Raw genomic sequence first — 71129 nt, 5'->3', positions numbered from 1 at the left:
AATTGCGAAACGGTGAAGTTTTGGAGCTGATTTGATTATGGAGACCAAAGAGTATCGAGGGAACTCCTGAACAGTATGCTGCAACTACCACGTATTTCCTTATAAGGAAATAATTACTTGTATCCATCCCATTTGATCGTTTAAATTCACCATTGAAGTGGGGAAAATATTTGATGTTTAAACATGATTTTCTCTAGATTCCCATGGCTCACGTTGATGCGACCAACGCCATAGTACATCAGAGCCTTATATCATTATACTATGCTATATTTCATTCGTGTCCGCCGTGGGTATGGTTTCCATACTAAGGTGCCCAATGACCTTTGAATGATTTAGAATTTTTCACAGTTTAGAGGCAATTAGATTTAAGAAGTGTTTGATATGAATTTCAACTTTAATATCTCTACGCGTTCACGTGCAAAAAAAAGGTAAGTAGTAAGTTTACAAATAATAAAAAAAATATTTTATGTCATGTACCTACTTAAGCAAAAATCATATTTTAATATTTAATGTAACTTCAAATTTCAAATTTATCATTTTCGCAATTTTTCCTTTATCTGTACTATATAACGTTGCTTCGTGCCGAATTAATCAATTCGACGATAGACCTTGGTATTTGGTATAAATTTCAATTTGATACTTTTATTCGTTCGTGAGAAATAAGGTAGTAAGTTTCATTTTATTAAAATATTTTTATTATATTATATAACTAAAAAAATGTGATTTTCGCAATTTTTCCTATATTTGCATTATATGACAATGCTTCATGCCAAATTTCAAGATTGTGAGTTTACGGGAAGTATCCTGTAGGTTTTGATTCCTTTGCGAGTGTCGAAAGTTTGTTGAAAATATCGACATAATTGGCTGTATCTTTTGATTGGCTTTACTTAGAAGTTTGATATTTTCACAGCATAAAGGGACAACAGACCTGAGTATTTTATGTGAATTTCAGCTTGATACGTCCACGCGTTCTTGAGATAAAGGGTCTTGACAGACAGACAGACAGACAGACAGACAGACAGATAGACAGACGGACAACAAAGTGATCCTATAAGGGTTCCGTTTTTTCCTTTTGAGGTACGGAACCCTAAAAAAAGTATACATAGTCATCATAATCAATCTTCTTCACATCGAATCATTTTTTTTCTTTCATTGATCCTCAAACGTTCTTGAAGATAAACAGAACCGTTTCGGAAATAGAATAGAATCCAATAATTTAAAATTGAAAGTTAATCAACACACACGCTGAACTCCGCGATCACATCTACCCACCGGGGACACGGTGTCGGAAGCGAATAACTGAAATTGTTTATTCAGTGGAAAAAAAACTAAACAGGCCAAGATCGAGTTAGATTTGTGTATTAGGTTCCGTGATTTTGGCAAAAACTTTAAGGCATTTTTTGTCATCATGACAAAGAAATGATTACCTACACTAACTGTCTTTTGTTTCATTCGCAAAATAAGTTTGTAGTGAAAAATAACCTTGGAATACTCGCACGTTACTTCATTTTAAGTTCTACTTTATAGTATAGCCATCGCAGAAATTTACGTAAATGTAGAAAAGATAAAATTATGTTTGAGCAGTACTTAAAATTAATTGGCGTTCCAGTGTTCGGCCGAAAGACCCATAGATAAACTAGCTAATAACAAACTAAATAGCTAAAGCTTCAGTTTTATTTATTTCCAGCTACGGAACCCCAAAAAAAGCTTAACACTGAATACTCACTCCCTTCATTGAACAGTGACGATAAGCATCTCTGTCTTATTCAAGGAATGAATCTGTTTATTTTTTAAATCGAGTCTTTTCGCTGAGTTTCGATCTTTTAACACGAGTTCCGAAAAAGGTTTTCCAGTAATTTAGGCAAGGGATAAGGATTTGTTTTTATTGAAAGAAAGTACGATTGATAAAAGGCTTTTTGAGTCTGATTTAAGCAGCCGTTTCATTGAGTTTAATGAATACTTGCTAAATGTGAGTTTATTTATTTCAGTCCCTAGTAAAAATCTAAAAGTATCAAAGTAACAGCCGAGTGGATCGATCAAAGGATGATTCGAAGGTTGATTCATCTGCCTAGCCGTTTCCCAATGTTGGGTTTGGCTTCCAGTCTAACCTGATGCAGCTGAGTTTTAATAGGGAGTGACTGGCTGACCTCCTCAACTCAGTTACCCCGGCAATCCAATACGTAGTAAGACCGGTAGTCAGACTAGCTTCTGACTACCCGTAACGACTGAAAAAGATGTTCAAATGACAGCCGGGATACAGCTTATCGTGCCCTCTGAAACACGAATGAAATGGTTGATTTTATAGTTCGAAAAATCAAAATGGGAGTAGAAAGTACGTCATTGATGTAAAACCAGTAATGGTTGCAAATACTACTTGCCTAACCTACTGCTAAAGAAAAAAAACTTTAAATATTAGATACCTGGAAAGTCGTTGATAAAAAACTTCCGTTGTAAATAACTCCCTTGGGTGTCCTAAAGACCGGCAACCAGGTCGCGGGACAAGCTATAAATTAATAACTTAGTACACACAAGTTTTTCAGCTGAAAAAAACGTCCGTAGGGCATAAAAAAGACGGTAGGTCGCTCTAATAACTAGCTCTTTACCCGCGGTTTCTTTCACCCGCGTCCCGGACAAAATATTGCCTATAGATTTTACAAGGTGTAGCCTCCCGACTCTTAAAAAAATTTTGAAATTGGTTCATTAGTTTCGGAGCTTTAGGGTACAAATAAACGAAATAATGTTTTCTCTTTACTATTTAAGTACATAATATAAAAGTATAGGCTACTGGATCAATTAATTCTGGGAAATTCTTCGCCCATTAGATTGCTACATATCTGATTAACATATTTATATTGAATTCATATTAATCCAAAAAGCGAACGAAAGAAAAAGCTCTGTATCCATTTCAATTACGTTAAGTGCATGTTACACTTATTTACTTTAAATAAGGCAGTTAAACTCGGTTTAAGTTAAGGAAATTAAGTAATTAACAGAAACCTGCAGACACTCTAACTTAGTGGTAACTTAAACGTAACTTAATCCTTGGTTGTAACCTTATGTTAATTCAGACATGAACTTAATTCGGGTGTTCGTGCCATCTAAGTTAAAATTAAGTAAGTTTTCAGCTTATATTGTTTGCGTCTGGTAACTTATCTAAGTTATAACATTATGCTTATTTACTTTGTATGACTTCTTATTCATAAAAGATTTTTCTCGTTACTGACCTGCTATGTTTTTCACTTGTTTTTCTTTAGATTTACATACATACAACATTGAAATCAAGTTTTTCGACATACAAATAGGCATAAATGCGAAACTCTGTTGGCCTTACTACAAAAACTTTAAACACTGTTTTACACTTGTCTAAAAAAAATGTGGCTCCAAAATGAACCATATGTCAACGTCATAATTTGACATTTTTTTAGACAAGTCTTAAACTGACGTTAAAAAGTTTTTGTGGTAAGACGGTTCATGTTTGTCTGTCCTTCGCGGTTTTAAAATAAATTATTAGTAAGTACATATAGTCTGACAATTGAAATAACAATTTTTTTATACAGATGTGGGAAGTAGTTTCCTCGGGACTCAGGAGGCACCACGAAGAATAGCTGGTATCCTAAGAAATAGTTCTTGTTTTATATTTTCCACTTACTCGGTTTGTCATGTAGTTGTATGTACATATGTAAGTTTGATATATACAACTATGGTACTTAGGCGATTATCACACTGCCCCGCATGATGCAACGTAGCGCATGGATGCGTTTTTTTCTGTTGCTTGTAATTATCTCCGTTTGTATGAAAAACACGCATACTCCAACACACTGAAAATGCATCCACGCGCGTTCATGCGGATCACGCGCATACACGCGGAGAAACACGCACCCCCGCGCGTAGGTGCGGGGCGAGACGCAAGGTATGGCACACTGAATCCCGCAGTGCCGCGCGTGATTTTGAATGGGTGTGACGTGTATATTTGAAAATAGAACTCGATGAGAGCCGCTGTGCGTGAATTTACAAAACGCACCAACGCGCGTGAGTGCGCAAAAAACCCGCACGATGATGCAGATCTGCACTCCCGCAGGAACGCGCGTAGGTGCGTCGACACGCAAGTTGCAGCGTGATGCGGGGCAGTGTGAAGATCACCTTATTTCTATTGACCTATGATAATCATGATGTACGATCCAGCGTATATTTGTGACCACAGCCGCTAATAACTCCCGCTAATCTAATTTATGGTTCTAACGCAGTCAGCAGTACGTACTGTAGTAAATTAGAACCACTAGAGCACATTTGTGGGTAAAGTAAACATCATTAAATAACGACTAATCAGCTAACTTCAGTAATTTAGGAATCATTCAGTAATTAGGCATGTATATTTCCATTTTGTTATTGCTATAGTACCTGTAATTAACTTTCAAAAAAACAAGTACAATTAATAAAATTCAATAGGATTAATGGTGATCTGTAACACAGGGGTAACCTTAAGCAGACACCATTCTCTTAGAAATGCAACTTGTATTGTAATGTACTTTTAACACTGTAATTGAAGAGAAAAATAAAGATTTTTTATTATTATTATTAAAAAAGAACTGAAGGAAAAGTTACCTATATCTCGAATTTCAGTACAGCGCCATCTATTTTACATATTATTAACTATAATAAAACTGCTATCCTGCATTCTTTCAGTAGGTACGATCACAAAAAAGGTATTCAACGTAGTATTTCATGCCCCAGTTACTTTATAAAATGCAACATTTATTTAATAGATGGCGTTGTTATATTTTACACATCTTTGCCGGTGTTTATCTATAAATATTTTTGGCAGTTCATTAATATGAACAAATGCTGATATTTTATCTTATTCTAAGAACACCAAGGGCAAGCAAATAGGTCAATTCTTAATTGTTAATTAAGTAGCTAATAATTCCTAATTATCAAGCAAACACTGGAGACATACATACATGACAACAATATTATGTGCTTAGTGCTTAGTCAGACAGTTTGCCGTCTCAGTGAACATTTGTCGGCAATATATTAGGTTATCATAATTAGCACTATAATAATGCCACTAATTATTGAACATCAAGCTTTATGACGTGGGTGGGTAAATATCATAACATCAAACATTATTGCTGTCATTGATCTTTGGCAGTCTTGTCTTGACGGGTAGTCAGAAGCCATTAAGTCTGACAACCAGTCTTACCTAGGTGTATTCGGTTGCCCGGGTAACTGGGTTGAGGAGGTCGAATAAGCAGTTGCTCCTTGTAAAACACTGGTACTCAGCTGCATCGGATTAGACTGGAAGCCGAGCCCAACATAGTTGGGAAAAGGCAAAGGTTAATGTTGATAACACAAATTCAGCAACTCAGCTTTTGGAGGAGGACAGCATGAGCATGAGAATCAACCTAAAATAACCGATATCCATGGTATAGAACGCAAAGGGGCTTATTAAGTCTGATTTATTTAATCGTTCAACGGTAAGGGTATTAAATGAATCATTTATTTCTATTAATCAGTATAACTTTTGATCCGGGTTAAAGAGCGCAGATAACACATGGTTTCAAAGACGAATTCTAAAATTAGGAAGTATTTTTATTATACTACAATCCGAAGACTTAATGTAGCTTCAAAATACATGTTTCGAAAAATAATCTTATTGTTCACGTCTTATCAATTCTCAGAAGTGTACAGAGATAGGACTCATAAAGCTACGTATGTAGTAACTTAATTTTAGTTTATATTGTTTTCCTCAAAGCATTTAATCAAATTCTTCCTCAAAGTTATCATATTTACTTCATCATCATCCTCCTCCTATACTAATGTTTATTTGTGGTTGATGCAGAATGCTTTCTCCGACAATTCTTTATCTGACGTCATCTCACAAGTTAAGTTCTTGCCAGTCTTTCACACAATTCAACCATTGTTTACTTAAGAGTTGTCTCCATCCTTATACCGCCATAATCACGCTCAAGACCTTCGTCATAACATTTCCATGCCCGCATGCAATTTATTTAGAGAGGAAGAACTGACTATCGGATAATGATTATTGACATGTCGTTATCGTCCCTGTTTAACAACAAAGAACGTATACAACGGTAAATACTACCTACTTGTGTACAAACATACTTACTTACTGCAATACTAATTGATTGGTCGATTATTTTCCTAACTGAAGACTAATAGTGATTAATTGTACTATTTTAATTAACGATTTATTGTGCTTTCAAACTAATACACTCACGAACATGTATACGTAAATATTTTCGCGTTTAAGATAAATAATGTATTTACTGTATAAGCCAGTATATGCGAGTAGTCAATGTAGCAAATTTTATCTGGCACCGCTGAACTAGTGGTAACTACAGAATAATGAACAACCGTTGAAGTATTATTATGAGGTCATCAAATTACAACTAAATCAACTATGCTGAAAGTTCTATGTTTAAAAATGGCGACTGTATTTAGCATCGCATTTAGATAGTAACTGCATGATAAGAGTGATCATTATGGCGTCGCAGTTAGCAATGAATTGTAAACAGTAGTTACAAGTTAACTCTCACTATCAGACTGCATGCACACAACACACACATAAGCACAACTCGATAACATGGAACGGAAAAAAACAAGAAATAGTATAAAAAAACTTTTATTAAAAAAATACTCTAGTACCTAACTGGAACAAATTCCACCTCGTCTTTAAGATCAACGGCGTAAGTAGTGGCTTCTACGGCATTAGTATCCGGAACTTCGTTGGTTCTCAGGTCGATTTCCTTGTCCTGGTCTCCTCTTCCTAGTCCAACATCAACGTCCTGCACTCCTTCATTCACGTTGGTTTCGATCTCCTCCCGGCTGCCAGCGAAGCGTGGTCCCACAGTCGTTTCGAATCCTCTTTGTTCCGTTGTGGTCGCCTCAGTCGGCACAATGCTTCCTTCTTTCAATGGGAAAGTGATCTTCAAGGTTTCCCTCTCGAACACCCAGTTGCCAGTAACGTTCACACAGTCAGGCAGGGTCCTCACGTCCAAGTAGTTCCTCTCGCTTCCTTCAGCGTATTTGTGGTTAGCCTGAATCATCACCAAACCATCTCGTGCCTTCACAACAATGTCTTTCTCTTCGAATCCAGAAAGGTTGATGGTGATTTTGTACTCGTTGCCCACGATACCTCCTTGGGAAGTGGTTACAGAGCTGGGGAAACGGCGGGAGAAGTCAGCCAGCATGGTATCCAGCTCCCGTAGTTCCTTGGAGAGATCCGACCAGAACCTGGTGGTGTCGAAAACATTTTCGTCTACGTAGGGGTGTGTTCTCAAGTGGTAGTTGGAGAAGGGTCTTTGTTCGAACATGTCGTCGAAGTCAAACTGCGGGGCCGCGGCCGCCCCGGCGACGAGAGCGCACAGTAGCAAGGCGATCATTTTGTCTCGAATAATTGTGAATCACTGGTGCGCGGGAGTGACCAGTGCGTCTTATATGTCCGGACGTCGGGTTCATAGGTTATCGCCGTTATCGCTACACCACATTCTGGAGTGTGCAAACAATTTTGTCTGGTCTAAACAAGAGGTCTTGCATATTCTCAGAAATATAATTTCTTTGTTTATTGTTTATCGACCCTATGTTTTACAGATTAGAGTTTATTTTGCAATGAGTATTTGTTTTGTGTGCTTGTATTAGGTTATGTTCTCAATCATCTGAATGGCGAACAACGGTTGTTTATTGCGTTGAATTAACGTTATTTTTGTGTATCAATCTATATAGGAGTTCCCTACTCGTAGTATCTCGAACATATAGCTCGATAAAGGTATTTTTAGGTGAATTGCACACAGGCTTATTTAATAAGGTGCTGTTCGGTGCGTTGCAATAAAAGCACCTAAATGTACCCGATTTTTTTCGTTTTATCAGGCGTGCTTTACTTACGCCGAGGAGAGGTGAACATGCTTCAAGTTTTTTGATTGCTGCACTTTCTGCATTTTGTGATACAAAAAGAAACATTTGTTCCCGCAGTTCTAGTCTTGCAGATCTGTATCTTAGAGAGTTGCCTTATCTGGGATAACTTAATTAGAGTAATTAAATAACTAGTTCAATAATTAAAATAGTGTATACTCAGCTTAAAGTTCATCAAGAAATATAAATTGTTTATATTACGAAACGCGACATCTGTTTCCCTAAATGAATCATTAAGTTTCGATGAAATACAAAATGTATAACAGTGACAAACAAAGTAAGTAAGTAATGTGGTTACAAAAGTATTAATCATGCATTTAGGTGCAAAAACTTGCATTCACTCATTATGACTTTATTCAAATTATTACCTCATCCACACCGTAGGTAATATTTTGTTCACAAGAATTATAAAACAGAGATGTGACTTATCAATTTATTTCAAGTTATCCTAAAATACAGATCAAATACGTTAGTATTTTCATCTTGAAACAGAAATACTTTCCGAAAATGTAGTTTTTTATCTTGATTTCAGATCCAAAAATAAATAAACGCCTTAGAGTAAAAATCTGGTAATATGTATACTTAACTTTTCAGGAGAAAGAAATAGGATGTGTCGGCGATGTATTCTGCGAGATTTTTTACTTAAATTATGTAACGAGGAAAGTAAAAAAATACTGATTTCAAAAAATATTTCACCAAATAAATTCTAGTGTACCTACATACTTGATTAATAGGTACAGCAGCCTTTGCTATATTTTATCCTAGAGGAAATAGTATGGCGGGCTGCCCATGATCGGGATTATTGGCTATCTTTTGGGGAGGCCTAAGTTCACCAGTATGATGATGATATTTCAACCTTGTGGACAGACGACTTTTATAAAGGTCGCCGGAAGACGCTGGATACAGGTCGAATCAAACAGGTATCTGTGGAGATCTAAGGGGGAGGCCTATGTTCAGCAGTGGACGTCCTATGGCTGAGATGATGATGATGATTTCAACCTAGAGCGATGAACAGATCCCTAGGTAGGAATGTGGGTGAAACCGCGGGCAGGAGCCAGTTTTTTAATGTTAGTACTGGATTTGAGCTGGAATGTTCAATGCTATGATTTTCTACTAATTATTGATATGTGGCCCGGTGACCGTGTCAACATTGATAGCTCAGGGGGAAAACCTGTTGCAAAATTACATTCGTTGCTCTGTTATTGTATTGCTATCTGCAAAATCCAGCGGTTTATCTATTAAGAGCTATTATTTCCAAGTTGGTTGTTTCCACTCCCTACTGGTTAACATATTGATTTCTGACACTTACGCGAATATTAGACATTTAAATAAAACTACTTTTACGGATTTTATCGCGTTATATTAATATTATTTAATCCCGACGTTTCGGATCCTTTACAGCATCCATGGTCACGGGCAGACTAAGGTGTTGGTCGTCTTGATATATTAGTTACAAACAGCTACCCTACATTTTGTTGATTATTATTGACAATCCGATTCACGCAAAACGAGCTCACTGTATCCATAGGTCGAGCAGTTGTAGGCTTGGATTTTGATTTAATAGTTTCTATGATGGGATTCCAAGCAGGTGGTATGCACCAGCCATCTTCTCTATTGAAATTTGGATGTTTTTTAATTTCAATAGCCTCGCGAATCATCCTAGGTAGGAATCGGTTTTCTCTTGCAAGGACTTGTGGTTTATCAAATCTGATGTAATGCTGGGCCTTGTCTAGTGTGTGTTCACAAACTGCTGACTGTCTGGAACGGCGGTGTTTGACATCGGCGATGTGTTCTTTTACGCGGGTCCCTATGCTTCTTTTAGTTTGGCCTATGTAAGAGAGACCACAATCACATTCAAGCTTGTATACACCCGCATCTTGTAGAGGTATGTGACACTTGACAGGTGGTAAGAATTGACTGATCTTCTTCAGCGGCTTGAAGTAGGTTTTGATTGAAGCTCGCTTCAAGATGTAGCCAATCTTGTCTGTGACTCCTCTTATGTATGGAAGAACAGCAGGTAGACGCTCAACTGTGGCTGGTTTCACGCGGGTTCTGCGACGAGGGCGCGGTACTCGGAGCTTGTTGTCGTGCAGTACTTGCTTAACATGTTGAAGCTCAGCACCCAGGTGTTGTTCATCGCAGATCCCACGTGCTCTCTGAAACAATGATTTACCAACGGTAGATAACTGTGTTGGGTGGTGGTGGGACTCACCATGAAGGTATTTGTCTGTATGGGTTTTCTTCCGATACACAGTGTGACTCAAGGTGTTATTAGGGTTACGGATAACCAAAACATCTAAGAAAGCTAAGGAGTTGTTTGCCTCTGACTCCATAGTGAATTGAATTTTGGGGTTTATGGAGTTAAGATGATTTAAAAATGCTGTGACTTTGTCAGATGGTAGTATTGTGAAAGTATCATCTACGTACCGCTTGTAGAATTTGGGTGTTACGGGTGCAGATTGCAGGGCTCGCTCCTCAAAATCCTCCATGAAGATATCAGCAACAATGGGAGATACTGGGGAGCCCATTGCTACACCATCCACTTGCGTGTAGAAGTGATTATTCCACAGTAAATAGCCAGATGTTAGGCAATGTTTTAACAGTTCAGCATATTCAGTAGGCATGTTATTCTCTGCTAGTTTCTTAGACACAATCTTGATGCAGTCTTCAACAGGTAAGCATGTAAACAATGACTGAACATCAAAACTGACCATAGTTTCATTGTCAGCTAGTTGTAGGTGTTTTATTTCACTGACAAAATGGTACGAGTCCTTTACATATGCTGCTGTGTTTCCTCTCAATGGTGAAAGTACTTTAGCCAGATGTTGAGCCAATCTGTAGGTTGGTGAGTCGATTTGGCTGACTATTGGTCGTAGCGGAGCATTAGGTTTGTGTATCTTCGGTAGCCCATACAGCTTTGGTGGTTTTGCGCAGCTAGGAACTAGGTATTTTACGTCTAGATTCAATGTTTCGGAGTACTTTTTTATCAAATCACTAGTTGATTTCAATGTTTTTGTTGTGGGGTCGGTCTTCACTTGTTTATATGTACTTTCATCCGATAAAAGGTCTTGTATTTTATCATTGTAATCTGACGTATCCATCACCACCGTAGCATTACCTTTATCTGCACGTAGAATTGTTAATTCAGGCCTGTCGCGAAGGTTTTTTAACGCTAGATATTGATTTTTATTTAGATTCGGTTTGGGCAGTATGTTGCGACGTAACACAGACGAAATGTCCTGACGTATCGCCTCCGAATCATGTTTATTGATTTTATTTTTAAACAGGCAGTCTTCCACGTTGCATATAATGCTTTCTACCGCCCAGTAGAAGAGAGTAGTAGTAGGCAGTTTTCACCTTAGTCTGCCCGTGACCATGGATGCTGTAAAGGATCCGAAACGTCGGGATTAAATAATATTAATATAACGCGATAAAATCCGTAAAAGTAGTTTTATTTAAATGTTTCCACTCCCATTCTGATAAATCTACCTACCTATCCATTAGCTGTTTAATTCTGGCTGTCCCTACACCATACACGTGGGCTCGACTTCCAAGACTACTCAGGTGCATCTGAGCATATTTCTCTTGAATGTATGTATTCAGATATACAGGGTGGCCCATCCATAGGCGTCCAAAAGAAAAATTTAGAAGCTCTATGCTGTGAGGTATCCAAATCACACCCATGTATGTTCAGCGATTTTTGTAGTTTAGGAGCTAGAATTGTTTTTAATTTTTTTCCGTAATTTTCATTTCAACATTGTTTTTTCTATTTTATCTCGTTTTCTTAACGTTTATAGATGTTTTTTGTGTAATTAATCATCATGATAGTAGCTAACACCTGAAAAAAAGCAGTTTGGCTAAACATTCTAGAACTTAAATAAAATTTTATCTGAAGTTCAAAATTAGAAACCTGCTTAGAAACCCCTTATTATTTTTTTAAGCCCTTAACATATTTGGCTACTGAACTCCAACAGTAATTTTGAACTTCAGATAAAATTTTATGTAAGTTCTAGAATGTTTAGCCAAACTGCTTTTTTCAGGTGTTAGCTATTATCACGATGATTAATTAAAAAAAAAAACATCTGTAAACGTTTAGGAAAAAAAGGTAAAATAGAAAAAACAATGTTGAAATGAAAATTACGGAAAAAAATTAAAACAATTCTAGCTCCTAAACTACAAAAAATCGCTGAACATACATGGGGGTGATTCGGATGCCCCCCAGCATAGAGCTTCTAAATTTTTCATTTGGACGCCTATGGATGGGCCACCCTGTATAGATAGTCAGGTACCTCCCTACCAATATTACAAAGCTAAAAAAATTGCTGGTTTAATTTTTTGTTTGCTGGAAGACGCTGATGTTAGGAACTTCTGGTAAGATTTGAAAAATTGAAAAAATGGCTATAAGCTTCTTTTTATCCAGGTAGGTAACAGTGGAATAGTATGTCTCGGTTTACGGGTGGGTGGGGCAGAAATCGCTACATGCGTTTATTTCGCAACACAGCCTGGAAGTACCTATCAGCACTTTAGCAAAAGGGAAAAAGATGCATCCATGCTCTCCAAGGCTGCCAGCCGTATCACCATGAAGACGACCAGACACAGTAAAATAGTGAGACAATAAATCATGTACCGCACCTATTTCAACGATTAATGTTCACAGGCTTAACAAATAGACTTTTATTTTAGCGCCATCCATGGATTCATCTGCGAACTAAAAGGTCTCTAGTATTTTTACCATCTTCTAGTAACAACGTCTGTATCGTAGTTAGCTTAGTAGCTTCATAGATGGCGTTGGTGGTTATAATTTGGATAATAGATGCGAGTGGTACCTACTGTAAAGTGGGAGCAATAAAATTGTAGGGTTTCCTAGGTTCGTTTTGGTTTTAGGGTCAATTCCCACTGAGAGAGCAGCGGCCGGCAGCGGCCGTAAGAGCACGGACAATGTACGAGAGCGGCGCGGCGCGGCCCAGCGCGGCGCCGCGCGGCCCGCCGCGCTCGCGCTCCATCCCTTGCATTTACGGCCGCTGCGCTGCCGGCCGCTGCCGGCCGCTGCTCTTTCAGTGGGGATTGACCCTTAGTGCTATCTTTATTGAATTATCTCGGATCAGCTAGATAGGTATATGTGTAGGTCAAGTTGCCTCTTACTAGGTTTAATAAATTGAATTAACTTCCTATTGCAAATTGGATTAAAATAACAGGCAATTAATGTTTAGTGTGTTTTAAATCAAACTGCAACTTTTTGTGTATATTATTAAACTATACCTACCTACCTACCTATTTAACCTGCCTGACTGCAAATAGAGGAAATAAAACAAACAAATTAGCGTTTTTATGACTAGAACGTCATTTAATTAAAGTAATAAGTAGCATCAAATACAAAAGGAATCACAGCTTCACAACACAACGAGAGCACGGAATGATACGGTGGTTAACACAAGTTTTATCCACTAACACTTAATTAATATTTTAGCCTTGGTTTTCCTTGACTTCCTGCTGGCTTTCTTGCTTCTTCACAGGCCCCGTGTGAATAATAGGCACGACTCTTTCATTGTTTTCTTTCGGTGGGGGCTTCAATGGCGCCGTGATCGACAGCACGCCGTCAGACGACAATTTAGACATTACAGAATCCGCGTCAATACCTTCTGGTAAAGCGTACCGCCGGCAGAAGCTTCGAGATATGTACCCATGCTCGTCCTGCCTCTCCTCATGTTTAGCTTCAACCACTAAATAACCATCCACAGTTTTGACAGAAATTTCCTCCGGTGCAAAATGTTGGACGTCGAGATTCACCTGGAATTTGTCCTTGTCGGCTTTGATTGTGGAGCCGGTATCCTGGGATGCAGCCTGAAGGTTTCTCCATGGTCTGTAGTAGTCCCGGGATGCTTGAGGAACTGCGATGATGGTCAACTGGTCCTGCGGTGTCAAGCCCAAGCCGAAATGCTGGTCAAGGAGACGGCGTGGGTATTGCCTTGGGCGCTCGTACTCGAAAAAATATGGATACAGCGACATTTTTACAGTTTATAGCACGTTCACTGGTTTATAATTCACTTGGTAAAGAGATTGGAACTTTTGAATACTGTCCGATACTTTCGCTCGCTTGTCTGACGTCTTGCAATTGACTGAATGCCAAATAAAAGCCGGCCGGCATATTTATATCGCTCACAGCGCCATCTAGTAGCTGATGGAATTTTCTCGAATTCGAGCTCTCTAGAATGTGCATGAAGGCGCGCGCAATCGCGCATGCGAGTTGCTTACCAGGTGCTACGAACGTTCTGGTTGAGATGCTAGAAAAGGTTTTAATTTTTCCTTTTTTTTGCCAATATGTAGATTTAATTTGTAATAAATTGAATGGGTTTGTAGTTTGTGTAAGTGTAAAATAAATAATGGATTCTTTAAAGAAAAAAAAAGATTTAGAAAATGTTTTTGCGTTTACCTAAACAAATGCTTTCTAGAAATAATGCTTCTTATTTATATAGATGTGTTTTTATACTTTTTATATAATGTTTAATGTACCTATGGCGTAATGGCAAGTTATACTAGTCTTATTTTACGTATTTTCTTTGTGATTTCGAAAAAAATATGTTTTTCTTAACTAAAAAACATGTAATACTCCTTTTGTCTAAATTTAACTTTATAATGCAGTTTCAGTTTTGTTTTGATTGGAATAAAATTGTTTTAAAAATCTAATCAAAATCATAAATTACCTACTGAAATCGTTCGACTGTTCTTATTTTATAAATCCAAAATAATCAGATATAATTTATCAAGCAATAATTGGTTCGAATAAAAAAATACAATTTCATTTCCAATAGTAAATATACTTCGGCCGTTCAGAGAATGCGTTCCTGACACCTATCAGTTAGTCACGACTAGTGATGGGCACAACATAACACTGAGTTCGTTACCGTTCCTTCAAAATGAACCGCCGCATTATTTTAAGATTATTTTCGTTTTAAATTGGCGGAATCATTTGTTTTATATTTTAGTTATTTAAGTGGAAACCAAAAAAAGGTAATATTCATATAATAAAATTGTTTTATTTATTCTTTGTTACAAGTACATTGAATTGAATGTGACTCCGATTTGCTTGAGGAGGTGGTGTCTTCATCATCATCTTCGCCTACATGTATAATTATATTATTATCAATAACAGAATCAATCCTGATATCTCGGTCTAACAAAAGCCGGGTAATCAAATAAAAACAGATCGAAAACACTTGAAAAACGTGGTCTATGCGCACGAAACGACAACGGACGACTGTTTTAGCGTCACAAAATGGCGGCCCATAACGCCATTTGGGGTTACCATTTTTAATCTAAGTATAAAAATGCGGTTTGGTCATAGTTTTATTTTTATATTTCATAAACGTTATAATTAAGTCTTATAGTCCATTATTTTCCAATTCTTAAAAAGAAAATCAAAACGTATTATTTTATATTATAACTGTATAAGAACAGATTACGATACTTGCCTGTTATTTTTAGCACAGCACTACAAAATATAAACCGCTGACATAACCTTGTAATAGCGCAGTATAGATTTAGAAAAATATTGTTTACCAAGTTATTTGACACTCAGTTTGGCACAAAATTATAACATTCATTGATTATTGATATAATAATGTTGTTTTAATGCTCCTCAATTGTTAAAACGGTAAACAACCAGCAAAAATATTTTTATCGTAACTGCAACGCCATTGCAAAGTTACGTCGTCAGTTCAATCGCGACGTGTCAGGAACGCATTCTCTGAATGGCCGAACTATAATAAATGATTCTTCATGAACATGAACGTTTCAGTACTCTACCGATTGTAATTGTTACCGAATGTTGTTTACCTCAGCCCACAGTGGCGCCACCTGGTGTCGAGTAGCGTCAATAGCGCTTCTAGAAATTTCAAGTTTCATCAACCTTTTCTCGAAAAAGGATTAATACACACAGCTGTTCACATATTATGAGCATCTTTGATAGATACCTAATTTTTGTTTGTCTTATGTTTTTTCTTTCTATTATTATTTCTGATACTTAGTTATTGACAAGCTTATAAGGGGGAAGCGTAGCTTGAATGATGAAATTAAATAGGTACATTTGTGTACATATCCTAAATCTATGAATAAATAGAACACTTTTAACTTTAAGATTTATTATAATATCAAATGCTTGACGTCTATCTGATGATGATGATGACGTGTTTCTACATTCTCGTGTAGACATATTATTTAACAGTTCAAGTGCTTAATGAAATAAAATTATTCGACTTGGCCAATCATTAACATTTGATTACATCTCTACGTTCCAGTAGGTACATTGCTGAAGAAGGAAACTGTTAGATGTTCAAAGTCACATTGGCCTAACATAATTATCTGTGTAATACCTCCCTAAGCTAGGACATTATCGATTACTCGCACACAGCCGAATCGGAGACACAGACTTGGAGCGTGGAGTACCAAATGTATGTTAGTGTTACTCTATAAACTGTACTTAGCAGGAATGTGTTTGTATGCACCACCATGCATCTCTGATTACAGGCCAGTTTGAGTAGACTGAAAGCTTTGGTTGCAGTTGTAGGTCCATTTTAATATCGTCAAAATATATTTTTCTTAGCTGGTTTTTGGGATATTTGTGCATACTTTTTAACCGACTTCCCAAAAAGGAGGAGGTTCTCAATTCGGCCGGTATGTTTTTTTTTTTTTTTTTTTCTATGTATGTACATCGATTACTCCGAGGTTTATGGACCTATTTACGTGATTCTTTTTTTGTTCGACGCGGAATAGCTGCCAGTTAGTCCCATAGTCATCAGGTCAGGATCTGATGATGGAAACCTTGAGAAATCGAGGGTAACCTTCGAAAGTTGTAGGCATACATAAGGTAAAAACTTGACACTCAGGCGTATGCCTGAAAGCACTATTTAACAGTGAAGGTTTGGAGCTGACCTGATGATGGAGACCAGAGAGGGTCGAGGGAACTCGACAACTGAATATGTAAACTACCTCGTGGTTGGGCTTATATTTTTTGAATTGACTAGACCTTTGCAACAGTCAAGGTTTGGAGCTGACCTGATGATGGAGACCAGAGAGGGTCGAGGGAACTCGATAACAGAATATGTAAACTACCTCGTGTTTGGGCTTATATTATTTGTATTGACTAGACCTTTGCAACAGTGAAGGTTTGGAGCTGACATGATGATGGAGACCAGAGAAGGTCGAGGGAACTCGACAACTGAATATGTAAAATACCTCGTATTTGGGCTTATATTCTTTGTATTGATGAGAACTTTCCACTTATATGGATAGTGACAAGTATTCGTATCACGTCGGTGGCAAAATTAACCTAGTAACATCCATTAGACACCGACTTCTAAGTCGATGCACCTAAAATTAGTTTTTTTTTTGCTTTTTAGTGTTTTTGGAAGTCGGTTTAATTTTTTTGTAAAAAAGTTTTTTATACTGTACATTTTAAATATGCATATTACTGGTACTTGCAGCTTTGATGCTACGCTAGAAAATTAACTTCAGTAATTTCAGTAGCAACCAGGATACTTTTCATTATATAATAATTAAATCTCAATAACACTCATTCTACTCTTTTCAAAGAAGATCTAACACAATGAAGATGATGACGACATTATACTCTTTTCAGTCATCCAGTTTTTTGTTGTAACGAACTAATAAGGTTCTATTCATTTTAAATAAATAGTACCTATACAAACTTCTTGCTGACGAATGTTTACAACAACTGGCCAGACAGACTTTGGTTACAGCCTGCGCAGACTGTCATGCGCCGTGCAAATTGATACGTAAGCTTCAAACGCTGAACTGCATTTATTTTCCGTTTCCGAAAATTTCTGAGAAAATGTCGATGTTCCCATTTCTTTTCGACGTGGAACGCCCTAGGCGATTATCCGACCAACATTTCGCGTTGGCATTAACACCTGAAGACATACTAACAATGGTCGCTCCTCAATACACCTCTGATTACTACCGGCCATGGAAGCAACTGTCAAACTTGCTCCGCGACGTCGGCTCAACAATAAAAGCTGATAAAGCTAAGTTCCAGATCAACTTAGACGTACAACATTTTGCGCCTGAAGAGATTTCTGTGAAGACTGCTGATGGATTTGTCATCGTCGAGGCTCGTCATGATGAGAAGAGAGATCAACATGGATGGGTGTCCCGTCACTTTAAGAGGAGGTATGCCCTTCCTGAAGGATGTACCTTTGACTCTGTTCAATCTTGTTTATCATCGGATGGAGTTCTGACTGTAACTGCGCCGCTTGAGCGTCCTCAAACCGTGAATGAACGCGTGGTGCCTATCATTAAAACTGGTCCAGTGAAGACTCAGATTGATGGCTCTAAGACTGAACTGGGAGATGGTGAAGCTCCGCAGTCTCCGGTAGAAAACGGTCAGTAAATGCATTTGCAACTGTTGCGATGGGCGCGCCGCCAATCTAAGAATAGTTACTACGTAACAAATGATCTTGACCCTCAATGGATATCAAATTATTTGTGTCGACGACATCTACGTAATAGTGCAATATTCTTCACTATTTTTAAATGTGTCTAGAACTCTGCGTTTACATTCTAATAATGTTTGGGTGGTTATTGTTTTTCACAAAATTGTTTATTAAATTATTGTGTGAAATATTTGTTTTTTGTTTCTATTTACCAAACTGATAAGCACTTGGAATAGCGTGGGATATCGATACATAGCATCTCTGAATAGGTCAAAAAAGATGAACAGCAAAACAAAATTTCCATATTTAGAACAATTAGTATTTTTTTCCCAAATATTTATTTTGGCAAACAATGACTATTATAAACTTAGTTACGACTATTAAGGTATCCATAAATAGATTGTGTAATTAATACTACATGAATCATTCGGCAAAGATATTGAAATAGCCATTTAATTGCAAATGTATAAGGCATTTAAGTCGTCATTATTCCAAATATAGCTTCCTGACGTATACTGAACTTATTTGGATAATTTTTGAAGAAAGTTTTCAATCATACTTTATTTGTTAGTTTATAAAGGCATTTTTTAAAAGGTTTAATTAAATAAAACAATCTGATTTTCAATACGTAATAAGTTTATTTAAAATTAAAAAATAAAAATAGGCGAATATAGCACAGATTGAAATCAGTCTTACAAGAAAAGTAATATTTACATAACATTCACTCAGCTTCTTCTGTGATTGGTTCTGGAGATCCAATTTGCTTCTTGATAGGGCCTGTGTGAGTGATTGGCACTATCTTCTCTCCTGTTGAAGGTAGGGCCAGTACCTTGGGTGCTGTGACTGTCAAAACACCATCAGAAGACAGTCTGGACTCCACGGTGTCAGGTAAACATCCTTGAGGAAGTGCATACCGCCTCATAAACTGTCTTGCCACATACCCATGTTCATCTCTCTTCTCTTCATGCTTTCCTTCAACAATCACATGACCGTCAATCACTTTTACGTTTATTTCTTCAGGTGAAAAATGCTGAACATCGACATTTACTTGGAACTTCTCATCGTCTGATGTGATTTTGCCAACTTCGTTCAAAGCCAACTGGTTCATAGCCGATGATAGTTGTTCGATAGGTTTCATGAAGTTTTCCCATGGCCTGAAGACGTTCTCCCAAGGTTTGAGGAATGATGGGCCGAAGAAGTCGCGAGGCATCAACTGGTTGTATGGAGAATAGCCGAAGAAGTTGTCAGGTCTGAAGAAATCCCTTTCCATGAGGCGGAAGGGCCTTTCGATGTCGTAGAGGTAAGGGAGCAGCGACATTTTAATTTGTTTGTTTATTACTTTCTTGTTTTGGATAGTGCACTTTCTTGGTAATATACTGCCGGCATCCAGACTAGCGCCGTATTTATACCCGGGCGACGCCAACGCCCCCTGGTATCGTGGACGTGCGTCAATTTCGAGAAAGTGCTACGCTTTGCTCCAACATGAACGTTGTGACAACACTAGAGATGAATATTGTCGCTTCACTGTTGATTCTAGAAGTCCTTGTTGTAGATAGAATTGAGCAAAGCGCCATCTAGTGAGGGAATGTGAAATCAATGATCGTTTGTTTTTGTAAAAGACGCCATCTCGTATCGAGTAGAGGAATTAAAAGTTTGTAAATAAAACATTGTTTACTGATGCTGACGTGTTTGTTGATAATTTGGGTAAATATCAAACATAGGTCAGTAGCGACTGTTTGTGAACAATGTGACATGACGTTATCTTTGCTTCGAAAACTAGTAGGTTTGCAGTGTTTTAATAATAAACTTCTTTATTCAGATAACTGAGATCCATACATTAGGTACCTACACAAACAATACAATTATATAATATATAATAGTAAGCAGGGACTTAGTCCTCTGCACTAATTTCCACATAAGTGGGCAGTCGTGTCTATGAAAACAAATAAAACAACATTGACTTAGGTAGCCTACTAGTTATATCTACTAGAAATTGATTAGTTTATTCAATAAGACATCGTAGCTAATGTGCTAGTAGTACCTAACTATAACAAAAAAAAACTTAATACCTTTGTTAGTACTTAGTAACTAACAACGTGGTTCTATCGACCAGTATTAATTACGAATCCTTATAAAGTTCTTTTCTTTATTTTTCATTAAATCATAAAGTAGCATAATAACAGCGTAAGGATCTGTAACAGTAACCGATTAATCGTAATAGGTAGGCAAAGGAGATAAATCAGTCATACGGGTCGATTAGGAAGGTTGTGAAGTCACGATCGGTCATTGACCGTTTTATCAGTATAGCACAATTGCGAAAAATCCCCTTATGCATCGGTCATGTAACGTCAACTTTTATAGGTATAGAGACAGACTCAGATCTTGTCCCATCATTTTTAAGCTAACTAAATGTATCGTTAATGTCACTGATAAAAATGTAGTTAGAATCATTTTGATTAAAAAAGCGTATTATAAGATTCAGGATTTTGTTGATGACCGGGATACCTGGCGTTAAATTAATATTATTGTCTTTTTCTTTTTCTCTGCACATGTGGCTTCCCCGGCGACCACAAGCACGGGAGTGCCTCCGCCCAGATCAGCCAAGCGGAGCGCAAGTTGCAATATGTTTTTCGGAACCCAACCCTGTTACCCAATATTTTTGTTTTTTTTTATGTTGGTATAAATTATTTTTCTGTTTACAATTGCACTAAAATTATTTTGTTTAATTCATTAATACATAATTATTAGCTTAATTTGCATTTTACAACTTTCTCAGGAATAGCTATAAAACTATTGTAGGTAATTAATTGATATTTTTTTAAAGAGTGTCTATGGAGTTTCTTGCCGCTTATTTTCCATGAGACCAACTCTTTGGGACCGTTCGTCGTTAGAGCAAAATAAATAATGTAATATTTTAATTTTGCGTTCCGATTCGTTACAGGCATAAAATTTCACGTAGCAGGGTACCGTCAGAAATAAAAGTGTTAGAAAAAAAAAGAAAATTAAAGAATTAGATGTAGACTTTGTTACAGTAAGTAGTAATTAACTGAATATGTGATAATGATGATTCGAACAAAATTTCACTCGAAAGTGAGACTCGGTACTCTTTGTATAGGTAACAGAAATACTAACGAGGGGATTATATACATATAGGATATTAGATAGGATGAGCGCTAATTTGGTAAGTATTGTGAGATATGAACTCACAAAATAACCAGCTTCTTTTATACTGCTGCATTTGGACGGGATCAATATAAATATTACAATCTTTCAATAGCCTATATATCTCCCACTTATGAACAAATTCGAGATGTTCACATTTTTTACTTTAACAAGAATTATTATTAAAAAAACAAAATACCCGACTGCACACTAAAAAAAGAGTAAAACAAGCCCCACAATAATATTTAATTTATAAATATTGATGGAAAGCATCGCAGGCGGGGACCAACAGAGGCTTATTTATAGTCATTTCGGTTGTGCACCATTTAGCAGAATTTTCGTTGGTGGCGGTCAAGGTGGTCCCCGCCTGCGATGCTTTCCATCAATATTTATAAATTAAATATTATTGTGGGGCTTGTTTTACTCTTTTTTTAGTGTGCAGTCGGGTATTTTGTTTTTTTAATAATAATTCTTTTATTTATAACTTTTTAGCTGTTTTTATTTAACGAAAATGTTGTAGATGTAGAAGACTATGTATATGTAAGTACCATTTTAAATTATTTCGACGACATTTGGCTTTAGATTACGAGTGATGTTACTCCGCAACATAAATTTACCGCCAATCTGGACTGTTGGTAGTGAAGAAGAAAAAGAATTAGGTGAGTCATTACTGCTGAAGACCGTCAACGACGTGTGCCCTTATGCGTGTGCCCGCATTCGGGCTGTATACTCGAGCATATCCCCCTCCGCACCGCGCCGCGCGCCGCATGCCAGGCCACGCCCTATCTTTTTGCTTGCTAACGCATGAGTTGCTTTGCGTTGACGCAGAATTAACATGTTCCCGTGGGAATTTTGAGAAAAAACGTATCCTATATTAATTATTACTCCCGTGATTGAAATGAATCTAATGATACCGCATACATATTTTTTTAAAGGGAAATTTAGAAAAAATATCCCGTGGGACTTTTAGGATAAAATGTATCCTATGACACTCCCGTAATCAAGACAAATCTAACGATACCTCATACATCTGTAGGAAGAAATATAAATGGGTTTGGTATTTACATCGATATATTTACATAATATTTACAAGATAAATTGAGACAATAAAAATATACATTTTCTTCCTACCAAAGAGAAAAAAACCGACTGCCGACTGGTTTGACAAGTCTTCATTTTTTTTACGAACGTAGCTGCCAAACCAGCCGGCCAGTACCAATAAGTGGCGAAAGAGGTAGGTCACCACATCACCCCCCCCCAGAGACCTTCAAGGGCGATAATAAGCTGGGAAGTGGACGCGACGTCCTGACCGCGTCGTTCTGATGACGCCATCGTCAGCCGAAGGTAAGCCTCGGTTATCCGCGTCAGGTGAGTAGTGATGAGTGTTATTGTCGAGTGGTGACTGTGGTGAGTTATGTGCGATAGTGTTGTGTGGTGAGTGTGCTGTGGTGTCAGGGTCACGCAGTATGAAGGCCGGCTTGATGCGGTCTATCGATACTGTGACCTGTTTACCGTTCACCAGTAGTTTGAACACCTTGTCACCTCGTTCGAGCACCTTGTGAGGTCCAGAGTATGCCGGTTTCAGACCACCACCAGCAGTGCAGTCCCTAAGGAACACGTGCGTGGCTGTAGCCAGCTCCTTGAAGACAAATGTCTTGAAGCGGCTGTTGTGTCTGACTGCTGGTGCTGGCTGCAAACTCCGGACAATACTCCGAAGCCTAGAAAGGTAATCGGTCATGTCGACCGTTTCCTCGACCCGCGGGTCGAAGAACTCGCCTGGAAGGCGCAGTGGCTGGCCGAACACTAACTCGGCAGCGGAAGCCTGTACGTCTTCCTTGAAGGCACTGCGCACTCCTAACAGCACAAGTGGAAGAGATTCCACCCAACTGCTGCCTGCGTGGCAGGTGATTGCAGCCTTCAGTTGACGGTGGAATCGCTCCACCAGTCCGTTGCAGGCTGGATGGTAGGCAGTGGTCCTACGATGCTGAAAGCCAGCAATGCCGGATAGGCACTTAAAGAGGGCCGATTCGAACTGCCTACCTCTATCGGTAACGATATCCGATGGGCAGCCGAATCGGGCAATCCATCCACCCAGTAAGGCCTTTGCCACGGTTTCTGCAGTGATGTCTGCCAGGGGTATTGCCTCAGGCCATCGCGTAAAGCGATCGACGGCGGTGAGACAATACCGGAAACCTTGACACAGCGGCAAAGGTCCTATGAGGTCAATGTGGATGAAGGCAAATCTCGCCTGGGGCAACTTAAAGGTCTGCAGTGGTGCAGAGACGTGCCGTGTGGTTTTAGAGCGCTGGCAAGCCAGACAACTCTGAGCCCAGTTACGACAGTCCTTCCTAACCCCAGGCCACACATAGCGGGCTGCAATCAGCCTGGCAGACGCCTTAGTACCAGGGTGACTCAAGGAGTGCAGGCTGAGAAAAATTGACCTGCGCAGCTCCTTGGGTACAAAAGGTCTAGGCGTGCCGCTGCTGAGGTCGCAGTACAGCTGCTGTTGTGAACCTGGGACGCTAACCAACTGCAGACGCAGTGAGTTGTCCCCGGCGAGCAGCTGCTGCAGCTCCTGGTCATCTTCTTGTGCTGCAGCGATCCTCTCGACGGGCACAGGTTGAGTAATCTCCTCAACCCGCGAAAGGGTATCCGCCACGACATTATCCTTCCCGGAGATGTGCCTGATGTCAGTAGTGAACTGAGCAATCAGGTCCAGGTGACGGAACTGTCGTGGGGAACAGTTTTCTTTACGAGAGGTGAAGGCGAATGTGAGAGGTTTGTGGTCCGTGTAGATCACGAAGTCACGAGCCTCCAGCATATGCCTGAAGTACTTCACGCTCTCGTAAATAGCGAGCAGTTCACGGTCGTAAGGAGAGTACTTAACCTGCGCGTCGCTCAGCTTCCTGGAAAAGAATGCCAGAGGCTCCCATGCTCCTCCGGTACGCTGCTGTAGAACTGCACCTATAGCCTTGTCAGACGCATCCGTGACCAGCGCCATCTTGGCGGTGCAGTCAGGATGCGCCAACAGTGCTGCTCGACACAGACTGTCCTTGCAGCCCTGGAACGCCTCACGTTGGTCCGCTGTGAAATTGACAGGGTGCGAACCCTTCACGGAGTCGGAGAGCAGGCTGTTGAGAGGTGCTTGACAGGCTGCGGCATTCGGGATGAACCTGCGGTAGAAATTTAGCATCCCGAGGAATCTGCGCAGCTCCCTGACCGTTTTTGGCTCAGGAAAATTCTGGACAGCCTCAACTTTGGCAGGCAACGGTCTCGTCCCTTTGGAAGAGATGTGATACCCTAAAAAATTAACCTCCGACGCACCAAAGACGCACTTAGCACTGTTGATGACCATACCATACTCTCGCAGTCTGGTGAACAGCTGACGCAGGTGCAGCTCGTGCGTCTTTTGGTCTTTCGAGAACACCAAAAAATCGTCAAGATATGCGTATGTAAAGTCCAAACCCCTGAGCATCTCATCCACGAAGCGCTGAAACGTCTGTGCGGCATTTCGAAGCCCGAACGTCATGAACGGAAATTCGAAAAGCCCGAACGGAGTCGTGATCGCAGTCTTCGGGATGTCATCCGGATGCACTGGAATCTGGTTATAAGCCTTAACTAGGTCAATCTGCGAGAAGATGGTACAGCCAGACAAGCTGTGCGCGAAGTCCTGGATGTGCCGGATAGGGTATTGATCCGGGACAGTGCGTGCGTTCAGCATCCTGTAGTCGCCACAAGGGCGCCATCTATTGCCCTTTTTAGGAACGAGGTGAAGAGGCGACGACCACGGTGACTCGGATAAACGGCAGATACCGGACCGCAACATGTCATCAAACTCAGCCTTCGCAATTTTTAATTTGTCCGGTGCTAATCTGCGTGGGGATGAAGATACTGGTGGCCCTGGCGTAGTACGAATGTGGTGTACTGTATTGTGTTTGGATGTGTCGTGTATGCCGCGAGGTCGAGTGATGTCGGGATATTCCCGCAGTATGTGTGTAAACGCGGAATCACCGAGACTCACCCTCACCGAAGACACATCATCAGAGCGGCGGACAGGCGACGCCGGGGTGGAGAGCGTAGTATGGTTGTCGATGAGGCGTTGGTTCCTGCAATCGACAACCAAATTATAATAAGACAAAAAATCCACACCTATTATCGCCCTTGTAACGTCTGCAACAATAAATCGCCAGGCGAAGTCGCGGCGCAACCCTAGGTTTAATGTTAAGCTCACAAAACCGTAAGTGTTTATCACAGTGCCGTTTGCTGCACGCAGTTCATACTCTGTTTTTCCTAATCGTCGCGGAATCGCCGACCGGGGGTATACACTGAGGTCGCTGCCGGTGTCAACCAAAAACTGTATCTTCAACCTTTGGTCGGTGACGAAGAGGCGACCAGCGCTCGGACAATCATCGGCCGCCATCACAGATTGCCCCGCGCATTTCCCGACGTTGTGTAGTCGCACGGTTTAATACACTTCTTAGCGTTATCACCGAACCGCTGGTGGTACCAGCACTGCGATCTTCTGGAGCTGGACCGGTGACGTGAGCGACTACGGGAACGGCTTCTGTTGCGGGATAACCTCTCGAGCTTGAGCGCCATCTTCTGCATCTGCCGGTTTAGCGCGGCGATCTCGGCGTGCAGACCGCTGGTGGACGACGACGGTGCAGTGGCGACGGCAGCTGTTGATGCCACCTGCGCGGGACCGGTGATGACGTGGATACGGTCCGCTAACTCGGCCAGCTCGGCCAAGTCCAGCTTGGATTGCGACGCCACTATGGTCTGCGTACCTGCTGGCAGACGGCTCGTCCACATCGTCCGCAGAAACTCCTCGGGAACACCTGGACCGGCGAGGTTGAGGAGGTGCCGGTAAAACTGCGACGGCTTCCGGTCGCCGAGCTCCTCGTGCATGAGAAGCTGCTTCACCTTCTCCTCGCGTGAAGCTGACTGCCTCTTGATGAGCTCGGCCTTGAGCTTTTCATACTTATCGCTGGCGGGCGGGTTGGCGATTATGTCTTCGACGACGTCGGCGTATTTCGGGTCGAGGTGACCCGTGACGTAGAAGTATTTCGTCTCGTCGGTTTTGATGTTCGCCAGCGCGAATTGCGCGTCCATCTGCGCGAACCAAAGCGCCGGCTTCTCAGGGTAAAACGGTGGAACTCGCACGCCCACGCGGCATGCCTCCGCAGCGTCGATGCCGACTTTGCTAGTCTCAGCACCGTCAACGTCGGCTTTGCTGATCGACATTGTTGTCGTGCTCAGACGGGGTCACCAAATGTAGGAAGAAATATAAATGGGTTTGGTATTTACATCGATATATTTACATAATATTTACAAGATAAATTGAGACAATAAAAATATACATTTTCTTCCTACCAAAGAGAAAAAAACCGACTGCCGACTGGTTTGACAAGTCTTCATTTTTTTTACGAACGTAGCTGCCAAACCAGCCGGCCAGTACCAATAAGTGGCGAAAGAGGTAGGTCACCACACATCAAAATCCATCAAGCCGTTTAGGCTACAGGAGGTCACAAAGGAACAGACATACATACATACTTACATACACTCGAAAAACATTACCCTCCTTCTTTGGCAGTCGGGTAAAAATACAATATAGTAAAGCTTTTCTAGTTGAGAGTACTTTTTTACAAAATTAAGTAGGTACTTACTGATGACGAATCGGAACAATGTAAAATAAAATATTTTGTCCGATATGGCTAATTGGAACACAAGTTTTATGGGTAACAAATCCGTGTAATGGAAATTTTGAATAAGTTGTGTGCACATAGTAATAATAAGTGCAACTAATTTAATTAAAATTATTGAAACAGTGGTTGATTATTGGCACTGATAGTTGTATACAGGCCGTTGTCATAATTGTATTGTTATTTTGAAGCAAAATTATACATATTTGGTCATTACAATTGGTTACTTAGAATTTTTTTTCTGTACAAGTGAAACTGGATAAAAAAATGAGTCTAAATAATGGAAATGTATGATTTTTTGGAGCCATATGGAAGGAATTTAAAGGTACCTATATTTTAATTAGGTAATTACTTTGTTCTACAAAAAGTAGTTCACCAATCTGAAAACTATTGACACAATATTGGGGCTATGTTCAGTCGTACGTAATGTTATTTTCTTTAGAGATCTTATTCTGAACCTCCTGTAGTGCTACCAATTACGATGTACCTAGGTATGGGCAATAGAAGACCTTTGACCTGTCTGTGGTACTATAAAAGTGCTTTCTGTGCTTAGCACCTTGTCACAAGTCATAACACCATGAACAGTACAACATGCCAGTTCTGGGGGGTACTTTTCTTGGCTTTGCTATATTGGTAAGTGCTTACCATGAAGAGCCGAAAGATATTGCCTTTGTCGATATTCTAAAGTAGATAAAGTTTTTTTTTTTTAATTAAAGTTATTACTAAAGCGAGCCCGCCTCGTTGGTCTAGTTGTCGATAGCGCGACTTCTGTGCACGAGGTCTCGGGTTTGATTCTCGGACGGGCCGGAATCGCTTTTTGGTTTTAGAAACAAAGGTTTCACAGAGCAGCCCGCAGTCTGGAAGTTGGCGGTGTTACACCCCCGTGCCTGGAAGGGCACGTAATGCCGGCGTCCCCGCATGCTACCCAGTAGCAGTCGTTATTACAATTCCACGTCAGAGGCCGTCAGACCGATTTGAGAAAACTCGTAACAGAGCTTGCTAGGTGATTGAACCTGCAGCTCCCTTGATAAGAAGACGAATAAGGTGTAGACTTATTAGAGTCATGCTGCCGTAAGATCATGACGTGATCTTAAAAATATCGGCTTTGGTGCTCGGCTTAAATTATCATATTGATTTCTGACACTTACGCGAATATTAGACATTTAAATAATTTACATTTATCCCGGTTATATTAATATTATTTAATCCCGACATTTAGGATCCTTTACAGCATCCATGGTCACGGGCCGACTGACGGGAGAGTCTGCCAAAATGTTCAAGCGTAAAGTTTTAGAACTTAATCTAACTTTATAAATGAATTATTTATTCCAGTGTCAATGCGAGTGTACTTAACAATGAGATAGATTCTCTGGTGTGTTTCAAAGATGGCTTTCTGTTCGGCGTCGCCACAGCCGCATACCAAATTGAAGGGGCTTGGAATGTATCTGGTAAGTGACTTATGAAACAAATAAGAGGAGCACATAAGGGAATATGGGGTCAAGTATATAGGGCACTATATAAGACGAGAACATGGGTGTAGTACTTAAAGGAATTCTTAAGAAACTAAGCACATAGGGGAGTTTGTAAAGGGAGTACATATGGGAATAAACAGGGAAATTATAAAAGATAGTAAACAAGGAATGTACATAGGGGAGCATAGGAGGAGTGCATAAAGGTGGTGCATATATGTAGGTGTAGTATAAAAGGGAGTACATAAGAGGATACATAGGGATAAATAGGAGTAGAACATACGATCGTACAGAGGGATAACATTAGAGGAGTAAATAATAGGAGAACTAAATGTGACGTCACAAGTAAATAAAGGTTTCTTTACTTTCTATGTTCCAGGTAAAGGTGTGAGTATATGGGATAAATTGACGCATGAGCAACCTGAGAAAATATTTGATCATTCGAACGGTGATATCGCTGACGGATCCTATTACAAGGTGAAGGAAGATGTCAGGCTTATCAAGGAGTTGGGTGTAAGCCTCTATAGGTTCTCTGTGTCATGGCCGAGGATTTTACCTAATGGACTGAGCTAGTAAGTATTACAGGCATAAACTGTTTTCAGGAGCATAGCAAAAACAGCATCACGTGTACTAAAGCAAAACCAATCTAATACGATAATGATTTCTTTCTTTGCAAAAAATATGGGAAACCCCTTCCAAACCCTTTAAAGATCTATATTTTCTTTCTGGAGCCCAAGGATAAACCTGCGAACATCTATTAGATTCTATTTTTCTCTCCAGTAAGATTAACGAAGACGGCATCAGATATTACAACGAGGTGATTGACGAGTTAATTCGCAATAACATCACGCCGGCCATTACAATCTTCCATTGGGACTTGCCGCAGTATCTACGAGACATGGGCGGGTGGACCAATGCACTTATGGCGGATTTCATGGTTGAGTATTCTCGGGTGAGTCTGTTTCTTATTTCGTAACAGCATTGGTAAAACTGGAAAGATGTGTCCGAGCCCCAGATGGTTGACGCTCATTGGGGGAGCCCTAAGTTCAGCAGAGGACGGCGATAAGTTGACTAGATGATGAAGGTATTATACTGAAATAGTTGAGTTTTTTTAAGTGAAGGATCATGAGAAAATTTTTACTAAACTGCTTCTGAAGGTGATGACAATGGAATGGATATGGAGGTCAAATTAGTATTTTAAAGTCTACAATATTTCACAGATTCTTTTCGAAAATTTCGGCGACCGAGTCAAGATCTGGATGACTTTCAACGAGCCGTTAACATTCTGCCAGTTAAGCGACTACGCTGGTGCGGACAACCCGGAAGGCAGTGGTATTAAATCGTATTTATGTGGCCACAACGTCATCAGGGCTCATGGGATGGTATACCGCATGTTTGAAGAGGAGTATCGACCTAAAATTGGAGGTAAACGTTTAAATTGCCGTAAAACTGTTCTCTTAAATGTATTTTCTCATAAACGTGATATTTCTGCAGGTGAAATGGGCATCGTGTTATCATATGCTTGGGAAGAACCTTATTCTGATTCTGAAGAGGATCAGGCTGCTGCTGAAAGAGCCAGAAATTTCCAAGTGAGTTCTGTCTTTCTTTGAGAGCGTTGTCTTTTATTCCTGAGAATTACTTCTGTTTGTAAATCTGTAGGACAAACTGTCATTTCTAACGCAATCACTTATTAGCACTATTTTTCAGTTCGGTTGGTTCGCCCACCCAATATTCTCGGAAGCTGGAGACTATCCTCCAATAATGCGAAGCGTGGTAGACAAAAACTCCAAGGAACAGGGATTTCCTAGCTCAAGACTACCATCGTTCACTCCAGGAGAGGTGAAAATGATTAAGGGATCTGCCGACTTCTTGGGCCTGAACCACTACACGACAAGATTGGTACAGCAAGTACCTAAGAATAACTCTAACCCAACTTCTGAGAATGATATAAATGTCAAGCAGATTATCGATGAGAAATGGCCTAAGACTGGTTCGTCATGGTTGAGTGTGAGTATTTCGAAAAGCGTGATTCCCCCGGTGTGCGGTACTGTGACGCATACAAAATAAAATTTGGTCAACTTGCTCTAGCAGCCTAGACAGTAACAATTGTGTGCGAACATTTCTAGCTAACACCAAGCGGTAGACTCGATGACACTTTAACTAGTGTCAGGGCCGTCTTTAAACTATTTGAGGCCCTGGGCACATTAGGATCATGGGGCTCCTGTGACCTTGAGAAAACACTATTTAGTTATAATATATAAAGAAAATAGACAAACAAGGTTCTAAATTTATTTTTATTTAGTTACTAACTACACTCTTTTGCAAAAAAAGCGGGCGCCTACTCGAAATCTTGGTTTTAAGGACTTTACGTGTATTTCAAAGGGTTTTAATGACTGTAGTATGTTACTAGCATCAAAAGAGTTAGCCAAGCATGCGTGAGAGTGTATTCTAAATTTGAATTTTGGAGAAATGCTAAGAAACTGGTTAAACCTTGCTTGGGATTCATTCCTGGTAGAAAGTTCGTCGGCGTTTTGAAAAGTTTTTGACCTGATTTTCAGAAAACTGATAATGCAGTTTAAATGAATGATTAATGAACGTTTCTTTTACATCAAAACATTTTTTAAGAACTATGCGTCTTTGATAAAATTTTCCCCTGCTCTATATGGTCTATGTATAATGATGTTGATGGCAATGTTAAGAGTCTCGGTATTTTTTTTGTGTAAAGCCTTCTATTGTTTAGATATTGTACCCATGCGGTTTAAAGTATCCCTTTCTGATAAACAAACACAATTTAGAGGAGTCTCAGTACTTTGAACTGCGACAAAACCAATTTGAAGTTAGCAGTGCCGATCACAACTCGTCTCCTATCAGATTTTGACATTTAGAAAATACCGAATTTTGGGATAAATATTAAATTAACCATATGAAAAATGTTGAGGAGGGTTAAAGCTATGCAAAAAGTAAAATTATTGCCGCGTTGAAGCTTTCGATAACTCCATAGGTATCGGGTTACTAAACTATATTTTAGCTGAAAAGGTGTCGTGAATTCAAAATTATTGGCCGAAGATATGTTTCTTAAGAAATGAGCAGGTAGCCAATTATTGTTATGATTTAAGCAGGAAAGTGCTGTAGATACACGAAAACCTCGGCGCAGGCAGGTTTATTTCACAAAATGTCCGTTTGATGAAAACACGTTATTTGAACGCTCAGACTCATAGATCTTGAGAGGTCTGCGGGGTTTCCCCGGAAGCGCGGTTGTTGAAAAATCAGTGGTTACGAGACCTCAATACTTCATGCTTACAGTCTATCCGTTAATTTCTGTATTTTGTAGAATTTCAAGATTTTTCAAACTCTGATAGGAGACGAGTTGTGATCGGCACTGCTAACTTTAAAGTGGTTTTCTCGCAGCCTAAAGTACTGATACACCTCTTAATCATGTTTATTTATTAGGAAGGGATATTTAAAACCACCTGGGTACAATATCTAAACGATCGAAAGCTTTACACAAAAATACCGTAACTCTTAATATTGAAATCAATCATCAGTATGTACCATTTAGAGCAGGTGAAAATTTTATTAAATATGCGTAGTTTTACAAAACTGTTTTGACGTAACAGAAATGTACATTAATCATTCATTTAAACTGCATCATCAGTTTTCTGAAAATCAGGTCAAAAACTTTTCAAAACGCCGACGAACTTTCTACCAGGAATTTGTCCCAAGCAAGGTTTAACCAGTTTCTTAGCATTTATCCAAAATTTAAATTTAGAATACATACGCATGCCTGGATAACACTTTTGATACTAGTAGCATACTTCAGTCATTAAAACCCTTTCAAATGCACGTAAAGTCCTTAAAACCAAGATTTCGCATAGGTGCCCGCTTTTTTTGCAAAAGAGTTTATAAAAAAATAGGATATATAAAAAATAATCTACAAAAGTAACTAGCTTTGCATAAAATCCTTAGATTAACTCTGTTGATTGCAAAGTTACCCTTCTGGATTTAAGATGAGCAAAATCGTTAATCACTTCTTAAAAATCTATGGTATTGAGAATATCACATTCTATGGACATCAGCGACAATCTAGTTAATCTCTCTTGAAGCATTGTACTTCTTAATTCATTTTTTATTCGTTTCAATTTGGAGAAGGAGCGTTCTCCGCTGCAGTTAGTTATCATCATGCTTAAAAATATTCTCAATGCAATTTCTACGTTAGGAAATGTGTCTTCAATTTTGTTTTTTTTTTTTAATAGATTATATAGTTCCTGTTTAAAGTATTCTTTTAAATGTTCATTATCATTCTTTTAATTGGTCATTATCATCAGATTTCTCAAAATTAATGTTTTTCGGTAATACCTTAAATATCGGTTATCATTTGGTAATCTGGCAGGAACTAGGGGGCCCCATTCGATCGCGGGGCCCTGGGCACTTGCCCATAGTGCCCAGTGGAGAAGAGGGGCCTGACTAGTGTACACGTTTCTTCGCACACATTTTCTTTATGATTAATTTTGGCAGAACCTCGCCATATCAAAGCATTATATTGAATTGTAACAAGTCTGGAGTAATTGTTTGCAGGTTGTGCCTTGGGGCTTCAGAAAAACCTTGAACTGGCTGAAACTTGCGTACAATAATCCCAAGATCCTGGTGACCGAGAATGGCATGTCAACTGGACCTGGTCTAGACGACAAGAACCGCATAGAATACATTGATGGATACCTGCGATCCCTACATGACGCTGTTTATGAAGATGGGTGCAATGTTGTAGGCTACACTTACTGGAGTTTGATGGACAACTTTGAATGGAAGCGTGGTTACTCGTAAGATATTTGAACGATGCAATTTTTCAGTGACAATAATACAAGCCCCGTAAGACTGCCAGCAATGTCAGACTGACGATCTGATAAAGGTCACAAGTAGGCAGTGGAAGCAGGGCGTTTCTCTCTCATTGAAACACCATATAAACTAAAATGCAATCAAACATATTCATTATTTTTGTTCCAGTGAGCGTTTCGGTCTGTACGAAGTGGACTACGAGTCGCCGAACTTGACCAGAACGCCGCGTCTTTCTGCGAAGTACTACACCAGTGTTGCCAAGACTGGCTGTCTGCCTGACAGCTTGGCTGACCTTGAGTTATAATCATGAAGACGTAGATAAAACCAATGGATAATCGAAGAAAACGCTTATAATGTAAAATATTTAAAAAAAAATTACGAATAGAGTTTTTTTTTTAATTGGTATAAAACTATTAATTATCTCAAATTGGGTACTCAATGTACTTTAATAAAATTATTTAACCTCTGCATTCATATTTCTGTGTTTTATTTGTATTACGACGTACGATACGACGTATTAGATCTTTATCTATTTATATTTATAGCTAAAGGGCTGAAAAATAAAATGTCTATAAAACTTTCAAGAACTTAAAACGTTTAATTTATATCAATCTATCAAATAATAGGTCCCCTAAGAACTACTCCTCATAACGGGATAAAATTATAGCATATGTTACTCAGGAAGAGTGTAGCTATCCGACTCTTCTTAAAGTAGATTTAATAGTTTTGGAGCCTCTAGGCTACAAACAAAAAATATTTTCTCTGTATTATATTAATATACTAGCCGATTTCCCGCGGTTTCACCCGCGTCCCATGGGAGCTATTGCCCGCACCGGGATAAAATATAGCCTATGTTACTCGCAGATAATATAGCCTTCTAATGGTGAAAGAATATTTAAAATCGGTCCAGTAGTTTTTGAGTTTATCTCTTTATAATATTAGTATAGATAATAGGTATAAAAAAGGCTGTGGTCCTTTACCCACTAGGCCACCACGACTTTAAAATATTAATTTTTATTAGTATTAATATTAAACTTTAATAAGTGTCCAGCCCTGTGCTTCACAACACCCCGTAGGTTTAATACAATGACAATGGCCAGCTATCTGTTATGTGTATTCCAGTCAGTTGCGCCGGCGCCGGGTGCCGTGATATCGACATGTCCAGGATTATTTGTTTGTTCTGTGCTGTGATTTATTTGGATTTGTTATATTGGTAAGCTTTTGTTTTGTTGTAAATGGGGGAATATTATAATATTATAAGGGATCCTGCTAATATTATAATGGTAAAAGCAAAAGTTTCATTTGATTGTGTGTTTCACTGAGCGGATCGAAACTAGGCAGTAATATAGCTTATGAGTAACTGAAAAACTGCAGTTTTTCTTAAACGGGTGTGGGAATTAGTTCTCACCACCAAACATTGGCAAACCATATTCAAAATCGATACATTTTCCTCAATTCCATAATAAGATTGACATGAACTCTCCTCTCAACGCCAATTAAGATAAGGGTTTGTTTGCAATTGTATCAGTCCTATTATTGTTCGAAATAAACAATTTAATAGTAGTTTCAATTTAATTAGCCACCACGACTTATCTAGTTACCTAATCGCATACTTATTTATTCCAGTGTAAAAGCAAGTTTCCTGGACAATGTCTTAGATTCGAGGGTGTGCTTCAAAAATGGTTTCGTGTTCGGCGTAGCCACGGCTTCCTATCAAATTGAAGGAGCATGGAATGTCTCGGGTAAAGACATATTTACTATGATATTTTGTTAGAAAAGCTCCATTAAATCTCGTAGCTTCTGCCAACTTCGTATAGACTGGACTCCCATTAAAGGAATCATAAGTACGAGTAGTTACACTTTTTCTAAGGTAGTGAACATCATAATTAAATTAGATAAAAAAACCACAAAGAACACAGTTTTACAGAGATTTTTCTTTTGAAGAAAAGGCACTAAAACTAGACATCTGATCGGTCCCAAAGCTCATATATCTTCCTATTTTCTAGGCAAAGGCGAGAGCATATGGGACAGATACACCCATGAGCACCCAGAGAGGGTGTTTGACCATCAAAACGCAGACACCGCTGACGCTTCTTACTATAAAGTGAAGGAAGATGTCAGGCTCATGAAGGAGATGGGCATCAGCTTGTATAGGTTCTCTGTATCATGGCCGAGGATACTGCCTAACGGGATGAGCAAGTAAGTGCCTCTTACGCATTTTGAGATCGCACGTTAGTAAGAATGAGACATCCACAATGCAAGGGTCATTCAAACTAAAATCACCTAAGAATGCTGTATACTGTACTGATCACTAAATTCGCTTAATGAAGGGTTTCTTTTTTCAGCGAAATAAACGAGGATGGGCTGAGGTACTACCATGAACTCCTAGACGAGTTGAAACTCAACGGCATCACTCCGGTCGTCACGATGTATCACTGGGACTTACCACAGAGTCTGCAAGACCTCGGCGGGTGGACCAACCCAATTATGGCAGATTATTTCGTCGATTATGCGCGAGTAAGTATGAAGGCTCCCAATTTGAAGCTTGTTGAACGATTTCGTATTTACCCCTAAAAAAAACATTATGAAGGTACCTACTTAATCAAAATATTTCCTACTTTTAGGTGCTGCTGGAAAATTTTGGAGAAAAAGTGAAGATTTGGCTGACGTTCAACGAACCGCTATCATTCTGCCACGACGGATATGGAGGTGACGATGCTCCGGGAGGAAGATCAAGTGGATTCGAGGACTACTTGTGTGGTCACACTGTGCTAAGGGCACATGCTTTGGTGTACCGTTTGTTTGACAACGAATTTAGAAGAAAAAATGGAGGTAACATAGTTCCCAGTAGTACCTAATGAATAATAATTTAGGGTTTCAAACACAGGAAAAATTAAAAAAAATAATACTTGGCAGGTGTTATGGGCATCACGCTGTGTTTTTCGTGGATGGAAGCAGCCACAACCTCTCCTGAAGATCAGGCAGCTGCGGAAACTGCAAGGCAATTCAACGTGAGTTAAATATCTTTGGAGCTTGTGATTTTTACATACAGTAGAAGGCAAAAGGAATAATTACCAAGTATGACTTACATTTTCCAGTTAGGTTGGTTTGCACACCCCATTTTTTCGGAGTCTGGTGATTATCCTCCTATCATGAGAAAACTTGTGGACGCGAACTCCAAACGGCAAGGTTTTCCTCGCTCAAGACTCCCTTACTTCACTCCCCAAGAAGTGAAGATGCTGAAAGGATCCTATGACTTCCTAGGCCTGAACCACTATACTACGTATTTGATAAAGCAGGGGTCTAGGAAGCTTAAGGCAACGCCATCGTTCTTGGATGATATGAATGTCAAAGTATATCAGAGGGATGATTGGCCTAAGACGAATTCAACATGGTTGAAGGTAAGTTAAGATAAGTAATTTATTTTCTAGGTGAACTGAAAACTTTAAAGTTTATGTATAAGCCATTTCTTTCATTAGAACAGTTGTAGATTTGAAGAACTACTTAGGTGACCCCTTTTCCGGACAGTTTATTTTTGGATCATACATTGGAGAATTGGTCTACCATACTTCAACCCCTTTATCTTTCCAGGTAGTGCCTTGGGGCTTCAGAAAATCCCTGAACTGGGTGAGGCTAAACTACAACAACCCTAAGACCTTAATAACTGAGAATGGCGTGGCCTTCGAGGCTGGTCTCCGCGACATAAGGCGTATCAACTATATCGACGCATACCTGCGTTCTCTTCATGACGCCATGTTCAAAGATGGCTGTTTTGTGGTCGGATATATTTACTGGAGTTTACTGGACAACTTTGAATGGATGAGAGGATTTTCGTAAGTTTTTTTTTTGTATCTTTGGTGATTGTGAGAGATATAGGTAAGTAGTACAATATATGTATTTTATGAAGGTCTATAAAGTCTAGAAACTGGGATTCTTTTTGGGCCAATGTGTTGAAAATTTCAGTATTAACCTTAAAACGGGTGTTCCGATTATGGTGTAATAGCAAACTTATATTAGGCACCTCACTTTTTGCGTACCTAGTAATCATAACGTGAGTCGACATGTTTTTATATCATATTTATTTATTTATTGACCCACCCACAGACAACACATTATTGTTCAAAGACATTTTTTATTAATATAGTGTCCATGAACTGTATCATTGTTTAGATGAAGTCACAGGATGCAAAAATACATAACCACTTATAACTATTATAGTCTTATCAATGTGACTCAGTTTGTTTTTAAATTGTATTACAATGATAAAAGTACATAGTATAAGCAGATCAACAACGTTATTATCAGTTGTTCGTCACGTTGCCACACACGACCCAAGGGAACTCTTCCCGCACCCGGCTGAAAAAAAATCAGTCAATCTGTGTTCCAAACGTGTATTCCTTTCATTTAGATCGCCTAAAACTATGCTGTGACAAGACTTTCAGATTCAATATAGTAGGTAATAATAATATTTATTTGTTCATTTATTCCAGTGAACGCTTCGGTTTATACGAAGTGGACTACAAGTCCCCGAACTTGACTAGAACACCTCGTCTATCTGCGAAGTACTTCACTAACGTCGCCAAGACTGGCTGTCTGCCGAACAACTATGCTGACTATACTTATAACTCTGATCAGTAAATGTACTATCATTTTGAACAGTTTTAAGCTCCTCATCACCATCAGTTAAGCCATAGGGCGTCCACTGCTGGGGCAAAATTCTGCTAATTAGTCATAAATACTCATTATTTAACATGAATATACTAAAGATAGACGTGCCATACAGAGATGTAAGGAAACAAATATAAGACTTGGAAAAGTGTCATATTATTTTGTTGTTTTTGAGCATGAACCTATACATAAATTAAGTATGTAAATCCGTGTTTTTGAATGTTTATTTATCTGATAGGGTTGTTTCCTAGTCTTCACTCAATAAAAAATAGATAACTGCACCAAAAGTTCTCAAAACTAGAAACACCATAAGCGATATATTATTTATAACCGACATATAATTCTTAATTGATTTATAAAATTAAAAATCGCTTAATACGCCATCAAAAACGGCGAATAGTAGAGACCAAGATGTAGCGACGACGTCATTTTACATTACATTTGACAATGACAATTATTTGACAGTGACAAATATATTACCGAAATAACCTCAGAATTAATGTGTTACTGTGTTATTCACTTCTGTTTGTTAATTGTATTTGAGCGATAGAATCATTACGCAGAGATCAATTCTTTGCCAATAACCAACATTTTTATTCAGCGAAATTCAAAAACGTAAAAACTTCTCTGTAAGTATAACTTAGGTATACTATTCCTGATTGTTTACATTAAATAAATAGAAAACCAATATCAAAATAGTTAATTAAAAACGTATGTACCTACTAAAAATGTTTTTTTTGCAGTTCTTCTATGCAGTCGTACGGTGACCAAGACCAATGTGTGTGATAAAGTGCAAAATATGTCCCAAACAATAATGTGCGCCTGAAACCATACACAATGACAATGACAGTCAATAAAAAGATTTTTATGTAAATACCTAATATCATTTGTGATGACTGCCCTGCCTCTTGAGGGTGGATGTAGCAAGCATGCAGTAGCAGATTGATTATGATGAACAATTCATCAAAATTATTATGCGGACATCTGTGAACTTTTGGGAAACAAATATATTTCCATTGTTATAAAAATAAAACATGATAAATAAAAAGCTTCTGTTTTCTTAACTAGATTTTAATAATATCCTGTATATTTACTAAGGCACATGCTACAACGACACATTCATCTATAACTTTATACAAATTAGTATCAATCACACAGTGAGGTTTAAAAAGAGAAAATTCCCTTAAACGTCTGTCGACTCTTTCCATGTGCATTTGAAGGCTAGCAACTTCTTTAGTTGTACACTTTTCTGTTTTAGTTAATTTTGATTTCGAACCCACACTTGGTGGCCACACCAATTCTATTCCCTTTTGGAGGAAAAGGTTTTGAAGGTTTTTAAAACTTCTGTCAGCCAATATTGAGATTCCTGGTTCCATATTTTCCAAAAACTTGCAATTTTCAACTAGGGTGACATCGCTTATCTTACCGCTGTAACCTCCAGATATAAAATTAATTATACCATCTGGTGTGCTGCTTATTAAATACTTTAAAGTAGTAGTAGTATTAGCGTTTTTGTAATCAGACCAGCTTAGAGCTTGACGGATTGCTTTCATAGGTTTTTTAATTTCTATTTCAAAGCAGTCAACAATGTAGTCAATTTTGTCATATTTATGTCTAAAAGCTATTGGTAAATTATTTTTAATTTTCTTTGAATTTCTTATAAATGGTTGTAATACTTTGGCTATTTCTGCAACATGTTTTTTAAACAGTTTGTAAGCATAATATTTTGATATCCCAAAGTGATCACCAAGCTCGGTAAAAGTACTATTTAATCTTATTTTTTGTAAACAAAGATAAATGTATTCCTCTGGTATATTAGTATTTCTATGAATAATGTTAATCAAGAAAAAATAGTCTTTTGACATGCCTATGTAAAACTTAGGGTTTTTCTGTATCCTTTCTAATGTATTTGTGAGTGATCTTTGACCAAATTCTTTTTCAATATTTTTTCTAATTATTTGTAAGGTTTCTTCTTCCATGTTTATGGATTGACTTTCTTGATCACTGTAGTCTGTTATTCTAAATTCTGCTGATGTCATAGATAGTGATGTAGAATCTTTTGGAACACTTGGTGTTCCTTCAAAGTCAGATATTTCTTCTGCAATAAAATAAAATTCTGATGATGATGGCTCCCCAATACAGTTTTCAATTCTAAATGGTGATGTGACTTCCACTTCAGAAGTCGAAAGAGAGGTCAGGATAGATTGATTGACACTAAATTCATTTGAACTACATTCTTCACTAGGTAAATATGTTTCCTCAGTAACTCCTGCATTTTCCATTGCTGCATCTTCCAGACATGCAAATTTTGAAGGCACACAATTTGGTTTCATTTGTATCTTGACTGAACCCATGATTTTGAATTTCGTGTAGTTCTCCATATCTCTTGGTAGCTGTTATATAATGAAATAGAGATTCTAATAAATATCTATACATTATTTATTTCATGTAACCACAGTAGGCTGTTGTTTGGTGGTACATACCATAGATGAAGGATTCTACATTTTAGGCCAGCGTGCGTGATATCCAATGAGCCATGGACATTGTTTATAAAGAATGCAATTGTGAAATCGCGTAAATATAATGTAGTGAAAATTAGGGTACCTACCTAATATTTTTGGTTAGTCATCAACATCCATGTAAGTAACTGAAGCATTTCAATTACCTAATAGATATTAAGATGTCTGAATACTCTATTAACTTACATCAAAATGATCCTCACAAAAATAAATTGAAGATTTTGTGGAGAAATCGGAAAAGTGTCTTCCACCCAACTGTAACCATTTTTTGCGCATTTCTAACGATTTGGTGGATTGCGGAACGTGGATGAACAGTTTGTTTGGAGCATTAATGGTCGTATTTCGACAGTCTCGCACAACACAAATCTTGTAGGTATTCATTTTATTATTTAAGTTTTTTGAAACAGCAACAAATCTTTTCCACCGATGACACAAACATAACCTCTAAAATAAACAAACGTTACGTTTCTTTGCACCGTTTTATTTTACCGCGTACACAACTCAAAACATTTGAGGTATTTTCTTTTTGTGCTAAATGTTTAAAATATTTCAGTTTTTGTATCTATGTTATAAAAATACATAATCAAAATTAAAAAATTAATTAGTGTCTTAGTTTTTCTCGTTAGATGTGCGTTAACATGTAAAGGAACGTAGTGTATAGAGACGTCACAGTCACGTGATCTAGTGTTTTCTGGGCAATATTTTAAAAAATATATACCTAACAAAATGAATGGTCAGTGGGTCGTCTTAGGGGAATACATAAAAACCGGCCAGGTGCGAGTCAGACTCGCGCGCGAAGGGATCCGTACCATTATTTCTAAAACCGCATCTACCTGTTACCGTTTCGATATCGAGCAAAAATTAAGAATCACGTTTGTTGTATGGGAGGCCCCCAAAATATTTATTTTATTATAGTTTTCACTATTTGTTGATGAAGCGGCAACAGAAATACATCATCTGTGAAAAATTCAACTCTCTGGTTCATGAGATACAGCCTGGTGACGGACGGACGGACGGATGGACAGAGGAGCTAAACAATACAGTTTTACCCTTCCTTTTTAAGGTACGGAACCCTAAAAAGTAAAGATAAAAAGTGAAGAGATATGAAACGAAACATGAAAGAGACCTTAAATTACTAAACAGATTTGCGAAAATTGGAAACAACCCTATTGTAATACATTTAGTTCGGCAGTGTCCCTAAACTGAACCGCCTTATTCAATTTTATGAAACAACTTAAGTACCTATTTTTAAAAGAAACACAGTTTTCAAAATGTATTCATTTATTGATTTAACTTTAATTTTATCCAAACTGGAATCGCTTATAATTATTTAACAGTTTACATGATTTAACTTGATGTAAACTCTACTTACTAATAAATATTACGCTATATACAAATAACACTTGAAGTAACTTTAAATAGTATTTAATACATACACTCCTAGTTATAAATTCGGATTTTAACCAAGTTGGAAAACTTGACAACTTTGAACATGCTTTTGACATTAGAATATCTCTCTCTATGGTAAACTTTAAAAGCAAACGTTTTTTTAAAAGTTCATCAAAATCTAGATATATTTATTTATTACAAGATTAAAATGCTAAACACTCCCAATTGTAGGTGCATACATTATAATTGAACCTCTGGGACCAATTATATTTCGGCATGCCTTGTATTCTTCACAGAAACAGCCGATTCAGGCCGTGGGACAAACTAGTAACTTATGATTAACATTTTATTATCTTTGGAGTAAAAATACAGAGTAAGAAGTAATATCCAAAATTAATATCTTCATTACTTTAATACATAAATTCTTTCCAAATTCTGAACTATCTGGTACTTAGATAAAAGTAGTAAAACTGGTTAATAGCCTCTAAATATTTTTGGCTTTAGCCTCACTCACCGACTATTAACTATTTTTTTACAATGCAGGCCATATTTTCTCTTAGGAAGACATTGCTTATATGTTTTTTTATTTGTATCCGATTGGACTTTTTTTAAAGACATATTATTCTTAACTTTAAAATAGTTTTTTAGACACTAAATTGGCGATGATAACTAAAGGCACAACATTGCAACGTTTTATGCGTAAATTCGCTATGATTTGAGGGCCCAAGTTAGACGAAAATACTTGGATTTCCATACATTTTCAACAACTTAGTAACATTTAAGATATGCTACGAACCAAGTGGTTGTTATTTAAATATAATAAATACTGTCGAACGCAGTGCGTTGTTAATAAAATAGATGGAACTTTTCTTATAAGAAGTTGGCGTGACTGGTGAGTTACAGGTGTATATAACTTTTAGGCAGTTAGTTTTCGAGCTACTGTATAATTTTGTAATTATTGCACTGAAGAATCAATCAATCAATCAATAATTTTAAGTGAGCAAAATATTGTCTTTGTATCACTTCATGAATAATTTATAGCACAGTACCTTAAAATATGTACTGTAGATATTATCAAAATATCATATAGCACCTTCTTAGCACCGATAGATATTTACAAAAGCCACGGAAGAAAGAAAGATGAGCGGAGATGCCATAAGGACGGTAGGTCAGGCGCCTTCTTGTAGGTCTAGCAACGTACGGCAGGTGTGATCAAAACGATCACATACTAGAACTTACGAGGCGCTCGAGACCCTTGTCAATCTTTGACAGAATGGTGCTTTTATTTTGAAAAAATGGGCTGGTTTTAAAAAAAGCGTGTGAGGGGAGGCTAGTAACGCTCGTCCCCCGCATTTTGGCGCGATACTTTCTTAGGAGATTTTTCGTTATGGCATCTCCGCTAGTCATTTTGTTCTCCATGATAAAAGCTGTGTACCAACATTTAGGCTTGAGGCATCTTGCACTGGCTACAGTCTTCCATGCCATCATTGAACTCTTCGATTTGTAGCGTCATCTCGAAGAAGTTGTATTTATCATGAACTAATCTGGTTGCTTCTTCTAGAACTTTCTGGGGACTCACTCCGGTACCTGTGAAGTTTAGTTTATTCTATTAAATTTTAAATTATTGTAAATAGTGCAGGTTATGATTTCAACTGTTTCAATGATTTCAACCAGGTATTTTGCCAGTTTGATTTAAGGATTCATAGATAGAGCGAAGTGGAGAACGAATGAAAGGAAAGCTGACCCCACCACCATGTGAGATACAGCAGGAAAGAGAGAGAGAAAGACAGAAAGATTTGAGTATTCGTATACTTTTGTGCCCGACTGTACTTTCAATCCATTTGTTTAACTTCGACCATTGATATACAAAAAACCCAAGATGCTCACTAAACGTCTCAAAAACGTCCTCACCAAATGAGCGCTAAATTCAATATTGTGCGCTCATTTTCTTTGGTGCGTTGTAATAACGACTTTAAGCAATTCGCGTAAAGTTGAACTTGCAATAACGTATGCTTGTACCTTATAGAGAGAGACAGAATTAGTGTTCGGGGACACTTTCGAGCGTTACTTTTATTCGAGACTGTTCATCTTGGGTTTTTGTATATCAATGACTTCAACACTATTTTTTAAATCAGGAATCTAGTAGTCCTAGTAAATTAAATAAAATACTTACGGATAGCCAAATGCGCGGACAGTGCAGTTTTGTCGAGCGATAAGGCCCACATGCGCAGGTTGTGTATGCGAACTACTCCGGGCAGAGACAGGAAAGTGTTTGCTACCTCCTGCAAACGTTACATGCAATATTAGTTGATACAAGTACAGTAATATTGTTTAGTTCAAATTATTGAGCTACTTATGGGCGATATACAAATAAGTATCCAAAAGAAGTCAGCAAAAATTATTGTTTTTTTTGTTATGAGGAAAACGCTTGTGCTTTAAATACAAGGCGGTTTCGATGAAAATATTTTGTTTATTCAATAAACCCGTCATAAAAAATTTAACAATAGGACTTCTTGTGGAGAAATCGGGAAAATATGTATAAAGGCTGGACTAGTATCTTTTTATGTATAACTAAATATTCAGCTTCACATATGAAATTCAAATAATTGCTATTATTATTTACCTGGAAATCAACACCTCTAGGCGATCCCTCCATGAGCACTAAGAGGGTATCCTTGATGATGTTGAATGTGGTGATCAGCACCAATACGGAGAACAGGAATGTGCAGATCGGGTCTACCAGGTTCCAACTCGGCTGGAAATATATAAAAATAATACATTAACATTACATTGGTCGAAGAACGTGTTAATAATATTAGTACAACTCGTGCCGATAAAGAATGGGATTAGAAATCGCGACAGCTGTATTCAACTCTCGCTCATGTGTTATAGTGTATGAGCGAGAGGTAAATACAGCTGTCGCGATTTCTAATCCCATTCTTTATCGGCACGGGTAATATTTTATATAGACCAGAGCCCGAATGTCACAATTTTACTGATTAGGGAATTCCCACAGCCAAAGGTTGAGCTTAAAAGGCCTCGACAATCTTTGAAGAGCTCATTAAACGTTCGTGCACCGCTGGGTACTTGGAGCTTTGCTTAGGGTTGAACTAGTAAGTCAGAAGCCAGTAAGTCTGACACCAGTCTAACCAAGGGGTATCGGGTTGCCCGGGTAACTGGGTCGAGGAGGTCAGGTAGGCAGTCGCTTCTTGTAAAGCACTGGTACTCAGCTGAATCCGGTTAGACTGGAAGCCGACCCCAACATAGTTTGGGAAAAGGCTCGGAGGATGATGATGATGAACTATCAATGTGCCTTGTATAGAGAGGTTGGGTAAGAAATAAATATCGAAACTCTTTTTTTCCTGATGAACTTCCTTTGTGGGGAGTTGGTAATTATATGATACATAAATTCATTAAATAGATTGTGTACGTGAATGAAGGTGGACGCTGATGTCCTCTTGTACTCATACTCCTGGGCAGTTCCACTGGTGCTGGACGTACCTTGAAGTAGATGACGATGGCGGCGATGAGTACTCCGAAGCTCTGCAGGAAGTCTCCGAGCACGTGGATGAAGGCGGCGCGGACGTTGATGTTCTCTTGCTGGTGAGAGTGAGAGTGAGAATTGGAACTCTCAGCATCGGAGTCTGCTCGCTCCTTCTGGGGAAAGTAGATGTAATTTAGTATATCTAATAGATAGTTTTATATACTTTGACTTGACCATTAAATCGTCATCATCGTCATCATGACGTTTTGAAGATTATGAAGATTACGTCGTCATCTAACATTGCCGACATAAACAACCTTTTTCTGATTCTCTTTCAACGTTGATTCCTTACCTTTGGAGTTTGCAAAACAATCTTGATAGAAATGTGCCATGGAAAAAATGCTCTTAATCAGGCAGAAGACAAAGAACAATTCTAAGACGCCAGTTATGAAGCTAAAAACTGAATACTGAAACTAGATCAAAATAAGGAAGTTCAATGAGATACAGTATAGATTTAACAATGAAGTATGTAAATACTAACCTTATTATTAAGCACGGGGTTGCTGCTACCGTGCGAGTGTCCGTGTCCGCCGCCGCCGCCGTGCGAGTGTCCGTGCTGGTGCAGCGTCAGACCCATGCTGTGGACATGGACAAATGGACATTAAGATCAGTTCAGATAGGATAGAAACCATGATGGTTTAGTTGGACAATAGGATCCGTTCAGATAAGGACAGGAGTCTCGAAGGTACATTTGGACAATAGCACCAGTTCAGATAGGACAGGAACCTTAATGGTAAAGTTGGAAAATAGGATCCGTTCAGACAAGACAGAAACTTAACTGACGATACCTACTCGAATTGAGAAAAAAAATGTTGCGGCACGAAAATGTAACGCTAAATGCGTTTATTGGGTTAGTTTATTGGGTTAGTAGTAGGGTAGACAGTAATACTGAAAGGCATTTCAAACATCCTCTAGTCAAGGATTCTCAAAAAGGTGTGGTTTGAAACTTTTTACCTAAGACCTTTAAGCGTTGATGATAGACTCATAAATTAGGTGATATTATCGTGGACGTGAAAGTATAGATTAGACAATTAATCTTAATTATTGTTGTGTTGCTATAGAGATTGTTGCATTTCTCGTTTTTGCAACAAAAATATATTGGACATGGTACGTTTCTATGGGCAGAGATAGCCCTAAAGAACGCCTACCAATTTGGAATTCTTTTGACTTTTGAAAAGTTCTGATTTATCAGTCACAGTTTAAGTTTGAGTTTTGATCCCTTCCAATATAATATGAAAAAATATAATATTGAAACTTACACAAGATTAACAGCAACGCCCACAGCGGAGGTAATAAGCATGACAGTAGCGTCGATCTCGAACTGCTTGTATATAACTCGCTGGACTGCCATATACACTAGCACTCCAGTTACCACCCAGATCAGAAGCACCGATGTTAGGGCTCCTATCACCTCCGCACGGTACCAGCCGAAGGGCATGCTAGAATAGTAAAAGTAAAATATTATTGTAATTATTGTCATATTTATGTGATAATATTTATATTATACGACTAATTTTCTTCGCACATCAGGAAAATAAAAATTAACTATGGCCGTCTCCAGAATCCAACAAAATAAAATGTTAAAGAGAAACTCCGAAACTCGCGAAAAAGTATAAAGAAAATGTACCACGCACATTTTACATACTATTAAGAAAAGGGGCCTGACAAATTTCTGCATTTCTGCTGATTAATAATGGGCCTGACGAACTATCCAGAATTATTCATTCAGATTTCCATTAGCTTATTTGTCGGGTGTAACTTATGGACAGCATTTACCACATTCACATTAGTATAATCCTTTGCATAAACTTTTTTTTTCATTAAAAAACTTATTAGGTTTGATGGCTTACCGTCTGGTTGCTGGCCTGCTGGACACCCATAATGAGAATAGAGAAATCATAAAACTAGCGAAGTCTGTGAGCAGGTGAGCAGCATCCGTGGCTATCGCTAAACTGTTTGACAAGTAACCACCTGCAAAACATATAATGTTACATTTTAGTTTATAAATATTAATGTTGAAGGCATAATTCTATTCTAGAGTGTTCTACAACTCGGTCTCGGGATAGATCAGGCCCATGTCATGATAATATTGCATGTATGAAAGTTTCTTGCAAGAATCTGCTAGCGCACGCGAAACTCTATTTATTTTTATAGCGGGGAACCTATTACATTTGCTGCATATTTCAATAATATGCTACATGAACTTATAAAGTAAGATATAAGGGTAGGTATATACGGTCACAAATCAGAGGTATAGTTACATAAGTTTAAAAAAAAAACAGTTGCTAATTACGTAACCCCCCTTTGATAGTGCAATCATGTTTCATGTAAACAATATGAAAATTGGCCACGCGCCATTTTCTATAGGTAACCTAAATTCGGATTACACGGCCAGTTATTTGAAATTCTTTTAACGTTAGTATCTATGATCAATTATGCAAGCCATTGTTTTCGAAAACGTGATGTTTTCATTGCAATTTATTGTTTATCGATTTTCGATTTGAAATGGGTACCTACTGCTGTTTTGATAAAATGAAATATGATTAGGTATGTAAAATGCAGTTATGGAGACACGGGGATTTGAATTATAATTTCATGATGGTTATATAAGTACTTTTAGTTATATTCTATTACAAATCTAACTTAACATATTATTACAAAAAGGTTTTTTACAGTCACTTTTTATATGTCACCTAATCGTGCCATCTTCTTCTATTAAGTTAAGCTATTTTATTATAGAAAGGTTTGTTTGTACTCACCTACAATTTCTCCTATCATAAATATAACACATAGTATACTGGCTATGATCAACTTTCTTCGCGCCCTTTTGTCTATTTCTTCATTCCTCGATCTGTGGCAATGTCCTGAAAAAAAAAATAAAAAACAAATTAATTCAATACATTCTTATGAACTTCATCACACAATTTAAGTTACTAACCTAACACATTGTCTACTATTGGGTTATTGGGCATATTTCTTATAACAAATTGAAACAATATTTTTTAGTACTTTAAATATTGGCATTACAAATAAATCAAATACCATTTCGATTCCATTTTTCATTCTAACTTGTAAGCCATAGCTTTTACTGTGACGAATTACAACTGAAAAACCTGCAACTTAATATTGAGTCTTATACCACTGACGTATGCAGCCTCATACAGGTCCTACTGTTGTTGAATTCCGGCCGATCCCAATATTTGTTTTTCGGTTACCTACTCAATACAACTTTGACATTATCCCAATACAAACAATATCAAATTCCTAACTCTAGTAAGCAAGATAACAGCTAGATATATTTATTTATTTAGGATCGCCAACAGGATTAACACAATTACATGATTTAAATCTTCATGTAATTGATTAGCTCCCAGTTATAGGCGGCCACATTCTTTATATGTATAATAGTCATTACATTCTATTAAATAAAACTAATGACAAATGAGAGAATGACAAGACAAGGAAAGAAGAACTATTATATAACTGAGAACAATTTTTTACATAAAGAAACAAAGATTACTAGAACTACTAGAAGATAAAATATTGGGAAGTGCCGTAAGATAACCACATAACTATGGTATTGTCACACTTAACTATACTATTACTATATACGTCGTACTATGATGTCATTATGACGACTTGTAGCCTTCACGGTTGAGAGTCGGTGAGTGAAAAACTGATTATAAACATGTTTAGTCGTGAAAATTATTGTTTGGTTTCTTCAGGAAGACTAAAAGTTAAATCAATACTTTGTGAAGATTGCATATTTGATGATTTGTAGCTAAATTAACGTCTAGAAAACTTGAACGACGCACAATGCAAAGGCTAATAGCAAATTATTGCTTATTTTTTCAGAATATATGACCACACTTTTCATTCTTATGAGTCACAAAAGGTATCTACTCTAGGCCTTTGTAAATTGCATCTATATCAGTGCAGCCGTTTAACCCTGAAATCTATACAGACAAACAGACTGCCACTTTCCCATTTATAAGCGACAAGGCTGTCACGTATCATAAGCAAATTTAAACTTATATTTACAAAGATTTTTAGTCAACATAAAACGCAGTCTAAAATCTAAATAGAGTATCAATATACTCGTAGGTTCAAATATATTGTGAACGAGAAATACAGGTTTTACAATTCATGGGTGGCTTGCTTGGTAACCATATGTTAAGATAACCGATACTTGAGAAACTTAAACCTTCAACGATTTCAAGATCAAATCATCTGCAAAATTCCTCATTCGACTACATGAGTGCCATGTGCTACCCCTACATCGATCAAACAAAACCCAACCTTATATCTAAAGCCATAAAGTCTTTATACTCACTTTCAACCTCCGATATGCTTCCATTGCGCTGGTCTCCATCTTCTCCGTCAGCACTGGTTTCTATGACCGCACAGCACCCTGTCGATGGGTTGCCGTGCACACAGAATATGACTCTCCGACCTCTTGCTGGGCTGTCTGTGCCGTACGATACTTTGCCCTCTTTTGAATTGAACCTGGAACAATTGAAATGTGTGGTGAGTAAAGAAATATATGTATCGGGTCTCTAATGGTGTAAATTACATAGGGTATCAAGGTGAACCTTTCCATTTAAATATATAGCGATAACCAGCCGTATACTGGGGCCCATTGGACAATTCGGCGATTTGACAACTGAAAATGGTTCGGTTATCGTAGTTAAATGGTGCAACCGACCGTAGTAAGAACACCTTCTTTGTGCTCAGTTTAAAATAAGATGTTTCTGAACAAAATAACCTTTCTCACAGGCTCACAGGAATTGTAGTAACGTTCTTTAAGAATTGTTCTAGCAAGGGTCAATGATATTGGCAGTTCTAGAAAACTAGAAGAAACAAAGTATTTGGCTTTACAAATTGGTATAGATAAGTTCGCCTTTGTTTCAACGTAGTCCTGTTAAAGATCCCGCTATTGCTTGCTTGTGCACGACGATGTTAACACCCGGTGAACAATGGAAATCTTTTCACTAAAGAAAATTGTGTGTCAAGAGCAATTCTACAAGTTGGTTTTATGTTCAACAAAAATCCTAATAATTAATTGAGATAGTTCAGTATTTACAATATGTACTTGCTTTAAATTAACTTTATTTAATACAAGTTAGTAATTTTCCCGCGGTTTTACCCGCGTCCTTTGGGAACTACTGTCCGTGCCGAGATAACATAGGTATAGCTTATGTTACTCGGGAAGAGTGTTGCTTTACAACAGTGAAAGAATTTTTAAATCGGTTCAGTTTCAGAGCCTTCAAAGTAAAAACAAATAAACAGAGAATATTTCCTCTTTATTATATTAGTATAAATGAATGGAAAATCCATGCAATTTACATCATCTACAGCTGCAGTCTCTAAAATGTATCGCAAAATGAATGTAATGGCTGAGAAAACATATCGAAACATCGATGACGATCTGCCAAAACAATGAATAAATCACAGTACTTTGTCACCGCAGATAATTTCGAATTGAATTAGCTCTAATAGAAGAAGTGAACTAAGGTCAATTTGATTGAAGGTCAATTGAAAAACCCGGGAACTAGACAGCTGGCCGGAAAAACGGAATTAATTTAGTTCCGCATCGTGCTAGGGTATTGTCGATAGTTTTTGGTCTATTGTTCATTTTCGGCCTTTTCTCTCGTACAACTACATATGTAAGCTTTAGATTCGGTTTTTTAGGGTTCCGTACCCAAAGGGTAAAACGGGACCCTATTGTTTTCGCTCCTCTGTCCGTCCGTCCGTCCGTCTGTCACCAGGCTGTCTCTCATGAACCGTGATAGTTAGAGCTGAAATTTTCACAGATGATGTATTTTTGCTGCCGCTATGACAACAAATACTGAAAACTAGAATTAAACAAATATTTTGGAGGCTCACATGCAAAAAACGTGATTTTTTTGTCAGTTTTATAAATAATGGTACGGAATCCTTCGTGCGCGAGTCCGACTCGCACTTGGCCGGTTTTTACTATTTTTTAAGGACACTCACAAGGTTATCAATGGAGCACTTAATGTACCTAGCTTCGAGTATCTTGTAGATGCAATTTGCAATGATTGAATTACATTAATTATGATTAGTATGTCCTTATCAGTTAATTTATAGTCCAAACTGAATATGTTGTTTATTGCACATTGTTTCAAATAACTTAAAGACTTTGTATATTGTTTTACAATCAATGCACAAATATTTTGAGATCTAACATTGCTAGTTGCTGAAGTAAATATTTTATTTTGCCAATTTCTAAATCCTATCCAGGGACCTTAAAGACAAATCTAATTATTTCACTTTTTAAATGAAAACACAGACATATAAGTGAGTTTATACAATCTTTATAATTCCTTAAATGAAATCGAATGCTTTGTTTTTAACACGCTTATATTAGCTTCACTTGTAATTAACAATTTGATTAAAACTTAGAAGTCGATTTGATAATAGAACCAAGAGTTTTCTTAATTAAAACTACATGGATGGAGACTGCATGATCTATTTTGTTTATAGATATTTTATCTAAATAGAGAACACCGAAATCCCTTCGCAAAACTTCCTCTGATCTGCCATCGTAACGAGCCTAGGCTTTTCCATTTAACTCCGCAAAAACAACGGAATATTTCCATAAACTGGCAATTTCGGTGCAGTGCAGACAATAGAATCAGAGCCTGTGACAAACAAGTGTATTATCCCATTTGTGCAGCAATCATCTGATAACTACGCCTCTGCTATCGTTGGATGCAGATCATCATTGTTTGTAGTTGAGTATTTGACAATTGAGTTAGTATTTGACACTGGTATTTGACAATTTCATAGAAAAGAAGACATAACTTACATGAAAAATACTTTCTTTTAATCTTTATGGAGAGATTGACACGCAGTTTTGTTACTGTGTGCTAGAGCGAGTAGACCAGAAAAAATATTTGTGAGTGTCAGAATGCCGCGTTTAAGTACAGGAACTGAAAACATTACCAGACCCAATGACGGCCTTAAAGAGCTGTCTCATAAAATAAGATTTATTGCCATATACTAACATTTCTACGAACTTACTTACTTACGAATATCTTTCGTCTATATTTTGATAGCAGCAAAGTGGTGGAAAAGCAAAAGAAAACAGCCCTTACTTGTTGATGTCCATCAGTTTTAAAAACAATTAATTTGTTCTTTTTTTTACATAGCAAACGAACTTCGGTTGTTGTCCGTACCTACTCTGATAACCGCGGTAAATAATATGGTATTGGTTTCGTACTTTATCTGTGGTTTACATTTTTATCGGCCGGAAACCATATTTTTGTTTGCACATAAGTTTTTATTGACCTCGTGTTAGGAAGTCAATATTGGTAAAATATCCTTTTTTATGTTTCTCATACATACATTTCATAATTGAAGTATGTCTGGATTAAAAGGAAAAAAGTTATAATATTATAATTCAAGCTAAATTATGAGATGGCGTGAACAATAAATATATTTGCCGATAACTCATAGATAACCTTCCTGAAATTCAGATAAATCTAATGAGGATTTCGAGGTTTTCTATCACTATTGTGGTTAAAGGCGTCTATCCAAATCTTCCTTAGCAAGCAAAGGCGTTAACACCTAGGCCACAGTGACTACTACGAGTAAATTATTAAATGTACGCCGACACACAAGACAAAGTATCAAAAGTAGGTAATTAGAGCAAACACGAGTTTGCTTAGTAATTTGTTCACCATTACATACTATTTATATATCTGTAGATAATATATATTAATTGACAATGTAAAACAAGGGTATTTACGTGTAAAACAACTGTTATCTCGGATTATTGTACGTTATAAACAGTTTACTTTATCATTTGATAGTAATATTGAGTGATTACACAATATTTTGTATTCTGCTAATTATTAATTGTGTTGAAAACCTGTCGAACTTAATTGAGGTCATTAACTTATCAAAACTAAAAGAATAACATCACAGCACTCCTGAAATTGTTTTTTTCTTTAACTACTACTAATGTCTACTATTCAAATTGTTTTGTTTCTACTGTGCCAATTTTCGTTATTTTCCCTCAATTTCTCTCTACATACAACAATATCTTTAGGTAAAAAAATATTCTTATATACATTTCCTTGTATATTTAAGACTTTGGAAGATAATTATATGATAACAGTGTGAGTAATATGTTACAGTTTAGTGTTTTCTAATGATGACATACTCAGTGTGAAAACACGACATATTTTCCCGCGAATTTTTAGTTCCTGACTATCTTGAAATGGGTTTCCAGTATGGATGATCCATAGAGACGGATGTTACCGACACCTACATATATGAAATAACGTCTACCATAAGACTTTTCAGTAATTCTGAGAAAAACCTAAGAAAATTCCTTGATGATAAAGTAAATTACGAAAGAAATTCATCATAACACACTTAAAAATCAATTGAAAAATAAGTCTACAACCTGCTCCATGACTCGTACTTCAAGTTATCAAAGACTTATCATAATCGACATTATTGGTAGCTACCTGATAACGTTTTAAGGGCGATCGGGTTTAACGACCTATTAACAACTCCTGCTTATGACCTTGTTTGGGGACACAAGGGAAAAGCGTTTGATTCACGTGATTTTGATAAGGATACCAAAGGATGTTTGCTTTTACATACAGGGTTAGTTGAAATAAAAATATTTTTATAAAAAAAATGTATAAAAATATATTGTGATTGTTTAAAAGCAACATGTATTAGTTCACACTTATTTCTATTATTCAATCATTAGACAATCATAGTATTGAATAATAGAAATAAGTGTGAACTTAAATAGAAAGAAGCATAATATTTACAGAATCAATTGACTCGGGAACTAGATGAAACAATCTTGCAATGAGACAAAAAAGTCGCTCTTTATTACATAAATATTGAAGGAAAAGGAAACCTATAAACAACACATTCATCAAAGCGTGGGACCGTGTATTGTACACCTCGGATAGGTTGGCGGATCTCACACTACCACAGTGGAAGGAATGACGCGCGTCGACACGTTTTTAGTTTATTACATGTGTTACAAGTCTTGAAACGCTAAGCTGTATCTTGAAGCATTGTGTTTACTTGTGAAATTATTTATTTGAATTGAATGATATGGCGATATGTTATGTACGATCTGACGGTTTCTTGGTGCATTCGAAAGCTGCTGTCAGTCAGCACAAATAACTGTATTTTGCCTTGAAAAGTGACAGCTGTCAACTGTACAAAAACAACGAAGGCATACTTGCCATTAGAAGAATTATTGGCCTTTCAAAAGCAAGTTCAGTATCTGAACAATCATACAAACTTCAGCACAAACAACTCTTACAAAGTAACAAAACGCGTGCACAGTTAAACAACGCGTGGCAGTGTGTGATCCATCAGAAAGTGCATGTGAGTGACACGCCACACGTGGCTTGAAATTGTACCATTTTACACACAATGGTCTTAAGTGGTGCTATCATAATAATGGAGATATTACTTCTGTAGTGTTCCTGAGTAATGAGGAACGGATTACAGCTCGGAAGTAACAAGTAGATGAATAGTGCAGTCTGACATAATCAGTACACTTGAGGACGATACAAAGGGAAGCTTTATCGTAATATATTTTTGTTAAACAGAATTTCTATTAAATCATAAAAAATAGTTACTTTTTAATGATGTTACTTGGCAAGTTTTAATAGAAAATTAAATACTTGATTCATTGCGTTTAGTAGGTTTATAACAAGGTGTATGAAAACTTGCCAAGTAACATCATTAAAAAGTAACTATTTTTAACTGAGGTATGTGTATGGAACTTGGTACTTATTCAGATTTCACTTCTTTTATAGGCGAAGCATTTCCATATTATCGAACTTGGCAGTCTTTCACATTTTTGTTTTGGTTAACTAACAATTCAACAGATCACTAATAAAATGAATTACAATGTTTTGTTTTAACGACGACAACATTTTATCTCAAGAAATAAAATAACATACAATATGCACTATCTATTAATCTTTCTAGTTAACAATGTATGTAAATAAATACATAATTAAATATGTACTTATCGTAAATAATAGTGTCTGTTGATTGCTTTTCGTTCTAATAAGCTATTAAAATTGTTATTTTGTCTTAACGAAAGAAGGTCTTTTGTATGATTTTCAGTTACATTGTTTATTTGTACACAGCAGTCTTAATTTAACTTTGGTAATAATTTAACATGTGGTTTAATTTATGATGATCATTTACTATGGTGGTAAATTAAATACAACCCATTGCTAAAACATGGATTCAGCAGTTACAGAGATTGGTTTATCACACAAAACATCCTAAATTGAACAGTCATTAAACGTAGTAGGTATTTTTCTTACAGCGGAAAGTTTAAAACCTTGAAGGAAAGTCAACACGCATAATGCGCGAGCGTGTCTGAAAAACGTGTTACAATGCTTTCAACTGATAGAAAACATTGATAAAACCCATTTATCTTATGTTTAGGATTAGTGCTACTAAGCTAAATAATTTCATTTCCGTGACATTATTTTGTACCGATGAAAAATGTTATTGAATAATGTTTGTTTTTATATTAATTTACTAGCAATTTTCCCGGTTTCAGCCGCGCCACGTGGGAACTGCGGCCCGTACCGGGATAAAATATAGCCTATGTTTCTTGAGAAAGAGTGTACAACAGTGAAATATTTTTTCAAATCAGTTCAGTAGTTTAAAAACTTTTACACACAAGCAAACAAAAATCCTCTTTGTTATACGCATATACTTTATGATATTCTATAGCGAATTGTAAAAAAAATAACCTAATCCATTCAGTGGTTTAACCACAGGAGTCAGTTTTAGTTTTTACAATTTACAACAGCATGTGTAAAGCAGAGATAAAATTAGGAGTATCGAATGTTTTGATCAGTTGACAGCTGTCAGTTTTCAAGGGAGAATTTCAGTTGTTTGTAATGACTGACTTTTATATGGTGTTCTAATTTTCGCACATTTTAATTCTATTTACTTTGTTTGAAAAATTATTTTTTTATTTTTACGTATTTTATTTTTATCTTTGTGCTAATCGACATATATTAACCAGTATATTAACGCATTTCATTTAATGTGATTACGAACGACACACCCGATATTAGTATTAATTATTATTTATGTACGCCACGCAACCTTAAACCGCTTCAAGACACGTGGACGGTGAAATACCTACGTTCCAAGTACCTAAGTGTCGGTATGAAATTACAAATTGCACACTTTTATAGTATACCTACATATTGCAAACAATAATAGCAGACTAATATCGAAGTTTATTTAACTTTAACATGTCTTAAATAAAGAAAAATAAAAGAAACTATTCAACGTGTCACTGAACATAAAACTGGTTAATGAGAAAACTAATCCTCAAACGGGCCATTTATTATTTAGCTGCGAAATAGACTTTCAGGACGCAGGCAAAACCGCTCGAAACAGCTATTCAAGATAAAATATATCTCATTTTCACGCCTTTGATAAGAAATGTTACTACAGCAATTACAAGTTCTAAGAACATAATTTGTAGTGTAAGTAAATAAATCACTTATCTAATAGTCTCATTACACACTAAGATTAAAGTAAACTAGACGAGGTCGGTATACACGGGTAAATATATTACCGCCTTTTAATCATTCATTGCCGTTTTTACTAGACTTATGTTTAGAATCACAATCAGTAAGAAGCAATGTATTTCAATGCAAATAATTGTGACATTGTTAAATGAGAAACAATTGGAACTAAGTAATAATATGTATTCAATCACGTGAAGAAACAAAACAATATTTGTTCTCCTGCCTTCTTCACATAGATAGTTTATACAAAATAGACTTATTAATAGTTGAATGAATATTAATCTTATTTCTTGCCGTGATCATTGATTGATAGTTTTTTCTTAGTCGGTATTAGAAGATCGATAGCCGTGCAAGAAAAAATAATGAAGTAGATTTTACAGTTGTATGCAAATTAGGTCATCAACATCGTGTATGCACTTAACTTGAATAACTTTCAAATAAAAACTTTATTAATACTGATGAAAAACTTACTGCAGCAAAGGTTTTGTGTCCGTCATTGTCCCCACAAAAATCACACTTCACAGCACTAAAAAGTCTTAAAAACACTACAAAAAGTTTTTAACTAATTGAGTCAGTAAGTCATATTAGCAGCGTCACTAACCGAGTACTAATTTAAATCTAATAGCCATTAATATCGCCTCGTTATCTAAGAGTCTACCACTCCCTGCATTTCGTAGGTAGATAAGTGCAATACTACCGACTACCTACTGATAATGTGACGAGCGGGAACGTATGTAAATATTGTCGTAGAAAACGTACTGGTGTCAAAGGAATCGTGTTTTCGTTGCACGCGCCGATTTTATTAATGCAGATTTTGTGTCGCTTTTGTATGAAGATCGTTTTCGTTACACTGTCTTTGGAATTCTATTTATAAATAGCTTTCTTAATATGCTGATTTATTGTGTGTTCAAGTCTTTAATGTTTTAATATTTTTACGAACTTCTGAACATTACAAAATATTTTCAGGTTATTTGGGAAGGATCACGGTAAGGTAGCTAGGTACTCTAAAATCGATTTGTAAGTAAAATCGTGACATGAAATCTTGTCTTCGGTTTGTCGTTCCTTCAAGTTTCGTATCTTATCTCTAAGCCAGGATTAAACAAATAAATCGGCGATTATTTATCGATATAGATATCTATTCGGACAGGTTACGAAGGGGACAGTTTTGTCCCGTCTATGGAATGCCTAAGATAAGAATATAGGTGGTGGGTACCTACAGGATGTTATGTAAAACTTGACCTGTTCGTGCATAGTTTGAAGTTCAGGGTCGCATAACGTATTGAATCGGTTTAATATTTCAACGATATGAAGGAACTGAAATTATGAAAATGGTTTAAAAATATCATTTTTTTTTCTAAAAATGTTTTGATATATTAATGGTAATTTCCAGACCTTTTGTAGTAAGGTTTTTACAACATAGGTTAACATGACAATACCTTAAGAACCAGTTGCCAGTAAAATTTTTTTTTTTTTTCAAAATGATATCCTTGTAAAATATCCCTAACAACCAGTCAAGGTGCTCAAAATAACGTAATTCTCAATTAGCGCCTACAAGACATAACACGTTTATCTAAGTAATTAAGTAAAACGCATGCTATTTTAATTCATGAGGCGTGAGCGTGACTGCACTGAGGTTGGTATTTAATTAATAAAACACAGGTTTTGTATGACCTTAGATGTCAACAGACTAGTAAGAAACAATAATATGCGTCCTTGATCTAAAGAGGATTAACACAAATATCTAGTTTTTTGAGTGAAACTGTAACTTAAACGAATATCCATCAAACAACAAAACATAAAATTAAAGGGAAATTTAGAAAAAATATCCCGTGGGACTTTTAGGATAAAATGTATCCTATGACACTCCCGTAATCAAGACAAATCTAACGATACCTCATACATCAAAATCCATCAAGCCGTTTAGGCTACAGGAGGTCACAAAGGAACAGACATACATACATACTTACATACACTCGAAAAACATTACCCTCCTTCTTTGGCAGTCGGGTAAAAATATATACCTACCTACTAGCTGCGTACAAAAAGCATTTTTCTATACAGAACACTTCTGCAACGCACAGGGAAGTAGGAATAAATTTTTCGTCTTTTCTGAAAAAGGGGATTTTTCAATTAACCCTCTTTCGATACAGGTGTGCGAATAGCTACCAAGTAGTAAGAAAGCTATTATGAATTTTCCCATTTCCAAAGCATGGCGTGAACGAAAACGAATGTTTATTTTTCAGTTCTGTTAAATGCCAAAGTTAAATTGCACGTTTCTTTTAACTGTACATATTTACGAAACAACATATATCGTACGAGGAAACAGAAATTTCCCCCGTTTTTTTAATAAAATTTACAACATGTTAATAAACACAAACAAGCTTGTTAACATGATTATTGTTATATGTTTATTACCTACATTAATTTTAAAAGAATCACATTAAAAGTGTACCCTACGTGAGAGCATAACAGAGATATTTTATTGCTTATTAAGTTTAATATTCACAATCATACATGAGTACCTTGTGGACTACTAATGTCCTTATTGAAGTACAAAGTGCTCACCGTGATAGTGAAGTTTTAGTGTTTAATTAACCTCATGATTATGACATTTGTGCTGATAATACATTGGTGTCCTCGTTTGGGCACGAGAGTCTATGTACTTTAAAAGATACTAGACCTAATGTGCTTGATTGCCGTGAAGATGTTGATACCTAACTAGTATTTTAAATGGCTTCATTGATCTTCACAATCCGGCTATCAACGATACTTCTAGTTGTTTTAGTTTTGAGAATTTCGGACTTCTGAGGACTGGTAAATATTCTACCGTCCCATCTGAATGTCGTATCCTACCTGAATTATGAGGTTGCTTCAGGTGTTTCCTTAAAAGTGAAAACACATAAGCTGAAGTATAGACACGTTGAACCACAAAATGAATGAGGACACGAGACGAATGAATTCACTCTTTTTAGAATTGCCAAAACAGTCAGCCCCGCCATTTTGAATTACCATAAGAAGAATCCTATTACTTACGTATTCTTTGAATATTAGTTCAGCTGGTTAGACAGTGGGTGATAATATGCATAACCATAATGGACAATAATATGTACGTACATTATGTATTTTTCACACCACTAATGTTTTTGCGTGGAAATTATATTTTCACGATTATTATCGCACTCCAAAATGTAGCATGTTGTTATAATTTTTAAAGTAAACACGCAATTTGACAAGGACTGCGTATGTATTCAAGTTAGATAATAGAAACATGTGTTCATTACTATGGCAGCAAGATAATGTCCCTCCTGGGCCGGGATGATCTTTCAAAGTACCTACCTAAAGCTGGATAAAATTAGTGTGAAAACCGCATTATTAACAGGGCTTAGTTTCAGCCCTTGGCAGGTATTTGTCTGATCTGATGATGATATAAAACAGTTTCAACAGTGGATCCTTGTATTAAATCACCAACCTATCCATGTTAGATTATCATATTGAGATCCTTCGGATTTGCATCCTATTAGTCTACAAGTCGACCCTAACATTGTTGTGGAATGATATCCAGTCTTTTCCTACTTGATTTTCCAAGTTTATTGAATATCAATCACGACTGCGAAACCTCACCTGGATCAGCATTTTCTATCAACGATTTTAGTAGTTTTAGGACAAAATGTCAGTCAAAAGTCTAGCTATTTATTACTAAAGAAAAACATTGCGATTGTCTAGATCCATACCGTATGGTTGTCGGCACAATTCACGCACAATACACATATAGAATGAGCACTATATGGTATTACTTCCGATAATAAACTTTCTACTTCACATAGAAATCGAGAATCATAATAATTATTTACATCCTCAACAGTTTCCATTCTCCATTCTAATGGAAATTCAAGAACAAATGGCATACATTTGTTACATGTGTAATAGTCATCAGAATAAATCTTCAATAAGAGGGAACTCGGTACTTTATGAATGGTCTCCATTTGATAATCGGTTTCAACCAATCTTCATTTCTAATTCAATTTCCTTCCCGCAAGAATATTCTAGAATTTTTACCAAATATGTATATCAATTTGAATACAATAAACTGTAACGTGAGGACTAACAATAGGATCATCAATGAAGACAACAATCATCGTAGTAACAGTTATGGCATATCAGTTTCATGACTTATTGCAAGTTAAACTGAGCATTGCAAAACAAGACTCACGAGCATTTTGTTTGCTACGTAGCAATGAATTTTATACATAGGATTGATCTTTTCAAGTTCCTTGTCCTTTTATAATGACACTAGCTCGTGCCAGCGGTTTCACACGCATCCCGTGGGAACCTCGGCACGAAACAGGATAAAAAGTAGCCTATAGCCTTTCTCTATAAATGGGCTATCTAATACTGAAATAATTTTTCAAATCGGACCCGTAGTTCCCGAGATTAGCGCGTTCAAACAAACAAACAAACTCTTCAGCTTTATAATATTAGTATAGATGAGTATACCAGACCAATTTGAACTCATATTGACAGACCAGATACAACTGTAATTCATAGATTTTCTTGATTAGTTCTTTGATGTCAAAGTGATTTCAAATAACCCTGGCCATGGCATATTTGCTTGATCCTTTGACCAAACTATTCCGTCAGGTAGACAGGAGGTACAAACGATGATTCATATATACAAAACGCCAATTATATCAATATTATCATTCTCAAACATAATTAAGGACCGCATTAGTCAATATTATGATCCGTTTTTGAGGTTAATTAACTACCTATTAATAGCAAACCAAACAAAGGGACTTTTACGCTATAAGGAGAAATAATATTCCTATAAGGTAAGGTAACCTATTAAGAGATTTTTTTAGAAATAGGAGAAATACGATATACAAGACTTACGACACTTCTCTCTAAGCATCTACTCTGACTCTGATAATCTTCGGATATCAACGACCTGGTCTAGGGAGCGAACGACATTAGAACTTTCATTTTCCCGCTGTTTCCCTCGCGTCCCGTGGGAACTATCCGTACCGGGATAAAATATGCCAATGTTACTCGGGAAGAGTGTAGCTCTCCAACAGTGAAAGAATTTATCAAATTAGTTCAGTAGTTTCGGAGTCTTTAGGATACAAACATTAAAATAAAAAAATCCTTTATTATGAGTGCTTCTTCAGGGGAGCATACTGGGACCTCATGCATTTGTGTACAAGTTTTTACTCAGCATTAAGTAAATTATTTAAAATAGCACTGACCCATACCTACACAAGTGAATCAATTAAGTTGTCACCTACCTGGTCAATGTGCTTTAAATGATGTGTGGCCTTGTAACCTATTGACATGTATTGGTAACTTCGGCTTCAGACTTTGTACACTAAAATCTATTACTTTTACGAAATATTTTTTTCTCCTTTATTTGTTGTATATTGTATTATTTTGAAGTTATGCCTAAGTTCTTTAATAATTAAGCTAGATGATACATGTCATGATTTGAAAATAATCTTAAGTACTTAAAAACCTTGTTATATCGGGTGTGTCGTACCTAATCAACATTAAATTTAATACGTCGATTAACACAAAGAAAATAATAAAATACGTAAAAATAAAGAAATGAAATTTTCAAACAAAGTAAATAGAATAAAAATGTGCGGGGAATTAGAACACCATAATAAGAGTCAGTCATTACCATAGATGTAATATACTATAAACAAGATTGCGCACTCTCAAAATATATATTTACGAAAATGAACTCTATTCCAACGCAATAAGGTACTAAGTTGGTTGCATAATACCCAGAGGCAAATCCGAGCCGAGCGGGATAGTTAGAACGGAGGCCGTTTGTCTCTTTCTAACACCTTGCCAGCATAAAAAAATGTTGTGATCAAGTTTTTTTTGCAAAAAAAAACAATTGAATCACTTATATTTTTATCTTATTTTAACAATTATTGTAAGTCAACAAATTAATAACAATCGCATTAATTTATTCGTATTTATTCTTAAAACATAAACAACATAAATTTTTATTTTGCTTTTTTTTATTTTCTAGCGGTAACCCTGAACATTCTTGGCGCGTAATCAGCATTTAAAATTTTGTTTATATTTTTTTGTATTAAATCAATTCAAACTATTAAAATGGTGAAAAAGTGTTGCTTTCATACTTGTGAAAGTGAATCCTATGGTGGTTGCAATATATCGTTCCACCGGTAAGCTAATAATAACATTTTCGTAACTCAAACAACTAGGGTGCCCATGAATTCTTGTTATGAGTCAAAATATGGGTGATGGATTTTAAAACTGTTGTACTATTGTTATAGCTTCCCAAAAAAATGTAGAAAGGCGATATAAATGGCTCAGCAGTCTATATGTGAAGCAAAAATACAAAAAAAAATCAGTCTGCACTTCGAATCTTCCCGTTTTTATTACTGCTAATTCCTGCTAATTATTAAAAGCCTATTTTAGTAGTTTAAGGTCACAAACTGCGTAAGTTAAAACTTCAATACCAATCTGTGTTTAATAATCTTAGCAAACTCGGATTGGTCTCACATAGCTTAATCTCATAGTCACCCTATTAGAAAGGGACAGACGGCCTCCGTACTAACTGTTTCACTCGGCTCGTTTTTTGGTTAAAAATGCGCAGTCCTGTTTACTAATATTATGTCTATGGTCATTACAAACAACTGAAGTGCTCCCTTGAAAACTGACAGCTGTCAACTGATCAAAACATTCAATACTCCTAACTTTATCTCTGCTTCACACATGGTGTTGTAAATTATTAAAACGAAAAATGACTCCTGTAACTAGACCATTGATTGGATAAGCTTATTTTTTTTACAATTCGCCATAGAATATCATAAAGTATATGTGATAGGATTGAATGTGATTAGGTACGACACACCCTGTATAATATTTTTCATATTTTTTATAGCCATGATAAATTGATAGACATGACTTAATTACTAAATAAAGCATAACCTCTGTATTTTTCTTTCTATAACAATAAGTTATTTTTTTACAGTAATTAACCATTTAATTAGATAAACTACTATTGATGATTAGAAAACAAAGAATATACCTACCCATCTACTTTGGTCCTATAGTAACATATTTTTTCTAAACTTAAGACAATAGTTTCATTTGGCTACTATGAAACCTAATTAAATTGTTACTCATGATGAAAACGAATACATATCTGGAATGCAAGCCAAAAATGCTTTTAGATAAAATGTATCTATTCTATAGTAAAAATATCAACAAATATAAACAAAAACAATTTCAAAGTTAAGTCACAGGTCATTATATTAATCTGGTACTTAGAGGTAGTATTCTACTTATGAACAATAGATAAACAATTTATTATTTATCTTCAATTACCAACTAATTAAATATTTGTCAATTGTCCAATGACACCACACTTCAATTGCAAACAATACATTTAGGTACTGGATACTGAAGGTATTGGACTGCATTCGTGAAGTGCTATGCATCTGAAGTGCATATCTACTTGATGTTTGATTCAAAGGATTACCGTGAATGTCAGATAAGTTGCAACAATGTAATGTATGACGTTATTCGTCAATGAATACTCTTGCGTATGGAGACAAGGTGAGCTAAACTTAGTACCGTGAATGGGAAGTGCATTGCTCTACTCTTGAATGATAATTACTTATTTAGGTTAAAGCTTAAAATACTTAACCTAAATAAGTAATATAATATATAATAAATGTTTATAAATCTGGAGAACCGATTTGCCGCCGTGGAAACCACAACAGACGTTAACCAGAACCACGAATATGTGGTTCGGATCCTCAGGGAGGAAGGTTCGAGATTCTGTAACATGCAGCGTAAGGGCAAGAAATCGAAGCTTTCGGAAGAGACATTAGGGCTTATGAAGAAACGACGTGAAAACCCGCCTGTCACTTCGTCAGCTAAGCGGGCTCTAAACCAAGAGATCAACAAGCACGTACGACGCGACCTCCGGTGCTCCAATACTCTTGACATTGAAAGAGCAATTGAGCTGAATCGGGGGTCAAAGGTGTTCGTACAATCTCTTGGAAGAAGCCACTTGACGAAGCTGACCACAACAAGTGGAGAAGTCGTTTCTTCGGTGCCGGCAGTCCTTTCGGAAGTGGAAAATTTCTATGGCCGGTTATACGCATCGCATGCATCTCGACCTGATCCCGGAAATGAGGATTCTAGAGCCACATTAACACGCCATTTCACCGAAGACCTGCCAGAAGTCAGCAGTGGCGAAATCGAGATCGCTCTGAGACAGCTCAAAAATGGAAAAGCCCCTGGCGAGGATGGCATTACAACAGAGCTTTTAAAAGCAGGAGGTAAGCCCGTACTGGGGGAGCTCCAGAAGCTTTTTAATGCCGTCCTGTTTGAAGGGAGAACTCCAGAGGCGTGGAGTAGGAGTGTTGTCGTCCTGTTCTTCAAAAAGGGAGACAAAACCCAGTTGAAGAACTATCGACCCATTTCCCTCCTAAGCCACGTATATAAGCTGTTCTCAAGAGTGATCACGAACCGACTTGCGCGAAGACTCGACGAATTCCAACCACCGGAGCAGGCTGGGTTTCGGAGCGGATACGGCACTATAGACCACATCCACACAGTGCGGCAGATTATACAGAAGACCGAAGAGTATAATCAGCCCCTGTGTCTAGCATTTGTGGACTATGAGAAGGCCTTTGACTCGGTTGAAATCTGGTCTGTTCTGGAGTCCCTGCAGCGTTGTCAAGTAGATTGGCGATACATCCAAGTGATGAGATGTCTCTACGAAGCCGCTACAATGTCCGTCCAAGTACAGAATCAGCAAACAAGGCCCATACCGTTGCATCGAGGAGTGAGACAAGGGGATGTTATTTCCCCGAAACTGTTCACTAATGCAATGGAGGATATGTTCAAAACGCTGAACTGGAAAGGACGCGGCATCAACATCAATGGCGAACACATCTCTCACTTGCGATTTGCTGACGATATCGTCATCATGGCGGAAACGCTGCAGGACCTACAACAGATGCTGAACGACCTGGCTGAATCTTCTCTACGCATCGGCCTACGGATGAACTTGGACAAAACCAAGGTCATGTTCAATGAACATGTTCTACCGGAACCGATTGCGATACACGGCGCCGTTCTCGAAGTTGTTCGGAAATATGTATACCTCGGGCAGACATTGCAGTTAGGTAGAAACAACTTTGAGGACGAGGTGAATAGGAGAATTCAGTTGGGTTGGGCTGCATTTGGGAAGCTACGTCGAGTCCTAACATCGTCGATCCCACAGTGCCTAAAGACAAAAGTCTTTAATCAGTGCGTCCTACCTGTCATGACTTACGGAGCCGAAACGTGGACACTGACGGTACGGCTGGTCCACAAGTTTAAAGTCGCTCAGCGGGCTATGGAAAGGGCTATGCTCGGCGTTTCTCTGAGGGATCGCATCAGAAATGAGGTAATCCGTCAGAGAACCAAGGTCATCGACATAGCCTATCGAATCAGCAAGCTGAAGTGGCAGTGGGCTGGCCATATTAGCCGAAGAACCGATAACCGTTGGGGTAAACGAGTTCTAGAGTGGAGACCGCGCCTCGGCAAACGTAGTGTAGGACGTCCTCAGGCACGGTGGAGTGATGACTTGCGCAAGACGGCTGGCAGGAGCTGGATGCGAGAAGCCGAAAATCGATCTCAGTGGCGTGCACTTGGAGAGGCCTATGTCCAGCAGTGGACTGCGATAGGCTGATGATGATGATGATGTTTATAAATAAATAATAGTATTTTAAGCTTGTTTGTTTTAGCAGTAAACATGAAACTATTTATTGAGGTTATTGTTTATCAATGTTTAAGTAATTTAGAATTATGATAGTTAGTTAGTAGGTAAACTATCTGCCTAGCCGGGATCGGGCTCCAGTCTAACCAGTAGAGCAGCGTCCCAGTGTTAACATGGAGTGACTATTTTCAAGACTTTAGTACATGCTAGAGAGAAGTAGGTATAACTTTGTTGCAAATATCAGTAAAATTGACAGAAGCTTACCTGATAATATTTAGATAGGTAATTCTGAAATGATAATCTGGATGAGACGATAATGTTTGATGGGTTTAGATTTATCAATACGTGAGGGAAATAGGAACATAGATAACTTATCTTCATGATAGTTTTTACTATGTAAGTAATACTATAAATACTAATTATAATAAGTGTGTTTGATTAGCAATATATTTTGATAATGTTGCCCCCGTAGATGCAGCAGATAAGAACAATTAATAATAACTTTAAGAAATAAACAGAATCATGAGTTTTAGTTATACCTGTCAAGTAAAAATTTTTTTTTAATTTTATTGTATTATTTGATTTTAATTAAGCACAAGTAGAAAAAAAATATAATATGGAATCCTACTGCATATTATTTTTAATGTTGGTTTATTTACACAATATTATTTCTATTTCTTATATTAATTTAGCCAATTTTTAAAAAGATTAAGTTATTATGGTTATGGAAAAATAAATAGGTAGCAGAAATATGTAAATTTTAAATATGTACATAAGAAATTGTGTATGCAGATTTACTAATTTCCCTCTCTAGGACTAATGTTTTCTAATAGAATTTTGTTTTCCTAAACTTAGTTGTTGAAAGTTGTATGTTTCATGCCCGTTTTCACCAACAATCTCTTAACGTTTCCCTAAGTGTCACTTAGAATAAGGGCTCCCCCAATAATAAAGGTTATAAGAGACTCTTAAACTTTGGTGAAAACGAAATTCGTATTAAGTGTTCCCTAAATGCTTTTAGGGAATCCCTAAAATTAGGTTTATCTTGGTGAAAATGGGCATCAGTGTCTTATTAGTTTTTGTGTTGTTTTAATTCTTGAAAAGCATTACCTCACAGCAATCGTTAAATATTTGAGATTATTAAGAACCTAAAGTAATAGAGAATGTACCTATAATATTCAAAAGTAATTAAAAAATTAAATTACTGAGTTATAGGTAAGTTTTTATGATCCTAAAAGTTTCAAAAACTTACCTATTGGTCTGTTTTCAAGTAAAGAATTCCAATTTATATTATTAGAATAACAATTAAACGTTGTAAACTATCAAATGTAAATAGTAATTGATATAAACCATACACTATCTCAACTTAAAAAATAACAGAGGTCATCAAGGTGATATAAAATTCACAAAAACATAAAATAAATATGTGACCAGTATTTATAAACATGAAACTTACCCGTTCATAGTGTTGTGACCTCCTTGATCCGAAACTCTATTGCCGACCAGACAGCCTGGAGTCTCCGACTTCTCTGAAACGTGATGGTCTTCGATATCTTCCAATATAGCCGCTCGATCCGCATTCGTTTTGTTCAACTTATCACTCGACAAACTTTTCGATCTATACCTACCGTTTATCGGCGCTAAACTTTTATCAGTAAATGCACTAAAACTATTCAACTTCACATCATTTGGATATTTATCGCTTATTATATTAGATGACATTTCGTAGCCGTAATAAATAAAGCGCGCACGTCAACACTGGCTGTCAATCTCAGCTGCGGCGCGACACGACTGACGTTCCGCGAAGTAAACCTAACGTTTTGCCGGACAAAACAATGCCATGCGACCTATTACAAGAGCTCATTGCATTTTATTGTACAGAGAACTGCAAGCAAAATATTTAAATCGGTCGAGCTATAGCGACAGATCCGCAATGTGGAAAAAACGTTTTGTTTCAATGTCGGAATCGGAACGTTAGCCGGGGTGAAGGCGAATGCATTGTGCGATCCAAAGCGCGCAGTCACTAGAGCTCATCTCAAACAATATGACAATAAGACCTGAATAGGAAGTTCTAAGTATATTTCTTCCAGAAGAAATACGGAAGACTAAATAATAGTTTGGGAGGTGGACAGACGACCTTATAAAGGTCGCCGGAAGACGCTGGATGCAGGTCGCTTCCAACAGGTATCTGTGGAGATCAAAGGGGGAGGCCTATGTTCAGCAGTGGACGTCCTGTGGCTGAGATGATGATGATGATGATGATGAAATAATAGTTTTAATTTTATAAAAAATAAACTATCTTCCAAATGCCGGATGCTTTATGCCTATAAAACGGAACATTTTTGTTAAAAATAGGTAGCACGTGCGGGTATTTCCTCTGAAAAGAGGAAATAGGTAACCAGTAACCTACCTCACTGTCGGCTGTTTTCTCTATTAAATAAATTGAATAGCACCAATTATCTGCTTTATCATTACCGGTAATTTTCAAGAATATGTTTTAGAAATCAGATCATTACCTACATACTTATGTCTTTGAAAAACAAACCCTGTAATTACCTTATTTGGAAATGGGTTACGACTGTCAGACAAATTATTTTGTAGTTAAGTAATTACTTTGGCACTTTATTTTCCTAACTACTGACAAAACTGCGGGAACTCTTGCTTTTGTTTTAGTAAATATAGTTATCTACCTACCTACTTAGGTCCTTACCAGTTATTGTACATTTTAACAGTTTATTGAATTCATATTAAAAGTAGTCTGGCAATGATTTTTTACATTACGTCGCTTGTCTGAATTGACATGCTGTAACACATTATTCCGAGGCTGGACACTTGACCTCAAAAGTACGTGCTCTGCTTTCAAACACTTGTATAACTCTTTCCTGTATAATTACCACTATTTTCCTAGTAAGTAATTTTAAACCAGCGTAGGTTTGAATAAACGTATTTCTGTAAGTCTGTCAATGCGCATAGAGTTTAGGTAAAAATAAGTCTTTAGTTTATTCTATACTAACTCCAGCCTTACCCTCCTCGCGAACTTCGCTGCGCACTCAGATAACAACCCTATAGTCTTCCTCGATAACTGGACACGTCTCACATGGAAGTACCTACCTGAAAATTTCAGTATTTAGAGCGTTCACACGTATAAACTCTTCAGCTCCATAATATTAGTATAATAGGTACTGATTAGATTAAGCTCCCTACACCTTTAACACTAATTAATTTCACATTTTACCATAACAGACTAGCTTGAAGGCTAGGAAGCTATTTTCAGCGCCAATCAATACCAAGCAAAAACACTAGATACGGGTAATTTAATCGGCAATATGTAAGTATATCTAACATAGTTGTTTGATGTAAAGCAAATCCGAACATAAATCCCTCATCATCTTTCACTTACTATTAGATGACAAATCTTGTAAAGAATCAATGATTTTCAAACCTGATTGAAAATCATACCTACACTACCTTGTCCTCCAATGTTATTCCTTAACACCGTTCCGTGGCAAGCGGTGAGTCTGTCAGGCACAGGCAATGTGTGGTACCGCCACTGTATTACGAATTTCCCGCCCTGTCATAGATTTGTCTGACGTCAAAAATCGTAAAAGTTTGTGACGAGAAAAACCGTTAGGTATATTATAGTTCTCAAATTAGAAACAGTAATTAAAGCGTGGCTAATTAGGCTTCCTTAAAACGCGCAACGTGACGTAAGTACTCTATAACTACCTACGAAGTTTTAATTAAATTATAAGATTAGACTAAAGGTTTTCAAAGTTTTCATTTAATTTTCATGTTGAAGACTTTGTTGTTTTTCGTTCACGCGCAAGTCAGCATAATATTAACCACCCAAAACAAAAATGTGAAAGACTGCCAAGTTCGATAATATGGGAATGCTTCGCCTATAAAAGAAGTGAGATCTGAATAAGTACCAAGTTCCATACACATACCTCAGTTAAAAATAGTTACTTTTTAATGATGTTACTTGGCAAGTTTTCACACACCTTGTTATAAACCTACTAAACGCATGAATCAAGTATTTAATTTTCTATTAAAACTTGCCAAGTAACATCATTAAAAAGTAACTATTTTTAACTGAGGTATGTGTATGGAACTTGGTACTTATTCAGATCTCACTTCTT

At 37.2% G+C, this 71129-nt stretch overlaps 8 protein-coding genes across 11 annotated transcripts; 3 read left to right on the top strand and 5 right to left on the bottom strand.

Annotated features, from left to right (window-relative positions):
- Positions 1-6627: 6627 nt before the first annotated feature.
- Positions 6628-7442, bottom strand: LOC124630175. Its single transcript, XM_047163906.1, has one exon. It carries the CDS (start codon positions 7401-7403, stop codon positions 6660-6662), a length of 744 nt encoding a protein of 247 aa, XP_047019862.1. The 5' UTR covers positions 7404-7442; the 3' UTR covers positions 6628-6659.
- A 5804-nt stretch (positions 7443-13246) lies between these two features.
- LOC124633640 (protein lethal(2)essential for life-like) lies at positions 13247-14061 on the bottom strand. Its single transcript, XM_047168929.1, has one exon. The coding sequence runs from the start codon at positions 13933-13935 to the stop codon at positions 13393-13395; it is 543 nt and encodes a 180-aa protein (XP_047024885.1). The 5' UTR covers positions 13936-14061; the 3' UTR covers positions 13247-13392.
- Positions 14062-17728: 3667 nt separating this feature from the next.
- Positions 17729-18556, top strand: LOC124630603 (protein lethal(2)essential for life-like). The gene has a single exon (XM_047164568.1). It carries the CDS (start codon positions 17777-17779, stop codon positions 18332-18334), a length of 558 nt encoding a protein of 185 aa, XP_047020524.1. The 5' UTR covers positions 17729-17776; the 3' UTR covers positions 18335-18556.
- Positions 18557-18995: 439 nt separating this feature from the next.
- LOC124642484 (protein lethal(2)essential for life-like) lies at positions 18996-19810 on the bottom strand. The gene has a single exon (XM_047180972.1). It carries the CDS (start codon positions 19693-19695, stop codon positions 19099-19101), a length of 597 nt encoding a protein of 198 aa, XP_047036928.1. The 5' UTR covers positions 19696-19810; the 3' UTR covers positions 18996-19098.
- Positions 19811-27818: 8008 nt separating this feature from the next.
- LOC124629594 (myrosinase 1-like) lies at positions 27819-33884 on the top strand. The gene is made up of 9 exons (XM_047163075.1): positions 27819-27874; positions 28574-28689; positions 29090-29282; positions 29491-29662; positions 29931-30135; positions 30205-30299; positions 30418-30717; positions 33286-33527; positions 33712-33884. The coding sequence occupies exons 1-9, from the start codon at positions 27819-27821 to the stop codon at positions 33845-33847; spliced, it is 1515 nt and encodes a 504-aa protein (XP_047019031.1). The 3' UTR covers positions 33848-33884.
- A 770-nt stretch (positions 33885-34654) lies between these two features.
- On the top strand, positions 34655-39259 carry LOC124642116 (myrosinase 1-like). Of its 2 annotated transcripts, XM_047180458.1 has the most exons (10): positions 34655-34756; positions 35170-35285; positions 35550-35742; positions 35889-36060; positions 36168-36375; positions 36460-36554; positions 36642-36944; positions 37135-37376; positions 38034-38183; positions 38955-39259. In XM_047180458.1, the coding sequence occupies exons 1-9, from the start codon at positions 34701-34703 to the stop codon at positions 38179-38181; spliced, it is 1533 nt and encodes a 510-aa protein (XP_047036414.1). In that variant the 5' UTR covers positions 34655-34700; the 3' UTR covers positions 38182-38183; positions 38955-39259. The 2 variants fall into 2 exon arrangements, 1 of the variants encoding a protein (XP_047036414.1); XR_006985742.1 differs by lacking the exons at positions 34655-34756; positions 35170-35285; positions 35550-35742; ... (4 more) ...; positions 37135-37376; positions 38034-38183 and adding an exon at positions 38191-38840.
- A 7-nt stretch (positions 39260-39266) lies between these two features.
- Positions 39267-41152, bottom strand: LOC124642224. Its single transcript, XM_047180589.1, has 2 exons — positions 40917-41152; positions 39267-40604 (listed from the first exon to the last, which is right to left on the bottom strand). Exons 1-2 carry the CDS (start codon positions 41109-41111, stop codon positions 39276-39278), a joined length of 1524 nt encoding a protein of 507 aa, XP_047036545.1. The 5' UTR covers positions 41112-41152; the 3' UTR covers positions 39267-39275.
- Positions 41153-41993: 841 nt separating this feature from the next.
- On the bottom strand, positions 41994-68777 carry LOC124642304 (zinc transporter 2-like). 3 transcript variants are annotated; one of them, XM_047180783.1, is made up of 10 exons: positions 68447-68777; positions 49997-50169; positions 48423-48527; positions 47514-47634; positions 46923-47102; positions 46145-46241; positions 45621-45773; positions 44743-44874; positions 44293-44401; positions 41994-43706 (listed from the first exon to the last, which is right to left on the bottom strand). In XM_047180783.1, the coding sequence occupies exons 1-10, from the start codon at positions 68710-68712 to the stop codon at positions 43561-43563; spliced, it is 1482 nt and encodes a 493-aa protein (XP_047036739.1). In that variant the 5' UTR covers positions 68713-68777; the 3' UTR covers positions 41994-43560. The 3 variants fall into 3 exon arrangements, with proteins under 3 accessions (XP_047036739.1, XP_047036666.1, XP_047036811.1); XM_047180710.1 differs by having other exon boundaries at positions 45621-45776; positions 68447-68775; XM_047180855.1 differs by lacking the exon at positions 68447-68777 and adding an exon at positions 57717-57961 and having other exon boundaries at positions 45621-45776.
- Between the last annotated feature and the right edge of the window lie 2352 nt (positions 68778-71129).

This window comes from Helicoverpa zea, chromosome 1 (genome assembly GCF_022581195.2).
Source record: "Helicoverpa zea isolate HzStark_Cry1AcR chromosome 1, ilHelZeax1.1, whole genome shotgun sequence".
Classification (NCBI taxonomy): Eukaryota; Metazoa; Arthropoda; class Insecta; order Lepidoptera; family Noctuidae; genus Helicoverpa; species Helicoverpa zea.
Note: the sequence above shows the minus strand (reverse complement) of the source record. Positions and strands in the feature narration are given on the sequence as shown.

Bases quoted from the DNA above. Each gene is read 5' to 3' on its own strand.
- LOC124630175 (XM_047163906.1), bottom strand. From the start codon at position 7,403: ATGATCGCCTTGCTACTGTGCGCTCTCGTCGCCGGGGCGGCCGCGGCC.
- LOC124633640 (XM_047168929.1), bottom strand. From the start codon at position 13,935: ATGTCGCTGTATCCATATTTTTTCGAGTACGAGCGCCCAAGGCAATAC.
- LOC124630603 (XM_047164568.1), top strand. From the start codon at position 17,777: ATGTCGATGTTCCCATTTCTTTTCGACGTGGAACGCCCTAGGCGATTA.
- LOC124642484 (XM_047180972.1), bottom strand. From the start codon at position 19,695: ATGTCGCTGCTCCCTTACCTCTACGACATCGAAAGGCCCTTCCGCCTC.
- LOC124629594 (XM_047163075.1), top strand. From the start codon at position 27,819: ATGAACAGTACAACATGCCAGTTCTGGGGGGTACTTTTCTTGGCTTTG. The intron at 28,690-29,089 runs GTAAGTGACTTA...TCTATGTTCCAG, and splicing joins AGGGGCTTGGAATGTATCTG to GTAAAGGTGTGAGTATATGG. The intron at 30,718-33,285 runs GTGAGTATTTCG...AATTGTTTGCAG, and splicing joins CTGGTTCGTCATGGTTGAGT to GTTGTGCCTTGGGGCTTCAG.
- LOC124642116 (XM_047180458.1), top strand. From the start codon at position 34,701: ATGTCCAGGATTATTTGTTTGTTCTGTGCTGTGATTTATTTGGATTTG. The intron at 34,757-35,169 runs GTAAGCTTTTGT...TATTTATTCCAG, and splicing joins TATTTGGATTTGTTATATTG to TGTAAAAGCAAGTTTCCTGG. The intron at 36,945-37,134 runs GTAAGTTAAGAT...TTATCTTTCCAG, and splicing joins CGAATTCAACATGGTTGAAG to GTAGTGCCTTGGGGCTTCAG.
- LOC124642224 (XM_047180589.1), bottom strand. From the start codon at position 41,111: ATGAATACCTACAAGATTTGTGTTGTGCGAGACTGTCGAAATACGACC. The intron at 40,605-40,916 runs GTAAGTTAATAG...ATTATATAACAG, and splicing joins TTTGTGAGGATCATTTTGAT to CTACCAAGAGATATGGAGAA.
- LOC124642304 (XM_047180710.1), bottom strand. From the start codon at position 68,712: ATGTCATCTAATATAATAAGCGATAAATATCCAAATGATGTGAAGTTG. The intron at 44,402-44,742 runs GTAAATAATAAT...TAACGTTTGCAG, and splicing joins CTAGAGGTGTTGATTTCCAG to GAGGTAGCAAACACTTTCCT. The intron at 43,707-44,292 runs GTAAGTATTTTA...TAAACTTCACAG, and splicing joins GTCCGCGCATTTGGCTATCC to GTACCGGAGTGAGTCCCCAG.